This window comes from Tenrec ecaudatus, chromosome 12 (assembly GCF_050624435.1).
Source record: "Tenrec ecaudatus isolate mTenEca1 chromosome 12, mTenEca1.hap1, whole genome shotgun sequence".
Classification (NCBI taxonomy): Eukaryota; Metazoa; Chordata; class Mammalia; order Afrosoricida; family Tenrecidae; genus Tenrec; species Tenrec ecaudatus.
Genome location: NC_134541.1, coordinates 98,453,366 through 98,525,454, shown reverse-complemented (window position 1 = coordinate 98,525,454; position 72,089 = coordinate 98,453,366).

Here is a 72,089-nt window from a genome sequence, read left to right as displayed (position 1 = left end):
ATGATTGAACTATTGATTTGTATGATATGTGGATGAAGTGCCAATGAAGCTGTTTCCAAAAATCCTCACAACTGGGATAGTAAACAACATCGTGAAAAATGTAGAAAAGACTGCAATTGCTAAGGATTTCATTTCACTTGGCTTCTTAATAAATGCTCCTGGAGGCGAGAGTTCAGAAATCAAACAAAATAGTGCATTGAGCAAATCTGCTACAAAATAGCTTCTTTTTTTAGGATAGGAGTTTTTTAATCATTTTATTGGGGGATCACACAATTCTTATCACAATCCATACATACATCAATTATGTAAAACACGTGTGTACATTTGTTACCCTCATCATTCCCCAAACATTTGCTCTCCACTTAAGCCCTAGCATCAGCTCATTTCCCCCAACTATCCCCACTCCCCTCTCCCTCATAAACCCTTGATAATTTATAAATTATCATTATTTTGTCATATCTTACACTGTCTGACATCTCCCTTCACCCACTTTTCTGTTGTCCATTCCCCAGGGAGAAGGTTATATGTAGATCCTTATAATCGGTTCCTCCTTTCCAACCCACCTTCCTTTCACCCTTCAGGTATCGCCACTCACACCACTGGTCCTGAAGGGATCATCTGTCCTGGATTCCCTGTGTTTCTAGTTCCTATCTGTACCAGAGTACATCCTCTGGGCTAGCCAGATTTTTAATGTAGAATTGGGATCATGACAGTGGTGGGGATGAAGCATTTAGGACCTAGAGGGAAGTTTTATGTTTCATCCTTGCTACACTGCACCCTGACTGGCTTGTCTCTTACTTATGACCCTTCCATAAGGGGATGTCCAGTTCCCTACAGATGGGCTGTGAGTCCCCACTCCGCAATCCCCCTCATTCACAATGATATGATTTTTTGTTCTTTGACAAAAGAGCTTCTTAAAGTGTTAAAGAACAAAGATGTCATTTTAAGGACTGAAATGCACATAACCCAAGCTATGGTCTTTTCGATCATTTCATATGCATGTACAAGCTATGTACTAAATAAGGAAGACCAAAGAATAACTATTATGCTTGAATCCTAGTGTTGGTGAAGCAAACTGAATGTACCACTGACTTCCAGAAGAATGACCAAAGCTGCCTTAGAGCAAGTACAGCCAGAATGCTCCTTAATAGAGCAGATGAGAAGACTGCCTCTCACCTACTTTGGACATGTTATTAGAAGGGACCAGTCCCGGGGAAAAGACATCATGCTTGGTAAAAGGAGATAGTCAGCAAAAATAAAGAGGACTACCCTCAATAAGGAAGACCCTCGGGAGATAGAATAATTCAATGGCTGCAACAACACAGTTAAACAAAACAATAATTGTGAGATTCAGAACAGGGTATTGTTTTGTTCAATTGTATTGTTGTATTGTTCAATGGCTGAGTTAGAACTGACTTGACAGCACCTAACAACAATAACCTCAAGTAACACATTCTGAGATAGAAAATGTAAACAGACTCACTCGTTACAAAATAATAAATTAACAGGTTGCCCAGGTGACTTTACGAGAGTATTATACCAGGCATTCCGAGAAGAACCGATACCAATTCTGCTGAAACGATTTCCGAATATGGAGACAGAATACTCCCAAACTCATTCTATGAAGCAAGCACAACCCTGCTACCAAAATCAAGCAAAGACATCACCCAAAAGAGGAAATTATAGATCTGGATCCCTCCTGAGCATGTTGTTGTTGGCAGGCTCCGTGAAACCCATTCTGACTCTTAGTGGCCCTATGGAAAGCAGAATGAAATACGGCCCCACAAGTGTTGCTGCTGGGATTTGAGCCCATCTGGTCCAAGCTATCTTGTTGAGAGGCTTTCTCTTTTTCACTCTCCTTCTACTTTACCGAGCATGATGCCCTTCTCCATGGACTGGTTTTTTCTGATAAAATGTCCAAACTTGTTTGGATCCACAAGCAATACTCATGGAAGCAGCAGTCAAGAGATCAAAGGACACATTGTATTGGATACATTTGTTTTCTCTTTATTCTGCTGCTTCCATGAACATTGATTAAGTATCCCTGCAAGATGAAATCCCTGGGAACGTCATCTTTTCTCTGTGTATCAGGATGTTACCTACTGGTTGGGTTGTGAGGGTTGTTGTTTTCTTTGCGTTGAGTTGCCATCCGTATTGAAGGCTGCACTTCTCTTCATCACCAAGTGCTTCAAGTCCTCCTCACTCTGAGCGAGGAAGATTGTGTCATCTGCGTATTGAAAGTTATTAATGAGCCTTCTTTCAATCCTCGTGGTGAATTCTTCTTCATATATTCCAACTTCTCTGATTATTTGCTCATCATCCAGATTTAATAAGAATGGCAAAATGATACATGAGCATAACCAAAGACCAAACTCACTACCATCGAGTCGATACTGACTCACAGCAACGCCAGGGTGGAATTGGCCCTGGGGGTTCCAGTACTGCAGTTCTTTATGAGTGTAGAAAGGCCTGTCCTTCTCCTTCAGATAGCTGGGGGTTCAGACTGCTGGCCTTTCAGATAGCAGCCTGATAGATAACCCACTATGCCACCAGGCTTCCAATAAATGCACATAGATGCAAAGTTCCTCAACAAAATCCTAGCCAATAGAATCTTACAGTACATCAAAAAGTAATGCATCATGACAAAGTTAGGATCATATTAGATATGCAAAAATAGTTCAACATTACAGAACAATGCAGTCCGCTACATCAATAAAACAATAGAAAAGAGCAACATGAGGAATCCTGGTGCTGTAGTGGTTACATGTTGGCCTGTGACCCACAAGAACAACATGATTAAAGCAATCGATGCAGAAAAGGCCCATCATAAAATCCTACACCCCTTCCTGCCAAAAATACTCAACAAAATAGAAATAGAAGGGAAATTCCTCAACACAATTAAGAGCACATACCCTAAACCAACAGCCAATATTATTCTGAGCAGAGAGCAATTGAAAACATTTCCCTTATGAATGGGAACCAGATAAGAATGCCCTTTATCACTACCCCTATGCAATATTGTATTGGAGGTCCTGGCCAGGGCAATAAGGCAAATCCATGAAATTAAAAGGCATCCACGTTGACAAAATGTAAGTAAAACCACCTCTATTTGCAGATGACATAACCTTATACATAGAAAATCCCAGAAAGTACATGTGTATGAATTGTTGCATGAAAATTAAATTTGCTCTGTAAAGTTTCACATTGACTCAACATTTTAAAAATGTTTTCAATAAATTAAAAAAGAAAACCCTATGTAGCACAGTTCTACTCCAACAGACATAAGATTGTGACAAGAGGCAACTGATTTTAAATATGTTTAAATACTTTTAAAGATTATTTGAAAACACAGAAACTTTTCAGAGATGTTACGTGAAGCATGATAAAAATCTTTATTAAAAATGTTTCTAGGTAAATTATATGACTATGTCACTTACATTTAAAAGTATGACAAATTTAAGAGGGCTGGTGGGTTGGTGGATGGATGTAGAATAGAAATAGTAGAATCTGCATGGCTGATATATGGGCATTCATTATATAATTCTTTCCATTTTTCTATATTTAAAATTTTACAATAAAATAGTGAAGCAATTGTCAATTATGTTTGACATGAATGAGTTATGGAATGATATGGCATGTGTATTAACTCCCAAGTCACAGGAAGAGAAAAAAAAAAGAAGGAATCCAGGAATGAGTTCTGGACTCACACTAAATCCTAGTTCTAACTTAAAAACAATTAGCTCTTACATCATGGTCCTGCTCAGTACTCACCTTCATGAAATGATCTCTGAAGATAAAGGTACTACAGCAACGTGTGGTGAAGAAAGTAAATGGTGTCTGGCTATCAACCGAAATAGTGTCTGGAGTCTTAAAGGCTTGTGTTCCAACAAGCAGTCATCTAGGAGAGGAGTCAACTAAGTCCACAGTGAAAAAGCACACCAGCTTGTGTGATCCAAAGATGACGAATACAAAATTCAAATATGGTGAAGAGAACAATAGCAGAGCTAAAATTACGAACACCCAACTTGTAGAAGGCGATGGAGGACAGTGGGAGCCCAAAACCCATCTGCAGAGGATCTAGTCAGGCTGAGCCACTGGCAGATCTGCTCCAGCCAAAGGGAAGAGTCCAGAGAGCCGACTATTAGGAAGAGACCATTGTCATCTTGATTATACTTGATCAAAGTCCATACTTGACCGATTGACCTCCCTATAAAAACCACCTGAATCTGTACTGGGTGCAAGTATCTCTTATGAGTAAGAAGAACACCCACATCAACATTCAAAAAGTCAGGGAAGCAATTTCTGTCATGGAACAACTAAGATGCTGTGGAGCACAGGAGGAGTGGATACAGAATGATAATAACTAGTACAAGTGGATAGGGAGGGAAAGGGGATCTTGGGAGCACATAATGAAGGGGGACTGGGGAGGGAGCCCTAGAACTGATTGTGACTGCACAACTCACTTTAAACGCGATTTAGGCGTGGAGGGGTGGTGGTGGTGAGGATGCTCTAAGGTTCATGTGGTGATGACTGTACAATCCCCTTGATATAACTGAACGATTGAACTATTCAGTGGTATGGTATATAAATTATGTGCCAATACAACTGTTGGGAAAGAAAATAGTGAAAATCTGTATGCAAATTGGTGGAATGTATATTCTTTCCATCTTCCCTTGATGCTTCCTGTGGCATTCCATATTTTTCCCATGGAATCTTTCAAGCGTGTAACTCAAGGCTTGAATTTATTCTTGAGTTCTTTCCGTTTAAGTTAGGCTGAGCATGTCTTCTGGTTTGGTTTTCTAATTCTAGGTCTTTGCACATTTCATGAAAATATTTGTTACTTTGAGGACTAAGATGCACCTAAATGGAGCCATGAATTTGCCACTAGCTCATACGCATGTAAAAGTTAGACAGTGAATAAGGCAGACCAAAGAAGAATTCATGTATTGGAATTGTGGTGCTGGCAAAGAATATTGAAAGTATCATGGGCTGTCTAAAGGGCAAACACATCGGTCTTTGAAGAAGTACTGCCAGAGTGCTCCTTAGAGGCAAGAATGGGAAGACTTCATCTTACATAATTTAGACATATTGTCAGGAAATCCAGTGCATGGAAAAGGACATCGTACTTGGTAAAGTGGAGGGGCAGTGAAAGATAGGAAGACCTTCAATGAAATGAATTGCTATTGTGGCTGCAATAACGGGCTCAGACCGGGAAACAATTGTGAGGATGGCGCAGGACTGGGCAGTGTTTTGTTGTATTGCGCATGGGGTCACTATGGGTTGGAACCGACTCAATAGCACTAACAATGATCATGTTATGATTTATGGCTATGAGCATGTGACTATATTTACATAGACATTCATCCATGCATATATCTATTTAAATAATAGTAAAAGCAAATATGCCCAACTAATCATGATGATTTCTGGCGTTAGAATAATTGGTGGTTGTGGCTCTCTTGCTTAACACCACTTTTTACTTCCCAAATTTGAACAACAAGACTGTGTTACTTTCATAATCAAGAGAGAATGGTATTTGAGGGAAGAAAGTGATCACTGGAGGATCACTTTTCAATGCCTTTATTCTCTTGTTTGGGATTTGGAAGCTAAGAACATCTTTGAAAATAGTAAATTATAAAGAACAGAAAATCCCACAGAGGCTCCTTCCTGGGCTGCAACCCTCTCAGGCAGTTACAGGGGAAGAAAGCGAGAACATTTCTCTGGAGCTGCGCCATGGAAAGAAACTGGAGCAACGTGCTAACAAGCTTAAGGAAAGTGGGATCATTTTTCATAGGGGAAGCTGTCGGGAAAGGTCTAGGAGCAAAGGCATGCCCGTTTGAAGAACTCCGGGAACTTGCCTGACTATAAACTCAAATTTGAAGGCTGTGCGACAAAGCATAAATGCTGTTTTCTCTCCATTTCTTTCAGACATGGAGGGGCGCTCCTAGTGCACACCCATTCTGCGCCAGGAGTAAGCACAGGCGGCCCTGTGTGGGAAAGGCCCCATCCTCCATGATCCCAGGGCTCCAGCCCATTTTCACCCTTTGTCGAGCCATTCATGTCAATATGGGCCAATTCTGAGACTGGTTTGGTCCACGCATCCTAAGAATATGCAAGTCACATTTTAATAAGAGAAAAAAATATATGTGTAGGGTTAACACCAAAACCACTCCGCCACACCCTTGGCTTCAATTTCAACTCATGGAGCTGCCGTGTGCTACGGAGGAGAACCACTCCACAGGGGTTTCTTGGCTGCCATCGTTACAGAAGGAGATTTTCAAGCCTTGCTTCTGTGACACTCCAGAGTGGGGAAGTTAGTAAGGAAGCAACGTTTTGTTTTGTTTTTTTCCATAAGGAGGCCTGGTTCACGTAGTCACTGATAGTGTAAAATGTTAAGAACCTAATGGAAATCAGGAACTTTTTTACCCTCAAGCAATATGGATTTTTGTCTGACAAAATTGTTGTTGGTGGTGATGGAGGAGGAGGTAGTGGTGGATGTAGTGGTGGTGGTGGTGGTGGAGGGTGGTGGTGGTGGTGATGGAGGTGATGGAGGTGGTAGTGGTGGTGATGGAGGTGGTGGTGGTGGTGGAGGTGGTGCTGGTGGTGGTGGAGGTGGTGGTGATAGAGGTGGTAGTGATGGTGATGGGTGGTGATGATGGGTGGTGGTGGTGATGGAGGTGGTCCTGGTGGTGATGGTGGTGGTGCTGGTGGAGGTGGTGGTGGTGGTGGAGGTGGTGGTGATGGTGGTGCTGGTGGAGGTGGTGGTGGTGGTGGAGGTGGTGGTGGTGGTGATGGAGGTGGTGGAGGTGGTGGAGGTGGTGGAGGTGGTGGTGGTGGTGGTGGTGGTGATGGAGGTGATGGAGGTGGTGGTGGTGGTGGAGGTGGTGCTGGTGGTGGTGGAGGTGGTGGTGATAGAGGTGGTGGTGGTGGTGGTAGTGATGGTGATGGGTGGTGATGATGGGTGGTGGTGGTGATGGAGGTGGTCCTGGTGGTGATGGTGGTGGTGCTGGTGGAGGTGGTGGTGGTGGTGGAGGTGGTGGTGATGGTGGTGCTGGTGGAGGTGGTGGTGGTGGTGGAGGTGGTGATGGTGGTAGTGGTGGTGGTGGTAGTGGTGCTGGTGGTGGTGGTGGTGGTGGTGGTGCTGGTGGAGGTGGTGGTGGTGGTGGAGGTGGTGGTGATGGAGGTTGTGGTGGTGGAGGTGGTACTGGTGGTGGTGGTGCTGGTGGTGGTGGTGATGGTGATGGAGGTGTTAGTGTTGGTGATGGAGGTGGTGGATGGAGGTGGTAGTGGTGGTGGTGATGGTGATGGTGATGGTGATGGAGGTGTTAGTGTTGGTGATGGAGGTGGTGGTGGAGGTGGTGGTGGTGGTGATGGTGATGGTGGTGGTGGTGGTGGTAGTGATGATGATGGGTGGTGGTGGTGGTGGTGGAGGTGGTGCTGGTGGTAGTGGTGGTGGTGGTGGTGGAGGTGATGGTGGTGGTAGTGGTGGTGGTGGTGGTCATGGTGGAGGTGATGGAGGTGGTGGTGGTGGTGGTGGTGGTGGTGGTGGTGGTGGTGGTGGTCGTGGTCGTGGTCGTGGTGGAGGTGATGGAGGTGGTGGTGGTGGTGGTGGTGGTGGTGGTGGTGGTGGTGGTGGTGGAGGTGATGGTGGTGGTGGTGGTGGTGGTGGTGGTGGTGGAGGTGATGGTGGTGGTGGTGGTGGTGGTGGTGGTGGTGGTGGTGGTGGTCGTGGTCGTGGTGGAGGTGATGGAGGTGGTGGTGGTGGTGGTGGTGGTGGTGGTGGTGGTGGTGGTGGTGGTGGTGGTGGTGGAGGTGATGGTGGTGGTGGTGGTGGTGGTGGTGGTGGTGGAGGTGATGGTGGTGGTGGTGGTGGTGGTGATTTTGGTGATGGTGATGGAGGTGTTAGTGTTGGTGATGGAGGTGGTGGTGGTGGATGGAGGTGGTGGTGGTGGTGGTGATGGTGATGATGATGGAGGTGTTAGTGTTGGTGATGGAGGTGGTGGTGGTGGTGGTGGTGGTGGTGGAGCTGGTGGTGGTGATGGTGATGGTGGTGGTGGTGGTGGTGGTGGTAGTGATGGTGATGGGTGGTGATGATGGGTGGTGGTGGTGATGGAGGTGGTCCTGGTGGTGATGGTGGTGGTGCTGCTGGTGGTGGTGGTAGTGCTGGTGGTGGTAATGGAGATGGTGATGGAGGTGGTGTTGGTGTTGGTGATGGAGGTGATGGTGGTGGTGGTGGTGGTGGTGGTTAGGCCATCAGGTCATTTCTGACTCACAGCGACCCTGTGTACAACAAAAGGCAACACTGCCAGTACTCCACAATCCTCACACTTTTTATACCAAAGCCCATTGTTGTAATCACTATGTCAATCCATCTCATTGAGGGTCTTCCTCTTTTTGCTGCCCCTCCACTTTACCAAACATGATGTCCTTCTCCAGGGACTGCTCTCTCCTAACTTGTCCTAAGTATGGAAGACGAGGGAAATACGGAAGGAGACTCTGGCAAAGCATCCACTGTGTCAATTACCCATCTAGAGCATTCTAATAATCAATGAACTCTGTGAGTTATTTTTAACTTATGTGGCTCATTTCCATAAGGCATATTTTATACTAAATCCTAATCTTTTAAATTCTTTTATTGACAATTAATGTATTAAGCTGGACATTTGTAGTGCAGTGAGAAGACATGTTATCCTCCTCAGTGGATTCACATCGGTTTGCTTGGAGCCCTACTGTTAGTGGAAGAATAAACAAGGGATGCTTGGAGCCCCTACTGTTAGTGGAAGAATAAACAAGGGATTCTGAGGATGGGAACTGAGTGGGTGGGGACAGAAGCAGGAAGATTTTTCTCTCTAGAACATGTCTATGCATCTCATACCTCAAAAGCTTTACCTACCCAGAATATTTTTTATTGTGAATTAGGTGAGGGTTTGCAGACAGATAATCATTTCTATATTCAACAACTTAACTGGTACCATTTCCATCACTGGTACTGTTTCCATCACTTTTTCTGTCCCTTTCCCCCTTGTTGGATATTGCCTTCCCCTTTGCTCACTTAACACCTGTCCACCCTCTTCCCTATGATGCCCCTTCCCATCTTCCCGTCCCCAGCTTTATAAAGGAATGACGTCACAGACGCTTCAGTGACTTATTATGCATCGCAGGGATTCCCCATGTTTGAGGCAGTACTGACAGAAGCACAGAGCTATAGGGTAGTAGTTATAGGGAACATGAGAATTCCCCATATTACTTATTTTGAAACATTTTATTGTAAATTATTTGCATATAAATAGTAGTAAAATAGCATACATCCAAAACTCCAAAACCAAACTCACTGCTATCAGTAGATGCCAATGCACAGTGACCCTAGAGGACAAGGTAGAGCTGCTCCTTTTGGCCTCCAAGACTGCAACTCTTTACAGAAATAGAAAGCCTCAACTTTGTCTGGCAGAGTCGTTGCTTCTGTACAGATTCACTGCCACAAAAGATATTCTGTCCCACAGGGTTGCTATGAGTCAGAATTGACTCATTGGCAGCAAGTTTGGTTTTTGTTTGGGATGTAAGTGAACTCTCATATGGCCAGCCCAAACCCCAACTTGAAAGCAAGTCCAATATATCATCTTATTTAATTTTAAATGCTTCCAAAGTTATTTCTAACAGATAACTACTCTTGTTTTTTACGGAATTTTTTTTCATGTGAATTGGGGCAGGAGTGGAGGAGAGTTACAATTCAGACCATCAACTCTGCATTCAACCATTCCAACTTTCTCCCTCCATCTCTATCCCATCAAAGCCTCCCTTGATTTCGCTTCGCCTTCTTAGGGACCTCCATCCTCCCTTTCCCCCATGTCAGTCTGTCAACCTTCTTGTCTGTTACTTCGTCTTCTCACCCCTTCCCTCCTTCACTTAGGAAACTCCACAGTCTGTTCCCTTTGAAATGCAAGTCTTTGCCTAGGTTTTTACGTGTGTAGCAGTGGTCCCGAACAATGTTTTCCATTTTTGTTGACTAAATTCATTCAGCATCATGTTCTTATGGCAGTTAGATGACTTTATGTCAATTTGAAGGTTATAAAAGTGTGAGGGGAGATTCCAAGCTGTCAATCAGGTCACAGTCTAATGCCTCCTCCTTGGGGGTGTGGCCTTCTCGTAACCAGGAGAACTGGGAACATCACCCGTTCTCGATCCCTTTTCCCCTTTCTACTTGCTAGGACTCTGCCACTGATCCTGAGAGCTGCCGAGTCCTGGTCATGTTTCCACCGACCTTGGATCCACGTGACTCTGTACCCACCAGCCTGTGATCTTCCTACATTCTGCATCATTGCATGTGGCTGTGTGAGTATGAAGAGGGACTTACGGACTATAATCAGATGTATGAACTTGGGCTGGGGCACTTTCTTGATATATAATTATTTCTTGATATATAGCTCTTATATATATCTGAGCATCACTGGAATTGTCTCTTTAGACATCCTGGCCTAACACAGTTCTCCTGGCCCATCCATGTCATGTGATGTTTCTTTGTTGCTTCACTGTTTTTAGCAATGCGTAGTGTTCCATTGTGTGTATGCACCTATGTTTCGTCATCTTTTCTTCTGCTCACTATTGTGAACAGTGTTTCAGTGAATACATCATTTTCCAAAAGGGTTGCACATATTTACAGACCACCAACAGCGGTGAGAGTTCCAGTCTCTGCACAGCCTCTCCAGCATGTGTTGCTTTCTGGTGTTTTGAATTGGGTTGTCATTGTTGGTGGAAGGCTTTATCTCATCATTGTTTTGATTCACATCTCCCAGGCGGCTAATGATCATGAGCATTTTTGCAGACATTTTTTAGCCATTTGGATGTAATTTGGGAGGAACTCTGTTCATGAGGATAAAAGCTCTTTTTCACAAGACACTTAAAAAATAAATAATATCTAAACTTCCAATACATCATCATCAAGTCAGTTCTGACTCATAGCAACCAAATGATGAAATCATGCTCTGAATAGTTAGCTGTCTGTTAACAGTTGATTAAACAGACCAAATATCATCATCCATGTTCTCAGCCAACTCCTTTCTGTCTCTTCAAGGCATCACAAATGTAAAAAAAGAAAGAAAAGAAAAGAAATTTTCATCTGCTTCCTACCAGTCATCCAACTCCTAGGAAATTATCTTTGTTTTTGTTTTTTGTTGTTGTTGTTTCTTCTTTTTTTTATCATTTTATTAGGGGTGCATACAACTCATCACAATCCATACATACATCAATTGTATAAAACACATTTGTACATTCATTGCCCTCATCATCCTCAAAACATTTGCTTTCTACTTAAGCCCCTGGCATTGGCTCCTCATTTTTCCCCTCCCTCTGCACTCCCTCCTCCCTCATGAACCCTTGATAATTTATAAATTATTATTCTATCATGTCTTACACTGTCCGACGTCTCCCTTCACCCACTTTTCTGTTGTCCATCCCCCAGGGAGAAGGTTATATGTAGATCCTTGTAATTGGTTCTCCCTTTCCAACCCACCCTTCCTCTACTCTCCCAGTATCACCACTCGTACCACTGGGCCTGAAGGGATCATCCGCCCTGGATTCCCTGTGTTTCCAGTTCCTGTCTGTACCAGTGTACATTCTCTGGTCTGGCCAGATTTTTAAGGTAGAATTGGGATCATGATAGTTGGTGGAGAGGAAGCATTTAGGAACTAGAGGAAAGTTGTATGTTTCATCATTGCAACATCGCACCCTGACTGGCTCATCTCCTCCCTGAGACCTTTCTGTAAGGGGGTGTCCAGTGGTCTACAAATGGGCTTTGGGTCTCTACTCCACACTCCCCTTCATTCACAACGATATGATATTTTGTTTTGATGAAGCCTGATACCTGATCCCTTTGACACTTCATGATGGCACAGACTGCTGTGCTTCTCCCATGTGGGCTTTGCTGCATCTGAGCCAGATGGCCACTTGTTTACATTCAAGCCTTTAAGACCCCAGACCCTATATCTTTTGATAGCTGGGCACCATCAACTTTCTTCACAACATTAACTTATGTACCCATTTGTCTTCAGCAATTGTGTTGGGAAGGTGAGCACACAATGATTTGATTTTTTTGTTCTTTGATGCCCGATAACTAATTCCTTCAGCACCTCGTGAGCATGTAGGCTGGTGTGCTTCTTCCATGTGGCCTTTGTTGCTTCTGAGCTAGATGGCCGCTTGTTTACCTTCAAGCCTTTAAGACCCCCAGGTGCTATACCTTTTGATTGCCAGGCACCATCAGCTTTCTTCATCACATTTGCTTATGCACCACTTTGTCTTCAGCGATTGTGTTGGGAAGGTGAGCATCATGGAATGCCGGTTTAATAGAACAAAGTATTCTTGCATTGAGGGAGTACTTGAGTGGAGGCCCAATGTCCATCTGCTACCTTAATACTAAACCTATACATATATGCACATAGATCTATTTCCACATCCTCGTATATAAATATATTTACATATGTCTACAGTAATTTTAGTGTTCTCAGCCACCATCATCATTCAAATGCATCAATTCTTCTTAGGTCTTCCTTATTTAATATCCAACTTTCACATCCATATGGGGTGATTGAAAATACCATGACAGGCAAACCTTAGTCCTCAAAGTGAAATCCTTGCTCTTCAGTACTTTAAAGGGTCTTGTACAGCACATTTACCCACTGCAATGCATCCTTTGTTCTCTGGACTGCTGCTTCCATGAGCATTGATTGTGGATCCAAGCAAGATGAAATACTTGACAAGGTCAATTTTTCTCTGTTTATTATGATGCTACCTATTGGTAAGTTGTGAAGATTTTTGTGTTCTTTACATTGAGATGCCATCCATATTGAAAGCTGCAATCTTTGATCTCCATCAACAAGGGCTTTGAGTCCTCTTCACTTGCAGTAAGCAGGTTGTGTCATCTGCATATCACAGGTTGTTAATAAGCCTTCCTCCAATCCTGATGCTGCATTCTTCTTCACACAGTGAAGCTTCTCAGCTTCTACAGTCAGCTCAACATGGTAAAAAAAAACAACTCTGATTCACACATTTCCTGTTTTTTAAATCACATAATGTGCCCTTTTTAACTTGTATGCCTGTGCCTTGGTCCACGTGCAAGTTCTTACATGAACACAACAAAGTGTTCTGGCGTTCCCATTCTTGGTGATGTTATCCATAGTTTGTTGTGATCCACACAGTAGAACATCTTCACATAGTCAATGAGACACACATGCACATCCTTTTCTCTTTCTCAGTTGACATATGCTGTACCCACATTATTGGTTTGCTTGTTCTCCGTCCATCACCACTCGCCACACTTTGAAAGCGAGCACCATAAAAGCAGAGATTTTTGTCACTCTACAAGCTCAGTGCTACAGCAGCATCTGGAACAGCTAGGCAATGGATATCTTTTAATTAATAATGATATATCATTAAGTGAAAAAAGTCAGCTACAATGCAATGCTAATAATCCAGGTGCGTGTGTGTGTGTGTGTGTGTGTGTGTTCTGGTACATGGAAAAGAGATTGAAACAATCCATAAGATGATCTATACTGGACAAGTGTTGTTTTCAATGGCATTAGTGGGCCCAAAATCATTGTGATACCCCCACACCCCTGTCCCGTGCACAATGGAGCAACGCTTTCCAGTCCTGTGCCAGCACTATAATCAATTGCAGATCCTATCTTTGTGATTCATTTGGTCTTTATCAGCTGACTTAGGTTGGGGGAAGGGGAGGGGGAATTGCCTGCACTATTTTGTGAGGTATCTCTGAGTGGATTCAAATTCACCTCCAAACTCCAACTGGAGAAGCAAGTCATTCTGTTCACATATTTAAAATTCAAAGGTAAATCAAAAAGTATGCTAGAAAATCATAGAAACTTTTATTAAACAAAACAAAACAATCAAACTGTAAGCTATGGTTTCTTGACATAGCCTAGGTCTGTACACTTAGAAGGCAGTGCTCCATGCTAGAATCCGTTCCCAGAAGAATTCTGCACTCTGATTTATACCACGTCAAAATGGTAGTTTTAGCATCCTTGATAAACTGAAATCATAACCCTCTGAAATGTTCTTTAAGTTTTGGGAACAAAAAGAAGTCTGAAGCAAAAGACCAAAGCCATTAGGTGAATGGGACATGGTGTCTCAATGAAGTCATCATAAGATAGCCCTTACTAGTCTCCAAGAATACGCAAGTCCATTGCTTTGGTAGAGAAAAACTTTAAGACATTTTCCTGTTCTTTTCTCACGAAAGCAGTTTTCAATTTTCTTAAAACTTCTCCAGAATATGTCCCAAGGACCATCGCTATCTTTCAAGAAAATTTATCAAAATTATCGCTTTAGCATCCTGGAAAGGCCCTGATGGCATAGTGGTTATATGTTGGGCTGTGATCCGAAAGGTCAGAAGTTCGAAACCACCAGTCACTCCATGGGAGAAAGATGGGGCTTCCTACTCTAGTAAAGAGTTGCAGTCTTGGAAACTAACAGGGGCAGTTCTACCCTGTCCAATAGGGTGCCCATCAGTTGGCATTGACTCAATGGCAGTGAGTTTCATGAGTTTGTTTGTTTGTTTGTTTGTTTGTTTGTTTGTTTAGCATCCCAGACAACAGTTGCAAAATCTTTCTGCACTGACCTCTCAGCTTTGAATTCAGCTGGCCCCGCATATCCCATTGGTTCAGATTAAACTTTTATTTTTAAGGCACCTAATGAGAACAAGATATTACTGAGAAACACGTCTACAGCCATCCACCCATGAAGAAGCATTTTTAAACATGACTTGTTCAAAATAAACCCATGCATGTATTATGAACCAGAAACCTAGTAGTAATATTTTTTTAATTTATTCTCATAAATAAATGAAGTTGCTTGGAAAGGGAAAGAGGGAGAAAGAAGCACTGAAGAAGACCTGGAGACGCCTTCATCTCTCTGAAGCACTGCATGCAAGCTTGGATTAATGTGTGCTTTGCTTTCTGGAACGTCACGCTTAAGTTCACATCATAAAATAAATAAATAAATGAAATGAAATCATGTCTAAAGGGTTTGCATTCATCCTGCAGGGAGGAGACAGATCTTTATTTCAGCTTTGCTGCATCCATCAGCGTCCTTAATCATCCTTCTTTGGTGGAGGGTTGTCATCGGTCTACTTATTCCATTAGTCATCCTGCTATTAGGAGGGCAAGGACCATTTCATTGTCATGTTGCCTGATCATATCTTTCACTTGGAAAACGTCCTTAAAGATCAACAGCATGAGAGCCCAGGATACACCGCCCAGCAATTATCTCTAACAGGGTGCTGATGCGAGGTCACGGCCCCTGAATGTGGCCTTTAGGAAGGCCACAGGACAAAGGTCTTAAGGTGCCATTTGCAGTGAGGATTTTTAATTACAATCCCAAAGGTGTCATGCGAAAGTCCTGCACATGTGTTCACAAAGCCAGCACTAAGCCGTGTGTCGATGCTGGTGTTGATGTAGATGCAGACACAGAGCTGAGCTGGAGGACTTTGGGAGGAGAGGTGGGAAGGAAGCAGGGCTTAGCTGAGTTACCCAGGAAATGAGTGGTATTCATAACTGAACTCATAGAGAAAGCAATATCCAGTGAAACCCTAATTGGAAAGTCATGCTTCCTGCCTAGATGATAAATATTAATTGAGGTAAATATGCAAAGCAGATTTTTAAAAGATGGTCAACAACATTAGTCATCAGTGCATGCGAACTAAAGGTACGGTGGCGTTGCACACCCAATTAAAAGCTTAAAATTGACCTGCTAGGTGCTCGTGAGGCTGGGGCACACCTGGAACTCCCCAGCCAGGATGCCGCATGGCATGTTCACTCTGGGAAACAGTTGGGCAATTCCTATCAACATTCATTTACTTTATGAGTTCGCAATTCCACTCCTAAGGAGTCTTTCGAGACAAACGAACACATATATCCACAAAAGGGCTTGTATATAAATGTGAATCAGAAGAGTTAAAAAACTGGAAATGAGCCAATTGTCCGTCGACATGCTAATGGATAAATAAGCCATAGCGTAGTCAGACAACGGAAACCACTAGCAACAGAAAGGAATAAAACTTCTAATCATACAGCAACAAGCCCACATGATGACAGACTTAAGCCTGAACAAAAGCAGTTCAAAAACAGGAAAACTCCTTCCTCAGGGAGGAAAGCAGAGCAACCGTTGCCTTTGGAAGGAAGGGGGATATTTCTGGGGGTGGTGAAAACACCGTGACAGAAGTTTTGGTCGTATTACTGTAAATATTGTCCAGCTGCATAAAGCTGTACACGTAATATCTGTTTTATGCTTATTTCAATTGTGCACTCATTATAAAGGTGTCAACGTGTGAAGCTGCAGACTGGTGGGGGGATTATGTATGGATGTTAGAGGCAAATAGTAGACAAAATTGATGACTTTCTTGGACATACAGACCGGGCACTTTGCAAGTGAGTTGGAGAGAAGTTGGGTGTCTGGGAATTGAGTTTATACCCAGTGAGCAGAAAGGAGTTTTGACCAAAGCAGTGACTGAGACTGAGAAGTCCAGAAAGAAATTATGCAAAAGCATTATCCCGGTGCACATCCAGAGGTACAAGAACAGAGATGAAATGAAAATAGAATTCGCAGACGGTGGTGAGTATGAGGAAGGCAAACTCCAAGCCAAGGGGCTTCCTGATAATTCCTCTGCCTTCCTTTCCATGATGATTACAAATATTCCACTTGAACTCATTCTTTAGCAAACTCCATTGCGTTGTCAATCCATGGGATGGATGGATTCTGCCATTCTTAAAGTCCTGAGTTAGTGGTATGGATTGAATTGAGCCTGTCCCCCACAAGAACAGGTTTGGGGTCATACCTGTGAATGTAATCCTGTGTGGAAACAGGACTCTCCTCATGACATTGTATCTCTGTGGGTGGGTCCTAAACAAGGAGCAGCCTGGACACGTGGATGAGGCAGCACATACGGGGGGAAGATCACCAAGGAACACTAGGGTCATAAATGCCAAAAGAGGCAGAGACAGCCTTCCCTGGCGCCAGGGCCCTGAAGTGAGACTTCTAGCTTTCTGCATGGTGAGCAAACAAGAGTCCTTTCTTGAAATTCCTTACTTGTATTATTTCTCCTACAGCAAGATGAGGGCCCTAAAGCAAACAGTAACCAAAGCTAATCGCCATTTAGGACTTACTGAGCCTCGAGCGCTGTGCTGGACACTGAGTGCTTAATTTTGCATTACGCTTATTAGGTAGGCACTAACCAGAGACTTCCTGTTTTACAGATTAAGAAACTGCGCTTTAGTTCGATGAAAGCTTGCCTAATGTCACTGAGTGACCAAGCAGGACTCCAACCCAGAAGTGACTTACATTATCACTCTATCACTTCCTACCTGCCACTATCTTCCTTCCTTTTTTATTTAAATCATTTTATTGGGGGCTCTTACAACTCTTAGAAAATTCCATACATCCATCCACTGTGTCAAACACATTTGTACATTGGTTGCCATCATCATTTTCAAAACATTCTCCTTCTACTTGAGCCCTAGGTATAAGCTTATTACCCCTTCCCCCACCCTCCCTTACTAATGAAACCTTGATTATTTATAAATTATTATTCTTTTCATGTCTTACACCAACCACTGTCTCCCTTCACCCACTTTTCTGTTGTCCATCCCCAGGGAGGGGTTATATGTAAATCATTGTGATCAGTTTCCCCTTTCTTGTCACACCTTCCCCTTAACTTCCTGGTAGCACTACTCTCACTGTTGGTCCCTGAGAGGTTTGTCCGTCCCGGATTTCCTGTGTTTCCAGCTCTTATCTGTACCAGTGTACATGCTCTAATCTAGCTGGATTTGTACATTGGAATTGGATTCATAATAGTGGGTGGGGAGGAAGCATTAAAGACCTAGAGGAAAGTTGTACGTTTCCTCTGTACTATACTACATACTGACTGGCTCATCTCTTCCTTGTGACCCTTCTGTAAGGGGATGTTCAATTGTCTACCGACGGGCTTTGGATCTCCACTCTGCACTCCCCCTCATTCACATTGATATGATTTTTTGTTCTGGGTCTTTGAAGACTGATACCTGATCCCATCAACACCTCATTATCACACAGCCTGGTGTGCTTCTTCCATGTGCACTCTGTTGCTTCTGAGCTAGATGGCTGCTTGTTTATCTTCAAGCCTTTAAGACCCCAGATGATATGTATCTTTTGATAGCCAGGCACCATCAGCTTTCTTCCCCACATTTGCTTATACACCCATTTTGTCTTCAATGATTGTGTCAGGGAACCCACCTGCTACTTTCTAAAGTGAATGGATCCCACCTGTATTAGTCTGGGTACTTTATGGAAACAAATCCACAGAAACTAATGTATAAGAGAATTTTATATAAAGGGTAAGTGCACATCAAGAAAATATCCCAACTTAGTGCTGCCCAATCCCACAAGTCCAACATTAACCCATTAACCCATATGTCCAACACCAATCCACAAAGTCCTCCTCCATCTCATAAAACAGACACAACAATGCTGACTGCAGAAGGAAAGCTGAGTCAGTGAATGTGTAAACATCTCCACACTGGCAGGGGTCTCCACACGGGTGCTCCAGCACCCAGGGCTGCATCGGGGTAGATCCATGCAGCTTCTCCTCAGGGATGTCTTGCAAGAAATCAGCCTTGCCAGTTGAAGCAGGGACCTGGCTAAGGCAGCTGCACCCTGGTGCGACCATCACAAAGCAAGAGACCCAAGAACTAAAAAGACGAGACTCACTGAGCCATTTATCCCTCCACCCTTCAATTAACCCCACATGTGTTTTTCGGCCAGGTTGGCACAATAACTACCTCATCACCCAACCAATTTGAAGGTCCAGGAACCTGTAGGTAAAGCTTGCGTCCACCCAGGGCTGGAAAAGCTATGCATGCTGCTATTCATTTATACATTCGACAACATTAAAGCACCTACTGTGTGCTGAGCATTGCTTTCCACTGGCAAAAACCAAACACTAGAGTCAAAAGCTATCCCACTGCATGCTGATTACCTCATACTCCACAATGTATTCACAGACAACAAAGCAGAAAACTATGACCTGAAATCCAAGACTCCACCCAGAAGCCTGGAAAGCCCACATGTAGTATCAGTACAGCATGCAGATTATATAAAGTGGCAGCCACATTCAATCTGGCCCAGCGCTGAGCATCTCACACCTACTCAAGAGACTGCCTCCACTTCCTGAACTGTTTCATCAGGCCCTATGATTACCGTGTAATGTAGAAATTGATCATTAATCAATGTTGCCTAAGCAACACGTTTAGAATAATAAATGGAGCCAGGCTCCTCCACAACAAGATCTGGGACATTTCTGGCCGATTAGCATTGACTGATTGCTGGCACACAGCTGTCCTGGGCTGCAGGGGGCTGCAGGATGGATGAGAGCAGGATGCAAAAACCGATACTCCAGGACGGGTAGGATTGATGAGACCGCACCAAGGGAATGGAGAGGAAATGCCATCAGCCCAGCAGCAGTACATACTAACGCAGAAAAGCCATCCTTGCATCCTGGCCTTGCTCCCCTGGGCTGTGTGTATAACACCACAGCCCAAGCTCCTTGCCATCGAGTTAATGCCGATCGATAGAGATCCTATGCCGGGTTTCCAAAACTGGAGCCCTTGTTTTCCTTCTTCTTTCATTTTTATTGTGATTTAGGTGAAGGATTACAGAGCAGATCATCAGCTTTACATTCTAGATTTCATACCGATTCATTTTGTGTAACCCATCCACTGCAAGCCCCTCAGTGGTCCATCACTGATCCCCCTGCCTCCTCATGGTTTCCTCTTTCCATCCCTCTGTCTTTCTGAGGCCACTGTTCTGAGGTAAGCCTGCCCTTTTGTGATCGTAAGTGGTTGATTATTCTAACACAGGGGTGAGTTTCATTCCAGACCTGAAGGATGAGTAAGGGCCAGTCTTGGGTGTCCCATCCATCTCTATCTGATGAGTCAGCCTAGTCTCTTTTATGACTTGGTTGTTGCCCCAATCCCAGCTACATGGACACCCCCGTCCCCTCCCAGAAGAATGCACTACAGAGGACAGCACTGAAGCTACAGCTCAGGGAGAGGGGTGAGTCTAATCAGAGCTCACAGGAGCAAATGAAGAGAGAAGGCGAGAGAGTGGAGCACATCCTGGCCCACCAAGCCCCGAGGATGATATTCCTACTCAAAGCACCCAATGCACAGAGAGGACCATAGGGTTGACCCCACCATGAGACAAGGCATCCCTCACTGACTCATATCGCTACGAAGGACAACACTGGAGACACTGTGTGGGAATTGTGCCCAATCTGACCCCACCACACCAAGGAAAGTACTAGGGGCTTGCACAGAGCAGCAAGGTAAGCAAAGCAATGAAGTCCCCAGGGAATACCAAAATAGATGGTGGGGCCAGGACATGGCACCGCATCAGATTCCCCCAGAAAACACTCCTAAAGGTCAACAAACAGACCGGGAACTATTTATAGGCTTCCTTTTTTTGTCATTGATTTTTTGTTTTTCGTGGTTGGTTGGTTTTCTTTTGTTATTTTGTTTTGCTCTGCCTTGTTTCTGTGCTTATTGTCTCTGCATGTCTATCTAGATAAGATAGATGTGATAAATAATCTGGAGGAGAAAACAACTAGACTGATGAGTCCGGGGGACAAGGGAGAGGGGAGGCGGAGAAAGGAAGTGAGTGTTGACAAACCCAGGGACAAGGGAACAATTGATCTAAAATCGATGGCGGGGAGGACATAGGATGCCTGGTAGGACTTGATCAAAGACAATGTAATTATTGAAACCCAAATGAAGGCCAAATATGAGAGTGGGACAAGAGGAAAGTAAAAGGAAATAGAGGGAAGAACAAGGAGGCAAAGGGCATCTATAGAGGTCTAAATACAGGCATGTACATATGTAAATATAGTTATATATAACAATAGGGAAATAGATCTATGTACATATGTCAGTATGTTAAGTATCAAGGTAGCAGACGGACATTGTGCCTCTACCCAAGTATTCCCTCAACATAAGAACACTTTGTTCTAATAAACTGGCATTCCATGATGCTCACCTTCCTGACAAACTGTCTGAAGACAAACTGGTGCATATGCAAATGTGGTGAAGAAAGTTAATGGTTCCCGGCTATCAAAAGATACAGTGTCTGGAGTATTAAAGGCTTGAAGATAAACAAGTGGCCATCTAGCCTGAGAAGTGACAAAGTCCACATGGAAGAAGCACACTAGCCTGTGTGATCATGAGGTGTTCATGGGATCAAGTATCAGGTCTCAAAGACCCAGAACAAAAAATCATATCAAAGTGAATGAGGAGGAGTGTAGAGTGTAGACCCAAATCCCATCTGTAGACAATTGGATATCCCCTTTCAGAAGGGTCACAAGGAAGAGATGAGTCAGTCAGAGCGCAGCATAGCACCGATGAAACATACAAATTTCCTCTAGGTCTTTAATGCTTCCTCTCTACCCACTACCATGAACCCAATTCTACCTTACAAATACAACTAGAACAGTTAACGCACATGGGTGCAGATCAGAGCTGGAAACACAGGGAATCCAGGACAGATAAGCCCCTCAGGACCAACAATGAGAGTCGTGATACCAGGAGGGGAAGGGGAAGGGGAAAGTGGAGGGAGAAAAGGGGAAACGATCACAATGATTTACATACATATAATCCCCTCCCTGGGGAACAGACAATAGAAAAGTGGGTGAAGAGAGACATCGGTCAGTATAAGACATGAAAAAATAAAAATTTATAAATTATCAAGGGTTCATGAGGGAGGGAGGTGAAAAAATGCAGAGCTTATACCAAGGGCTCAAGTAGAAAGTGAATGTTTTGAAAAAGATGACAGCCTTCTTTCTCTGTGGAGATATAAACAATACTCCCCTTCGGTGGGTTAGTGCCCTGTTCCCCTGCCACCCATTCCCGTTTTTTACCTCCTCCCCTCCTCCTTTTTAGTTAGCTACCATAGTATCCCTGGATTTTGTCTGGCCCCTGCCATACTACCTGGACCTCACCCCAGAAATATTTGTATGCAGTAGCTTTTTCCCTATGCCCGTTTGCATTTTTTTAAGCTTACCTCAGCAGACACATCTTGTACTTGTCCTTTTGTGCTTGGCTTACTTCACTTACCATGATTTCCTCCAGTTCTTCCCATGCAGCGATATGCTTCATGCGTTCATCACTGCTTTTTAGCAATGCTTAGTACTCCATTGTATGTATGTACCACAGTTTTTTAATCCACTTGTCAGTTGATGGAAATTTGGGTTGCTTCCAACTCCTTGTGATTGTGAACTGTGCCGCAATGAACAATGAAGCACAGATGTCTGACCATGGTTTGTTTCTTGCCTCTTCTGGGTATATACCCAGTAGGGGGATTTCTGGGTCGTATGGTAGCTCAATTTCCATCTGTTTTAGATATCGCCAGACCAATTTCCATAGTGGTTGTACATACCTACAGGTCCACAAGTAGTGGAAGACAGTTCCTGTCTCCCCACAGCCCCTCCAACACTTGTTGCTTTCTGAAGGTAAACAAGTGGCCATTTAGCGCAGAAGCAACAAAGCCCACATGGACAAAGCACACCAGCCTGTGTGATCACGAGGTGACAAAGGGATCATGTATCAAGCATCAAAGAACAAAAAATAAAATCATTGTGAATGAGGGGAAGTGCAGATAGGGGACCCAAGACCCATTTGCAGGCAACTGGACATCCCCTTACAGAAGGGCCGTGGGGAGAAAATGAGCCAGTCAGGGTGCAATGTAGCAACGATGAAACATACAACTTTCCTCTAGTTCCTAAATGCTTCCTCCCCACCCCGACCCACTATCATGATCCCAATTCTACCTTACAAATCTGGCTAGACCAGAGGATGTACACTGGTACAGATAGGAACTGGAAACACAAGGAATCCAGGACAGATGATCCCTTAAGGACAAGTGGTGAAAATGGTGCTCCCAGGAGGGTGGAGCGAGGGTGGGTTGGAAAGGCAGGACCGATTACAAGGACCTACATATAACCTCCTCCCTTGGGCATGGACAACAGAAAAGTGGGTGAGGGGAGTGGGTAAGATCTGACAAAATAATAATAATTGATAAATTATCAAGGGTTCATGATGGAGGGTGACGCAGGGAGGGAGAGGGAAAATGAGGAGCTGATACCTAGGGCTCAAGCAGAAGGCAAATGTTTTGAGAATGATGATGGCAGCAAATGTACAAATGTGCTTGATACAATGGATGGATGTATTGTGATAAGAGCTGTATGAGCCCCCAGTAAAATGATTCAAATCAATAAATAAAGTGTTGGTTGTCTATAGCACTCAGGTCACCAATGGCTGGGTAGAAACTAGATCAAAAGTACCCAATTAAAAATTGAGTGTATGCTCTTCTTGACATATTCTCTAGATAAGTAATGGTAAGCATTTTTTTGTTTTTGTTTTCTCCCATTGGCAATTTACCCTACCTGGTTTACCCTCCAACAAAGATATTACCTCCTTCTCAATGACAGACCTGCAACCCTCCACATCTGGACTTGAATTTCCACTAATGGTTACTGAGCACCCTCGTACAAGTGGGATGACCATAAAACTATGTCCTGTGGCAGAAGCTGATTTTCCTCCATCCCCCAACACAAGAAACATACCCCAACTGAGGTGAGACCTCCTCGATTGAAGAGTACAAATAAAGGGTGATATATAGATCATGAGTATCAGGCAGGAGTCTTTTCTCATTGCTTGGGGGACCACATGAGAAGCTTACATGACTTAAGAACAGACTTAAGAACCTGCCTTTGTCCTGGTCTTACATGACTTAAGAACCTGCCTTTGTCCTGGTGTTTATCTTGTGCTTGTGGTCTCATACACTATTTGCCCTTTTGTGATAGACTAACTTCACTTAGCAGAGTCATTTCCAGGTCCATCCATGTCATGAGGCGTTTCATGGTTTCATCCCTGATTTTTTTAGGGATGAGTTTCCTTTGTGTGTATTTATCACTGTGTTCCATTGTGAGTCTGTACCAGAGTTTCCGTTGTGTGTATGGACCAGAGTTCCTCTACTGATGCGCCTTTGTGCTGTTGACATCTTTTTGCTATTGTGCACTGTGCTCTGATGAACATGGCAGAGCATCCATCTGTTCATGGTTTGTCTCCTACTTCTTTGGGGTGCATACCCAGCAAAGGTATTGAGTTGGTATTTGCTCCCAATTCTTGAGCAAGTGCCATACCACTTCCCACAGTGGAGACTGCAAATCTTCACAGAAGCAGACAGCCTCATCTTTCCTCCAAGGAACCCTGGTGAGTTTTAGCTGCCAGCATTGCAGTTAGCAGCCCAACACTTCACTCGCTTGCCCCCTTTCAGCAATGACTCATGTTCTCTGGGCTCAGGTTTCTTGTCTATAAAATAGATCAAAACACTTTCTGCATTGCCAAACTCCTAAAGTTATGTGAAATACGTAGGAAATGGTCCTATAAAGTGTGAAATCTCAAAGATCTAAACATTAGGATTCTGTCACAATTACGAACTAGAAGATATGCAATCATAGGAAGGCAACCTTCATTCCTGGTAGAACTTGACCCAATTTCTTTGTTTGTTTTCAAGATTTCTACCTCATGCCTTTGGCTAAGCAGAGCAAGTAAGAAATAGCAGAACGGATGAGCTAAGCTATCCTGATGTCAAGTCTCAGTTTGCATCCATCAGCCCTCATATTTCTCATTCTGCTAGGATCAATGGTTCCCTGGAGAATGTTCATTTGATGTCAGAGTTCAGAAGCTTCCAGAGAGATATCTATGAAGAAGCATCCGGTGTCTATGAAGGTCTAGATTTATAGTATTACACAGTTGCTTCTGACCACAATTTATACACCAATTTAAGGTCCACAGCCAAATCCAACTCACTGGCGGTGCAGTGGGCTAGGCATTGAGCAGCTAATCAAAAGGTTGGTGGTTCAAACCCAACAACCAACCAACAAGAGGAAAATGAGGCTGTATGCACCCATCACAATTTACAGACACAGAAAGCCTATGGAACAATTCTACTCTGTCCTATAAGACCACTATAAATCAATAGCAGTGAGTTACATGTTGAGGTAGCTAGAGCAAATGTAACTTTTAATTAACCATTATCTAATCTACTAGCCTACCTAATGAATCTTTATCACCCCACTTTTCCTCTTCTTCAATAATTCAAGATGTTTCAAAGGCAAGAACTAGGAAGTTAACTCTGAACAACTTAAGTTAAAAAAAACAAAAAGCTGGTAATTTCCCTTAGAGAAAGATCAGGCTTTAGGTACAGCTGGAATCGGGTGACAAACAATGTTGTACGTACTCTTCTCCCGTCAGCTCTTGGCCAGATTTTCCTCTATTTGGCTTCATTCTCCAGTGATAAGAACAATGGCAACAATTGTGGTAGATTGAATCACTGTGTATCATTCTCCCTGCATTCATTCTGTTAGTAATATCATTGCTATGGCAATATATTTCCCCATCCTACTGAGATTGGCTCATTTGCATGGCTTGCCTTGGCCAATAGAACATGTGCATTAGTGACAATGTTAGGTATTTCTGCTTGCTGTCTTGCATACTTGCCATTCTTCATGAGAAGCTCATGGTCCAGGGAGCACTTGTCCAAAGAGAACATAAGACACAGAGGGAAAACCTGAACCCAGGCCTATATCCTTAACTATTAAACCCCTAGTTACCCCCATGCTTCAACTCCTCTGGACAATTTGCAAACAGTATCTCTGTATGTACAAGCTGTGAGACCAGCCCTCAAGGGAACCCCCAGGAAACCTCAGCATCTGGGTGTCCAATTCTGCTCATTCAAACCACGACCATTCCGTTGTTCAGCATCATAAATGATGCTCTCAAACACTCACTCAACAACTATGATGCTGCTTAGAAGGAAGAATTGTGAGGCGTTGGTTCTTTCTTTTTTTTTTTTCAGCGCATTGCCATAAAAGACAAATTGCCTGACCCACCACCATGCTTGGTAAAGTAGATGCTCAGTGTAAACTAAACGAATATTCCATGAGATGGCCTGACACAATAATGACAACAATGGGCTCAAACGCACACTGATCATGGAGATGGCACAGGACCAAGCAGCATTTTCCTCTTTTATTCACCAAGTCACCATGAGTCTGAACTGACTAGGCAACTAGCAGTAACAGGTGACGGGCGCTATTCTAAACAAGGGACATGGAGCAGAGAGCAAGGCAAGAGTGAGATTACTTCATGCAGTAGAGGTCTGGAACGCAATAAATACATGAGCAAACAAAATAAATAACAAGTGAGTCAGCTAGAGATCAGTGTTGTACAGAAACAACTAAACAGCAGAAGGAGATAGACAGGGAAGAGGACCAAAAGGGGCAGAGAGATGGGATGCTAACTAAAGGTGAGCAAACTTTTGAGAAGAGAATTGGATGGAGTCAGAGAGAAGCCATGTGGCTATGTGGAAAAAGAGAATCTAAGGGCAAAGGAAAACACTGAAAGCTAAGGCCAGAGTCTCTGGGGCTAAGGTTCAGGGCAGAGGGAACAGCAGTAGGAGTCGGTGAAGAATACAGAGGTGGGCGACTGCAGAGGGCTTAGGAGGGCACAGAAAGAACTTAAATTGGGGGATGGAAAAGACTGCCCCTAGTCTTTGGGCATATGGCTTTAAAAGGAAAGTAAAGAAAAACAATGCTTATTATATGCCTAGTATTTGCTACCTAGAACCCTGGTGACATAGTGGATTAAACATTGGGCTGCTAACTGCAAGGTCAGCTGTTTGACTCCACACCCTGCTCCATGGGAGAAAGAAGAGGCTTTCTGCTCCTGTAAAGATATGCAACATCAGAAAGCCATAGGGGCAAATTCCGTTTTGCGCTACAGGGTCACTATGTGTTGGAATCAACTCAATGGCTGTGGCTTTGGTTTGACTTTAATATGTGTCCATTGGTCCCACCACCCATCCATCAGTTTGTCTGTACATGATTGACTTGTATGTAACTAGTTGTAATGTTGGCAGTTATGCCATCAGTATTTCAAATACAGGCAGGGCCACCTATCATAGATAGGTTTCAACAAAGCTTCCAGACTAAGAAGGCTAGGAGAAAAGATCTGGCAATATACTTCCAAAAAATAGCTAATAAAAACCATATTGTTGTTAGGTGTGGGGTTAGTTTATTGTGCCAACCTGGCCGATAAACACGTGGGGTTAATTGAAGGGTAGAAAGATAAATGGCTTGGTGAGCCTCACCTTTCTATCTCTTGGGTCTCTTGTTTTGTGATGTTCGGACCAGGGTGCAGCTGCCTTAGCCAGTTACTTAGCCAGCTGCTTCAACTAGCAAGGTTCACTTCCTGCAAGACATCCCTGAGGAGAAACCACATGGACCTACCCCGATGCAGCCCTGGATGCTGGAGCCGTGGTGTGGAGACCCCTGCCAGCACTGAGATGCTTACACGTTCACTGACTCAGTTTTCCTCCTGCAGTCGGCATCACAATGTGTGTTTTGAGAGATTGAGGAGGACTTTGTGGATTGATATTGGACATATGGGGTAATGGGTTAATGTTGGACTTGTGGGTTTGGGTAGCACTGAGTTGGGATGTTTTCTTGATGTGCACTTACCCTTTATATAAAACTCTCTCTTATACATGAGTTTCTGTGGATTTGTTTCACTAAAGTACCCAGATTAACACAGATGTATTAGAGTCAGTTCCAATTCATAGCAACCCAATGTACAACAGAACAAAACATCACCAAGTCCTGTGCCATCCTCACAATTGTTCTTATGTTTGAGCTTATTGTTGCAGTTTCTGTATTGATCCAATGGTTGCTAATGACTGACTGGACAGAATGTTATAACATCAATGATTCCTTCATCACAAATACCTTTTTTCAACAACACAAAAATACACGTGGACTTCTCCAGATGGAATACACAAAATTCAAATTGACTCTATTTCTGGGAAAAGATGATAGAAAAGCTCAATATCAGCAGCTAAAATTAGGCCAGCGATCAACTATAGAACACACCATCAATATGTAAGTTCAGGATAAAGCTGAAGAAAATTAAAACAAGTCCACAAAAACCAAAATACAACCTTGAGTTTATCCCACCTGAACTCTGAGAACATCTGACGAACAGATCTGCTGCAGCCAACGCTAATGACAGAAGACCTGATGGGTGACATCAAGAACATCACACAGAAGAAAGAAGACAAAGTAAAATATCGTGATGAAACATACAAAGAGAGTACATAAAATTATCTGCAACTGGAAGAACTAAAGAAGAAAGTCAAGCCTTGTGGAGAAATATTTAACGCTGGAGCAAAATATTGAATGATTCAGGAAGCATCAAAAGATACACAGATCGATTTCTAGAGACACAACTGGATTGACAGTTGCCTGGGGTCATGACAAGGGACGCTGGGGAGCTAATGAGGAGTATGAGAAGAACACGATCTGAAATTGATTGTGGTGATGATTGCACGCATATGATTGAACAATCAAATTGTATGATATATAAATCTAACCTTTAAAATAATACAGTCACTGTGCCAAGAAGAACTAGTGGGCATTCAACCTTTTCAAGAGGTAGCATATGATCAAGAACCCAGATAGTGCAGGAAGAAGTCCAAGTTGCACTGAAAGCAGAAGAACTCCATGATTACAAAGAATGGTGCCTGGCCCATTTGGTGGGCCATGCTATCAGGAGGCACTGGTCACCGGAGGAAGCCAGCGTGTTTGGTGCATTGATGGCCAGGGAGGGCAAAGAAGACTCCTGCTGAGATGAATTGACCCAGGAGAAGCAATAAGGGACTTAAATAAGCTGGCAGTTTGAAAGGGTGATGCAGGACTGGGTACCATTTTGTTCTGTTGTGCTAGATTGCCATGAGTGGGTAGGCTCAATGGCAGCGGCCAGTATTATTCTGTGCCTAGGTCAATACAAGGTGCCCGTCATGTGTTCGTTCTTTATATTTCAATATCCATGATGTTTATTGATTTCAGGTACAGCCAACAATGCCAGATCCGTTTGCTATTCCAAATCTATAGTCAAGTGCAAGGGGCAGAGGTGTGTATTTAAACTTCTCTGACCTCTCTTTAGTTCAAGAAGGAATAAATGCATGATTTCACATGGGAACCAGCGAGGTCATATAAACAGTACATTAAAATCAATCACACACAAAACTGCCTATTTTCTACTGCACCTGGCAATTTTAATTTCCAAATGTCCTACACAATCGTAGCAATTACTATCCTACACAACCACAAAGGTAATTTAGACTCTGGATCATTTATCCATCAAGCAATTTATATGTAATATGCAACTCTGGCTCATATCTCAAGGATAAATATTATCCTTCAAACAAATGCAAGCCGAAGGTGATGCAAAAATAATGGTTTGAAAGGGAAATGAACTATGTATCAACAACATGATTAAGAGACTGAGCTGAAGAAACAGATGGAATTAATAAGAGTTTGGTAAGATTCCTGGATATAAGATAGATATACAGAAGTGTCAATGCCTTCCCTACAAATAAACGATGTAGAAGGGACTCACAAACAAAAGTATGTATAATTGCCACTGAGTTTATTTCAACTCATAAAGATTCCATAAGACAGGGAACTCCTCCTGAGGGTTTTTAAGACTCAATCTTTATAGGAGCAGGCAGCCTCATCCCTTTAACCCAGAGAAACTGGTGGATTTAACCAGCAGCCTTGCACTTAGCAGCCCAATGCTTACCTCACTGTGCCAGCAGGATCTTGAAAGTATGTATGTAGGTCTAGAAATATCCTTTCAGGAAAGGACTGACTTTTATACAAAGAAAGTACAAAACTATTTCTTAACCATAAAAAATCACTTGTGTGAATATGCACAAAAAGTAATCACTTACTAACCAATGTGTATGATATGTCAAAGATGTCCTGGTGGTTCAGTGGTTAGGCACTTGACTGTTCATCAGAATATTGGTGATTGGAACCAACCAACCACACTCTGCAAGAGAATGGCGGCAGTGTGTGTCTGCAAAGATTTCGAGCCTAGGAAACTTATGGAGCCATTACTTTCTGCTGTTGTAAAGCATTATAGTCTTGGAAACTCAGGGACAGTTCTACCCTGTCCTATAGGGTCACTATTAGTCAAAATTGACTCAAGGACAGTGGTTTTTTTGTTTTGTTTGTTTGTTCCTGTTCTTATAAAGCCATTACGAGTTGGAATCAACTCGGTAGTGACTGGTTAAGATATGCCAGACACTGATCTCAAATTATCTTTTCAAACCTTGTAGCATTTCTTTTTGCTGATGTAGAAGTAGCAGGTAATTTTCCCATCATCAGAAAACCAGTGTGAACTTGAAAATGTAAGATCTGATTGAACTCCTGCCTTGTTGAAAACACTTCACTCGCTTTATTCTTAAAATAAGACTAAATCTTTGCAAAGCTTTGCCTGAAGCGCCCTGCCTGCCTCTCCAGATTGATTTCAGGCCACACTTACCTCAATCTCTATGAATTGGAGATAAGTTCAGATAATATCTGATCCACACAAGATAAGATAAGGAAACCCAAGATTGTTCTAGGAAGATGCTTTCCTAAATTAGCATATAACATTTCAAAGTTTAGCTGGCAGAGACTAAAACCAAACTAACTCATGAGGACCGCCCAGGTCACAGAGTAAGGTCTTCTTGGCTGTGACCTTTCAGAAGCAGATTGCCAGGCCTTTCTTCTGAGGCACCTTTGAGCGGGTTCAGAATGTTTGTTTGGTAGCCCAGCACTTACCTGAGCAACGCAGCAACTCCTCAGGAAAGAACAGAATTTTCAGAATTTTTCAGAAGAAGAAGGAAAGCTTGCTTGTATTCCCATGAAGCTGAAATGGATAAAAAAACATTTTGAAAACATTTGCATATTTAATTATGAATCGCAACACAAAAATTCTAAATAAAATACCACGAACCATAATTATATACTGGACCAAGTGGATTTCTCCCAGAAATCTACCACCACAAGTCGATTGTGTCTCATAGCAATGCTGTTGGACGGAGTAGAACTGTCTCATGGGTGTCCAAGGCGGTAAATCTGTACAGGAGCAAACTGTCTCATCTTTCTCCTGTGGAACAGCTAGTGGATTCGAATCACCAACCTCATAGTTATCGCCTTAATGATTGACCGCTGCTCCACCAGGGCTCCTTGCCTGAAGTATATCCCTATTTTAAAATCATCCACCATATCAGGGGTTCTCCAAAAATTAGTAGAAAATTTCTTTTATCTTATAATTCCATTTTTTTTACAAACAGTTTGTGCTGATTGTTAATTGAGTAAAATAGAAAAATCAGAATGTCATCTACAAATAAACTCATTGCCATCGAGTCATTTCTGACTCCAAGTGGTCTGGTATGATAGTGTAGAACTGCCCCTGTGAGGTTCTCAGACTGTAAATTTTTACAGGAATAGAAAATCTCATTTTTCTCCCCAGGAACAGCTAATGGTTTAGAAGAGCAGACTCTGAGGTTAATAGCTCAACATGTAACCCACTAGAGACACCAACAGGGCTCTGTGTCATCTATATAGATAGTACCAAAATATATTGATAAGTCAACACCCATGCTTGCTTTCAAAAAGTAAGTACATCTTTAACATGATAAAATATCTCCATTTTTCTCACTTAGCAGAAAGAGTAAGGAGGGGTAATTCAAGCTGATATTCTCTGAGTCATAAGGAAGACAGGAGACCCCAGCTGAACTTGTTTAGCTTAAATAATAAAAGTCTGAGACAAATCCTAGAGCCGAGATGTCTGCCAGGTGCCAGGAACAGAATGAAAAGGATATGATGTTGTTGGCAGCTGAATCCCAGGCAGACAGGAGTAAAGGGCATCCCAGGCTGAACCAGACCCAGACCCAGACCCAGACCCAGAAAAGAGAGAGAGAGAGAGAGAGAGAGAGAGAGAGAGAGAGAGAGAGAGAGAGAGAGAGAGAGAGAGAGAGAGAAACAGCCAGCAAAGGAAAGTCTGGAGATAAAGACAGATGGCAGATCTAGCTGGCACCAACCAGAAGTGGGCATCTGCCAGTGCCCCTATCCAAGGTAGCCCTAAGGACAATGATGAGGGAAAATCTGCCCAATGGGCAGAACTAAGAGTAGAACAGTTGGCATCCACTTTGTCTGGACCATGAGATAACCAGAATCCCTGAGTTACACTGAAATACTTGGAAGGCTGGTGACAGACGAGCCATGATGGGATATGTAGATCGATACCTAAGAATCTATTCAGAATGGGAAGCCATGTGTGTCTCATGTACTTACGGAAGAGAAAGTTCTCCACAGCCTCGTGGATGAAGTGACATGCTCTGGGCCCATGTCCAAAATGGGCACTGTGGCATGATGGAGTTCACCCACGAGTCAACATGGACGGCCAACCCCAAGGCACTCAAGTGGGCACTGCTGAGAACCTACCCTGACACCAGCAGAGACCAGCACTGAAGTCGTAGTGCACCATAACCTGGGGGCACTACCTGCACGGATAGATCAGGCTCCTTCATCACACGGGAACAGAGATTTGTCCTCACTGAAAAAGACAGGGGCTTCTGAGGCCCCACCATCTATGAATTCACAGAATACTCTATTCATTGTCATGGCATGTCCCCCTACATTGCTCCTGACCAATAAATGCATGTTTTAAAACCCTCAAAACTCATTTAATCAAGTCAATTCTGACTCAGAGTGACTCTATAGAAAACTGCACCGGTGAGTTTCCAAGGCTGTAAGTTTGTACAGGAGCAGAGAACCTCGTCTCTCTCCCACAGGGCAGCTGGCGGGTTTGACATGCTGACCTTTGGTTAGCAGCCAACTCCTAATGCACTCTTCCCATGGGTTCCTTAACTGTGTCTCACAAACTATCAGCTGCTCTGTCCGTGCATCTCACCCCCTCATCGGGCCTGCTGCAGGCACTTCTAGTTGCTTTCCAAATAGCCGTCTCCCTTCTTCTTTAGTAACAGAACTCTTTATGAGACGCTCCCGGGATCTCTTGCAGGTAGGTATGGCCATGTAACCACATTTTTCCCAGTGAGATATAAATAGGTAAATGTGACTTCTGGTAAAAATCTTTCAGAAGAAGTTGCTGTAACTGAGAGAAGTGCCCTTTCAACTTTCCCGGGTCTGGAAAATACAGACAATCATTTGGGGTTCTGAGGTAACCTTGAGGATACAAGTCATGAGGATGGATAAACAAAGAGATAGAAAGCACATCAATTCCTGATGACTTCGTGTTCATGGTACACCAGTCCTGAACTGCATGCCTCTGGACTTCTTTTTCTGACAGAAAAGTAAGAAAGAACGAAAAGGAAAAATGCCTAAACTATGCATACATACGGAAAGATTTGTCTCAACAAAACGGCTCACACAGTTGGCAGGGCTGGCAAATGCTGTCTATGGGTCAGGTATCAGGCTGGAGGCTTCTTCTGAGTCAGACAGCTACAAGTCAGATGACAAGATGTTGACTGCAGAGGCAAATGAATCTAAGGTCAACAGGTAAGATGGAACGTTGCTGATGATTCCCAGGATCAGTAGGCAATACAGCAGGCTGCAGGCTCATGTTCAAAGGACCGGAGGCAAGATGCAAGAAGCAGATCTAGTAAAAAGCAGATGAGTTTTGTCAGAGTGGCCACCTGCATTAAAAGCAGGTCTTTAATTGGAAAATCCCTTTCAATTGATTGGTTGCTTGTAGCAGATCTCATCATGGAGGTGGCTCATTGCATCATATCATATCTTATCATGTGAGGGTGACTAAATCTTACCTGACAAATGAACCACTGAGAATCCTGGCCCAGCCAAGTTGACTCCTAAGCCTAAACTACACAACTATTACTGTTAGGAGTTACTTACAACCATGTGAAATTCCTATTGCTGAATCCACTAGCTCTCTACTGTTTTAGCCCCATCCAGAAGCACGAGACCTCTGCCTGGTGTAAAATCTTTGTCAGATTCCTGTTAGACGTCTAGACAAAAGTCCTCTGTGCTCAAATGCTACTCTTTTCTCTTTTCTTTTTTAAACATTTTATTAGGGACTCATACAACTCTCATCATAATCCAATCAATTGTATAAAGCACATCTGTACATTCTTTGCCCTCATCATTTTCAAAGCAGCTCAAATGCTATTGTTATGAGTTTGAACTGGCAAAGGGAAAAGGCCACAAATCTCGCCTAAGGAAAACAGAATAACATATAATAGAGGGGTGCGAGGGGGAAAGCTAGCAGGCAAAATAAACTAGCGCACACTCTAACCCTCTACTACTGAGAAGGCTTAGCAAACCAGTCCTCAGCTTCTCTCTAAAAACAGTATTTCCTTCTCCTGTGGGGGAGGGAAAAAAGAGGGGGGAAATTAGTAACTATTTCTGCAAGGAATCATCCTAAGCTTCCATCTAACAGACACTGCAATTGAGAAATTCATAATACATGAAAGCAAGCCTGAGGCCATGAAACGAGCTGGATTTGGAGTAATACTATAAGCCTTGTTGTAAAGAAAAGCAGTTGTCACGTGGATCTTTGCCATAAAGGAAATCATGAAAGCAAGTGAACACAGTCTCTGAAAATTAAAATGGATTATCTTCCTCAAAATGGGATGAGTAAGTATGCTAATACACACACACACACACACAGAGAATCTTCTTCTCTGCCCCAGGTCCAGGGACAGGAGGCTTTGAAGCTTTGTTTTAGAACACCTGCAATATCTGGAAGTGTTTCCTATGATTAGGGAACAGAGGTGTGTAGGATAGCAAATGAGTAACCAGCACTTCAATTCATTATGAGTTGAGTCTGCCTTAAAGGTCAGGAAGAACTTCTAACCCAAATATGAGATAGTGAGAGAAGTGAAAATAATATTAATCATTAATAGGGGGGTGTTTAAGGTTATGGATTCTTCTAGGGTTTTAGAGAATCTACAGCACTTCTGCGGACAGGCAGCAGCTGGAGCGTACCTCTCTCTCTCTCTCTCTCTCTCTCTCTCTCTCTCTCTCTCTCTCTCTCTCTCTCTCTCTCTTTTTCTCTCTCTCCCCGCAGGTCCCGGTCATTAGGTTTGAGTCATTCTTGCAGAGTGGACAAGAAGAGGGCCCTTCTTGTCATTGTCGGATCACAGAAAGCAGGTGGATTTTAAGGATGTTGCATTTTCTTTTCACTTGCGTGGGAAAGGAGACAGGGTCCTTCCTTCAGCACCAGTCTGCTCATCTCTTTTCTCACAGGATGCAGACACAACTAAGTGAAACGGTTTGTTTCAGATAAACACAAATCTTGGAATGGCAGGCACGGACTGGGTAAACAAAGTTTGTTAACAAAGATCTCACGTTACAGAGCTTCTATTACTGTAAACCAGGGGTGTCAAGCTGCCTGCATGCGGCCCCTGCGGTAATTTTCTGTGGCTCACTATGCTCTGAAATACAATGAAAATAGAAAAAATTATCATGAAGAAAATAGTGCTCAGGGGATATCGGCAATACCGTACATACAGTCCCTTTAACTACTGAAAACAAGTATGCACGTGGCCCAGTGCCTGTCCTGGGGGCCTGTGGACGGTGTATCAGTGCGCTGACTCAGTTCCGGCGACGTTTGGAAGTGATGTGTCCACCATTCTCGGTGTCACCTAATGTGAACAGATCCCAATAGCGAAAAAGTCAAAAAGAGCCCTCTGGGTTGTGCTGTTATGAGTCACACCCAGTGGCAGCGCTCGTTAACATTTTTAGAGGGAAGCCATTCTGATTATCCATCACGTTTGTCCGCTGTCCAACATTTTGTGTATCTTATTAGTTACTTTGTCATATTTTCTGATCACAACATAAGAGGTAAGTGAGAGCCAGTAGGAGGAAAGCGCTGGCAAGTTTGGGGTAAAAAAGAATAATTTTAGTTTTATAAATACATTAAATAAAATAAATGTTTAAATAAAAGCAATTATATAGCGTTTTAATTATCCGGTCCATATTCCTGAATCCTCACTTCAAAATGTAAATTTAACAAATTTTGTAAATGTGACATGGCCCACGCGAATATTGCCTGTTGTACCAAATGGCCCGCGTTTTCACTGAGCTTGACACCCCTGCTCTGGAGACCCTGAATCCGGGAGACAGGCCGGGTCTGAAGGGTCCAGCTCTTCATGAGTGGGGAGAGAAAGATGCCGGACACTGTAAGAACCGAGTCTTTGGCTTAGCTAGTATCCTTGAGACTCTGTGCGTGGACACACGCTCAAGATACTCTGTGCGGCCAGTGAGAGAGGGTCACAGATCTGGAAGGTTTCTAGTTACGTCTCAGCAATCAATAGGGCTCTCTCAAGGAAGATTCTTCTCGTCGATGTCATATTTCCATCATAAAAGAATAGAGGTAGACTCACCGAGTCCCTTAATGAGTCTCACTTTCTAAATGACACCAGAAAGCCACAAATCTTACAGGCAATGTGCTGTTTAAGTAACTAACAATGGTGTAGGAATTTCTTACCTGTGGCTTCATGTGGTGCTGGTTCACTAGGAGCTGTTGTCCTGGCAGAGAGGCTTACTTGGCCATTTGCTAGGTGAGTTCAATAAAAAGTCTACACCGCTCTATTGAGGGCCCATTGTCCATTGCTCTTAGTGGCTTCACGCTTGAATCAGTAGTTGAAGAACTCCAAAATTTGGTTTCAGCACATTTCGGTTTTGCAGCAGCCAGGCAATAAAATGTGTCTAAAATATGGAAGAAAAAGAAAAGAAGCACATTGGAATCCATATAGGAAAACCTTCTCAAGAAGAAAGATTTATGTTTCTATTTCCCAAACAATACGAGGGAATGTCAAACAGTTCATGATAAAGCTCCATTACCTTTTCATTGCATTTTTTCATAAAATTTTTGAAGCCCCCTGATAGATGAAGCTTATATTGTTCCATCTTTTCGCCCATTTCTAAGCCCAGCTTCGGCTCCACCTGGGTGGAAGTTGTTATCAATATTTTTCAGAGGAAAGGACTAAGATTCAAGGCTCTCAGTGAGTCTCAGATGATATGTTTTGAGCTGTGTGTCCCTCCCCCCTCACCACACCCCAACCTCCCCCACATATACAGAAAATATGTGCTAGAACTTTAGCCCCGATAGCTGTGGCTATTAATAGCATCTGGGAATAAGGTTTTTCTGTGTTATGTTAATGAAATTATGTAAGTGTGGGGTGAGGCTTACACATTCGAGATGTAAAAGAAGAAAATGAAGCACAGGTGTCCGGGAAGACAGATGCTATGTGGAGACTTCCAGAGACAGAGAGAAAAACACTGGAGAAACTGAGACGTGGTTGTCCCCAAGGGAAGACCGGGAGACCCTGCTCCTGCAGAGGAGCCCTGGATTCTTAAACTGTATAAGAAAATTAGTTTCTGCTCCTAACAGCCACCCGGTGGTGGCATTCTTGTTCCGGCAGCACTACAAGAAGGGGTCCTGGTGGGAGAGTGGTTAATGTCCTTGGCTGCTAGCCCTAAGGTCGGTTATTCCATTAGCCTGTCACCCCCAGGCTGAACGAAGCGTCAGTCTGCTTCGCAAAGGTGACAGCCTTCGAAACCCTACGGGGCAGTTCTACTCTGTCTGCTAAAGTCACTATGGGCTGGACTTGACTTGACGGCCGTGCACAAGAAAAGAAGGTGTAGACTTCCTCGGCCGTGGAGGAACTGGATGCAGATCAGCGTCTGTGAGGCTGCATTATGCCATGCCCTCCCATCACCCCTTCACTGTCATCCTTCAACCCTCTGTGTGACAACTGCTTCCTACACTGTCATCTTGAAGGAGCCTTGGTGGCACAGTGGGTGGTGAGTTGAGCTCCTCCACAGGAGAAGGAGGAAACGTTCTACTCCTGTAAAGATGTCCAGTCTGAAACTCCCAGTTGCAGTTCTACTGTGTCCTGTAAGGTCAGTAGCAACTCAATGGAAGTGAGCTTTGCTTAAAGCTGTAATCTTACTTTTAAATTTTATCTTGGAGGAAGTACAGCCAGAAAGCCCCGTAGGAGCACTGATGCAGAGATCTTGTTCCTCCGTCCTTTGGACATGTCACCAAGAGGGACCAGTCCCTGAAGAAGGACGTCATGCTTGGTAAAGTGGAGCTGGAAAGGAGGAAGACCCTCGGTGAGACAGACTGACACAGTGTCTGCAACAATAGGCTCAAGCACGGTAACTAACAATTATGAAGACGTTACTGGACTGGGTAACATTTCATTCTGTTGGACAAAGGGTCACTGTGAGTCACAACTGACTCAAGGGCACCTAACAATAACCGGAAACTCAATAAAAGCAGGTTCACAGGCCTTTCTCCCACGGTACCACTGAGTGGCTTCAAACCACCAACCTTCCAGTTCTTATAGGTATGCAAATCATTGGAGGCAGAAGAACAATCAAATCTGTTTTGGAAGGACAGTGAGAAGTCAGGATGGCAACATTTCGTTTCATGTCTTTTGGACAGTTTATCAAGAAAGACTAGTCCCTGGAAAAGGACATCATACTTGGTAAGCTCATCAAAAACATATCCACCCTCAATGAGACGGACTGGCACAGTGGCTGCAGCAATGGGTTCAAACATAGCAATGTGAGGATGGGGCAGGACCGGGCAGTGCTTCCTTCTGCTGTACTCAGGGGTGAGCCAGAGCTGACCTGGCAGACAGTGCCCAGCCACACAACAGAGCACCCAGTGGGAGAGAGGGGGCTGAGAGGAATGTCATTCAGAGTCTAATTTTATGCCTACATTTCAGAAAGTGAAACAAAGATTCCACAGCTATCTAATGGCAGTCCAAGTGAGGTCCCTTCAGACTTCCTGGAAATTCAAATTTTGACCTTCACCCCAGGCCTACTGATCTCAGCGCATCGCTCCATAAGCTGTCTGAACTTGGGTGAATTGTTTAACCTCCCTGACTCTTAACTTCTTACTACCTAGATCAGATACAACAAAGATGATGTGCCCTGTCAGCTGTATGAAAATACTGAGAAACTGCCCCAGACCAAAAGGGACTAAGGCAGTGGTTCTCAACTTTCCTAATGCTGAGACCGTTTAATTCAGTTCCTCATGTTGTGCTAACTGCCCGCCCCCCCACACACACCCCGCCCCCCGTCCTGTGTTAGTCTGGGTATATTAGAGAAACAAATCCACAGAAACTCATATGTATAAGAAAGAGTTTTATAGAAAGGGTAAGTGCACATCAAGAGAACATCCCAACCCAGTGCTGACCAAGCCCACAAGTCCAACATTAATCCATATGTCTGACACCAATCCACAAAGTCCTCCTCCATTTCACAAAACACATGCAATGATGCCGACTGCAGGAGGAAAGCCAAATCAGTGAGTGTGTAAGCATCTCAGCACTGGCAGGGGTCTCCACATGGCCATTCCAGCACCCAGGGCTGTATCACGGTAGGTCCATGCTGCTTCTCCTTAGGGATGTCTTGCAGGAAATGAGCCTTGCCAGCTGAAGCAGGGAAATGGCTAAGGCAGCTGCACCCTGGTCCGACCATCAGAAAGCAAGAGACCCAAGAACTAGAAAGGTGAGGCTCACCGAGCCATTTATCTCGCCGCCCTTCAATTAACCCCACCTGTCTTTATCGGCCAGCTTGGCACAATAATCTATCTCACCCCCAACCATAAAATTATTTTTATTGCTACTTCATCACTGTAATTTTGCTACTGTTATGAACCGGGCAACCCCTGTGAAAGAATCGTTCAACCCCCAAAGAGGTCATGCCCCACAGGTTGAGAACCACTGGACTAGGGGGATATGATGACTGTAGGCCATGTGGAACCATGGATGGCAAGGAGCCCAGGTGGGCCGACTGTTACACTGCAACAGAAAGGTTGGCAGTTCCCTGGAAGAAATGCCTCAGACTCTGCTTCTGCTATGATGGCAGTTTAAGAAAACCCTCTGGGGCCATTCTACTACGTCACACAGGTCTCAAGGAGTCAGAGTCAACTCAGTGACACTCGCAACCTTGAACTGCCTCTTGGAAGAGAGAAAGGACCTTGGTGAAAAAACTGGTAAAAATCCAAAGAAAGTCTGGCCTCTGTTAATAATAAACATACCTGTGTTGGTGTCTTCGTTGTGAAAACCCTCTGTCAAAGAAAGCGTGTTCCCAACGGTATGGAAACAGCCAACCAGAAATCAAGCCGACTGCCATTGAAGCAATTCTGACTCATAGTGACCCGATGTTGGTTACCAAGACTGTGCATCTCATGGCGGGAGCAGACAGCCTCGTCTTTCTCGCAAAGGATGACTTGCATTCAAGAGGATGGTTGTAAGGAAGCAAAAGAACTCTGGGAGTCAGGGAAACAGGAAGGGAGAGAGGCCAGCTCCCAACCCACACAAACTAACACTGTAGTTTTAAAAGAAAAAAAAACAAATTAAAATTAAAATAAAATTCACTGCCATTGACTTGATTGCTATTCAGAGTGACCCTATAGGACTGTGTAAGATTGCCCCTGAGTTGCCAAAACTGTAACTCTTTACTCGAGTAGAAAGCCCATCTTTCTCCAGCAGGGCGACTGGTAATTTGGAACTGCTGACCTTTCAGATCACAGCCCAACTTATAACCACTACCACACTAGGGTTCCTTAACAACCAATCCAAACTCACTGCCACTGTGGGTTTCCAAGATTGTAGCTGTTTACTGTTTCTCCCACAGAACTGCTGGTGGTTTTGAACTGCCAACCATGGGGATCACAGCCAAACACATAACCACTGCACAACCAGGCTTCCTTAGTGCTCCTTTATAGGGGTTGATTATTAGGATGGGCCAGTGATTTAGCAAGTTTACAGTGAAGGCCATTGGCTGCCAGTGTTCTTTTCTTATGCAAAGTCCTCTGGGATCCTGGACGACTAGGGGAGAGAGAAGGAGACTGGGAGTCTCTCCTTACTCAATGGTCAGGGAGATTCAGCAGGAAAAAACCTGTTGAAAAGTTTGTAGAAAAACAGGACTAAAAGGTAGTGGCAGTTTTTCCTGAACTCATTGAAGCCCCCTTATTTTGTAGGGCCAGTGGTGGCTCAGTGGTAGAATGCTCCCCCTCTGTACAGGAAAATTGATCCTGGCCTAGGCACCTTATGTGAGTCCCACCTGTCTGTCAGTGGAGGCTTGTGTGTTGCTGAACGGGGTTCAGCAGAGCTTTCTAAGACTGACTAGGAAGAAAGGCCTGGCAACCTGCTTCCAAAAAGCATCCAATAAAAACCCTATGAATAAAAATGCCGCTCAAACTCTCTGTCATCTAGTTGATTCTGATTCATAGCAACCCAACGGGACAGAATAGAATTGTGGGTTTCCACGGCTGTCACTGATTACAAGAGTAGAAAGCCTCCCTTTCTCCCTCTAAGCAGTTCTGAGCTGCTAACCGTAGCCCAATTCGTTATGGCCCTGGTTGCACGACCAAGCAGCATGCTGTTCAATGGTGCATGGAGTCACCAAGTCAGGACCAGCTCCAAAGCAGCTAAGCACACAAATACTTCACACAGACAAGATCCATCCAGCCCATGGGGCAATCCCTGCCCTAAACTGTTCTCTGGAACAAAAGGTAGGAGGTGCCTTTCATCGTGGCTGCTCTGCGGGATCCTGAATTCAGCTACACCCTTGAGGCGCTTCCCCTGAGTTCCTTTCTTCCTTCTGATTCTTCCCAGGCTCCTTCTGAAAGAAGCACAGGAGAAGCCTTCCCACACCACGGCAGTGACTTTCCAGCAGCTTGGACCAGAATCTATTATCAACAGCCCATTAAGCACCAGCTGTTTGCACCCCGTGTCCTACCACTGCTTCTTGAATGTCAAGTCTCTTAGTTGAAAGCAGACTTCATGTTGTTATGCTTATTTTACGAATTCCCTTTGCCCAGTTCATCTCCTGGGCCACCCATCATCCGTCCATGGAAGGAGTCTGATCTCATAGGAATACCAGGTCACCGCATGTCCCCCATTGTGGTCAGTTGCTGTTGGGATGATTCAGGCTCACAGTGACCCCTGTGTACAAAGTCGGACTGCGCTCTAGGGTTTTCAAGATTCGGATCTTTTGGTCACAGAATACCAGGGCTCTCTTCAGAGGCTCTGAGTGGGTTTGAACTGCCAACCTTTCCATGGACAGTTCAGTGCTTAACCACTTGCACCACCTGGGAATTCCTACAGACCACCGAATTTCAGCCAGCTTGTTTCACATCTGATTGTCCATAATTGCCATTTAAATCATAGTTGTCATTCCCTTGCCTACTGGCCTTTCGTCTCCCTGTATAAACAGGTCGTCATCAGAATTGTACTGATCTCCTCTCGGTTCCTTTTCCTAGCCTCGCTGGAGGAGAAGGGACACAAACATTATGCTGAAGCCACTCTTTCTTACAAGAGTGTTTCATAGATCTTACCCTTGTTCCTCATTTGTAATCCTTGCTAGGTGGACTAGTTGCATAAATTCAACACCCACGAGTGCACATTTGTCACCCAGGGGTGACAGCAAAAGCGCCATCACTGTGGAAAAGCTTCAGAAGGGAAAGGAGAGAAAGAAAACCTCCGGGCCTTTCCTTCCACAGAAAAAGAACAATGCTGGGGCTTGTTGTGGAGAATACTATGCCAGACAATAGCCGCCTGATTTTTCTGTTTCCTAAATCCTCTGTGTGTGTGTGTGTGTGTGTGTGTGTGTGTGTTGACTATAGAGATAAAAAGCAAAAATTTATACCCAAAGTAAATACTGGTTTATCACAGATCTGAATTAAATATGACCTCCAGTGCTTCTCTTTCCAGATTCCCCCTCCTCCCCAGCCAGCCCCTCTCTGAAGGAAATGAAACAGCCCACAACCCAGTCAATGATGTCAGTGGGAAATGAGCCAGAGCTCCTCATGAAGTTCAGTCAATATTTCTGAACTAAGAATATAGATAAGATTTTTTAAAGAATAATGATAATATATAGACTATAGTATTTGTTGCCTAACTAATTTATATATGGAGCCCTGGTGGCATAGTGGTTAAGTGTTGGGTTGTGTGGATCACAATCCACATGTTAGGCAGTTCGAAGCCACCAGCAGCACCATGGGAGAAAGACTGGACTTTCTACTCCAGTAAACAATTACAGTCTTGGAAACCCACAGGGGATCTATGAGTCAGCATTCACTTGATGGCAATGAGTTTTTAATTTATATATGGGTGGTTTAAAAAGCACAGATTTACAACACAGAAGTGTTCCTGAGGGATGCACATTATTGATGATGCTTGGTTATTTTCCAAAAGGTTGGACGTTTGAGAGATCCAAGGCACCGTGGAAGAAAGGCTTGGTGATCTCCTTCCCAAACTCAGACATTGAAAATTTTGAGGTGTGTAGTTCCACTCTGATACACCACTATGAGTTGGAATCCTATGTTTTAGAAGAAAATTCCAAAATTCTGTTAGGAATAAGACGAAGAGGTTCACTGGAGAATAAATAACAGTTCCAACTGGCAAGTCAAAGAGTTCACACATTAGGTAAGTACTCCAACATCCTGAGGGAGAGATGAGATCTTTATACAGATATTTGGGGGGGGTTAATGACTGCCCTTATGGGGCTAGGGATTATGTATAACTAGCTACATGACAACAGCAGTTAGATTTTTGTAAAGTTAGTTTTCTAATAAACAATTCCTGGAACCAACTTGGCGAGTGGTTTTCTTGATATCTACATATGCGTTCTTCTTGGGCATTCTCCCAAGACCATCCTAGGAGTTTCCTAACAACACATTTCTTCCTAAACCACCCCCTTGCCTCCTCCATTGCTTGCTGAGGGATGGTTAAAGTTCAACAAGAAGCGACCTGTCACAAGGATCTCAATCAGAGGCTCTGTGGAAGGCAGAGAAGATTTACAACAAGCTAGTTTAATTCAAATGTGAAGCTTGGAATCAGTCAGTTGCCAGTCATACCAAGCGCCTTTTAGAGCACTCCAAAATGAAACTGACTGGCAATTAGTAGCTATTGCTAATGTGTCCTTGACAAACATTTGAGTGTCATGCCTCACCTTCATTCCCCTACAAGCCCTGTGACTGATTTGTCTGATCTACAGAGCACAGTGACTGTTCACAAAGCTTGTGTCCTCACAGCAGAACTGACTCTCTTCTCTTTGGACTGCTTACCTCTGGACTTCTTGTCACAGGAAGAGGAGGGGGGTAAAGCTACATGCAGCCAACCGCATTCCCAATTGACACACTGATCTACAAAATCTAGGATTAGGATTTTTGCGATTTGGGCAGAAGAACAAAGGATGGGCATCAGGGTTTAGAATACAGGTTTCTTAGCCCACCAGACCTCTGCACCGCCACCATCACCATGCTTCCTCATTAACACATCGCTGTCAAGTCCATCCCAGTTTATAGTGGCCCCATGTGTTACAGAGTAGAACTGTTCTATGGGATTTTCTTGGCTATAATTTTTATGGAAACAGATTTCTTCTCTGTTGCTGTTGGGTGAGTTCAAATTACCAACCTTTAGATTAGCAGTCAATCTCAAATGGTTTGCACCACCGAGAGACCTATTGCTGCTTCCCAGTACAAATGAGTAGGGGACTAGAGTGTTCTTTTTGGAAAGTAGGAAGGATTTATGGGGGAAGACCTTGAAACTGATGGTAATTTGGAACTTCCAAAATCTTGATGAGAGCCTTTCTCCCTAAGTGAGGTTTGAGCTAGGCCGTTGTGTGAGTCTCTTGTTGGAGGATGTTGGAATTCTTCCCAAGCCTGTGAGAGCTTCTCCCTGGTTGATCCAGGGCTCCTCCCACTGCTGACACCGCTCTGAAACATGGAAGACCCCCTGCCCCTCCTATAACAATGCCAATGACTGTACCATGCATCAAGGGAAATTCTAACATGGGTGTTCATCTGGTGTTCAATTTTTCAAGAATATGTTGAAAAAGCTGCCTAGGATAAGAGATTTACAGACTTGTCTCCAAAGCTATTGTTCTCAATTCCACAGTCTGAAACCCAAGCCACCACATCCACTGTTGTTAATTCTGACTCACAGTGACCCTGAGGCTGTTAATCTTTGTGGAAGCAGATTGTCAGGGGGGTTGAACCCCCGACCTTGCAGTTAGCTCACTGTGTCAAGAAGGCTCCTTGCCACTTCCTGAGAGCTGGTTTATATGCCTATTTAAGTTCTCCTGGTGTGCTACCTGCCCCATGCCCCTAGACAGATGTGCATCTCAGTGAGAGTTGGTTTGGGTACAAATAATTAGCAGCAAAGTTAATTTTACTGTTGCCCTTGTTTCTCATTGGATGAAGAATGAGATGTAAGGGCATTTATGCTGTTGTAAAAATAATCATGTCATACTTTTAGAAATCTTAGACACATTTATGAGTAGGGAGCTACCATGTTTGAGCTTTATAACCTAGCGTTGGGTTCAACATGTGCCCAAAAAGGTTCTGGGTATATACATTTTTCTCAATTAATTGATTTTTTGTAGTGTCCTAAGAATCCTGGTTGCATAGTGGGTTAAGTGTCAAGTTGATAACTTCAAGGTCTGAAGTTCAAGCTCACCAGCCACTCCACAGAAGAAAGATGAGACTGTCTGTTCCCATAAACGTTTACATTTTCCAAAATCCTAGGGAACAATTTTATTCTGTCCTACAGGTTGTCTGAGTAGGATTGACTCAATAGCAATAAACTGCTTTGTTTTGTTTTACAGGAGGCAGAAGCCCTGGTGGTGCATTCGTTAAGCATTCGTTTATTAACCCAATTGTCAGTGGTTCTAACCTACCAGTACCTCTGGACAGGAAAGACGTGGCAGTCTGTTTCCATAAAGATTACACCCTGAGAAATTATATGGAGAAGTTCTGCTTTATTCTACAGGATTGCTATGAGACAGAACCAACTCAATGACAGTTGGTTAGGGAACCAGCTACAGAGTACCTAAGAGGCACAGGCAGTTAAGCATTGACAGAAAGTTTGGTCATTTAAACACACCCAGAAGCACCTCAGAAGAAAGGTCTGGCAATCTGCTTCCGAAGGTCACCGCTTTAAAACTTATGGAGGGTAATTTCGCTCTACAGCACATGGAATCAGAATCCACTGGATGGCACCTGGTTTGACTTGAATTGGGTTTGTTTCTTTGTTTTCGGACGGTGCTGAAGGCTCTTTAAGAACTAGCAGAGTTGTTGGCCTCAAGAGTGCTTGAGCAAATAAACCGTGATTAAGGTTTCTCTGAAGACGATGGAGGTGGACACTCAATGGCCTCCTTCCTCAGTGGCTTTCAGCAAGACTATTGGAGGGAGGAGGTGAAGAGTCAACGGCTTTCCTTTGCAAAGCAAGTGGGGAAAGGGAACCACTTGCATGGCCTTCCCCCCTGGTGAAGTGTCCAATTTGATACACAGAGCTTCCTTGGAAGCAGAGTGGCAGGAGCCCGAACCTCAAGAAAAATCTGGTCCTGGGAGCTGGGCAGGATACTGGGGGACTCTGCTGATGGCCGGCATGGCTATAACCCACTGATTACTAAGATTTTTGTGGGAATTAGGGGTGGGGATGGTCAACTATTTCGGGAGGTAACATATAATCCAGAACGAATGATGCTGAAGGAAGAAGTCCAAGATGCAGAGAAGGCATGAGTGAAAAACAAGGCTCCAGGAACTGATGGGGTACCAGTTGGAAGGTTTCAACAAGCTGACAAAGCACTGGAAGCCCTCACTCATCTATGCCAAGAACTTTGGCATAGAGCTAGCATGCCAACTAACTAAAGGAGATCCATATTTGTTCCCATTCTAAAGAAAGATGACCCAGTAGAATGTGAACATTATCAAAGAACATAAATACTACATGCAAGTAAAATTGTGAAGAAAGCTCAACAATCGTTGCATCCTTACATCGACAGGGAGCTGTCAGAACTTCAAGTGGGATCCAGAAAAGGATGTTGCTGACATCAAATGACTCTTGGCTGAAAAGAGAATACCAGAAAGATGGTTACTTGGTGTTCTGTTGCCTATGCAAAGTCATTCACCTGTGAGGATCATAGCAACCATGGATGGCATCGAGGAAGATGAGACTTCCAGAGCATATCATTGTGTTCATGCAGAACCTAGACATGGAACAAGAGGCAGTTGGTCAAACAGAACAAAAGGATGGTGTGGGGTTAAAAATCAGGAAAGGTTTATGTCAGGGTTGTAGCCTCTCACCATACTTATTCAATGTGTGTACTGAACAAATATGTCAAATAGTTCTTGTGGGGGAAGGGTCAGCCCCTGAACACTAATCATGGGTTCAATAGGCACAATTGTACGGCTGAGATCTATGTATATTATATTAAAGTCATCGAGAGCATGAGAGATAGAAGAGAGATTGAAATAATGGAGTCAGACACATCTCATGGTAGCATGCTCACCTCAGCCCCACTTGGTGGTCCACGTGGAGATAGGGGGAGGGGAAGGAGGACAAGGGGGAAGGGAACAGGGCAGAGAGGCCGGGAGAGAAGAGGGGGAGCCAATGAGAAGCCAGGAGGGGAGCCCGAGAGAGCTCTTTTTTGCTGACCCAGGCTTTTATACCTTTGTGGGGGGAGGCACACAAGCCCCCTAATCACAGGTAAAGATATACGTCACAGGAAGTGTTGCACTATAGGTCATACAGCAATGACAGGGAGACAATCTAGGGATATACACGCAATAGGAAGAGGAGGGATTGGGGTATGCATGTGACAAAATGGGGGGATCCTAGATTCAGGATGGCAGCTTAACTTTGGATGTCACTGAGCCGGTTTGACCTGTTCTCTGGATCTCCATAGAAACCATTATCAGTAGGGTGTAAACCCCACCTACAGGGAGAAGTAGCTCATTGTCCTTAACAGCAGAAAGGGGGGGGGGGGAGCGGCTACCTGTAGTCTGGCAACTGACTGCCTTCAGGGAGGTAACTTGATAATCCTTTACCACTAGCTGCAAGCAGTATCCTGAGTCTAACATATTTTGGGGGGAGACGACTTGGGAGAACTCTTTCTGTTTCCCACACGTTCTTTTTCGTATTTCCATCACCTTTTGATATTTCTTGCAATGTTTTGCCCAAAGAATTTCAACTCAAGGCTTGAATGTTTGCTTCAGTCGTTACAGCTTGAAGCATTATGAGCATGTCCGTCCCTGTTGGCATTCTCACTCCGGCTTTAGCCATTTCATTATATTGCTTTGTCTTCTCTAGCTGCCCTTTGAAAGTTTCTGTTCAGCTCTTTGATGTCATCATTCCTTACATTTGCTTTAGCTACTCTAGAATCAAGCGCATGTTTCAGAATCTACTCTGACGTCCACTTTGACTTTGTCAGTTTCTTGGTTTTTGATGGCCTTGTGCTTTCTTCATGTGTGGTGTTCTTGGTTCATCCCACAGCTCATCAGGTCTTCTCTTATGAGTGTCCAAGGGTCAGATCTGTTTTCAAGATGTTCTCTAAATTTAGGTGGCACACACTTAATATAGCATTTTGGCTCTCATAGACTTGTTTTAATTTTTTTAAACTTCAACTTGTACTTACATATGAGTCATTGATCATCTGTTCCACAATCAACCACTTGCCTCATTTAGGCTGCTGATATTGAGCTTCTCTCTCATCTTTTCACACAGATGTAGTCCATTTGAGTCTTCTATATGCCATTTGGTGAGATCTATATGTACAGTCTGCATTTATGTTATTAAAGGAAAGTGTTTACAATGAATGTCATTCAAATGCACTGCCAACAAGTCAATACCAATTTATAGTGACCCTACAGGAAAGAGAAGAACTACCTCTTTTGGTTTCTGAGGCTGTTCATCTATATGGGAGCAAACAGCCTCATTTTCTTCCAGAGGAGCAGCTGTTGGATTTAAACTGCCAACCATGCCAATAACAGCCCAACTCGGAATCCACAGCCCCACCAGAGTTATTGGGCTTGCAAAATTCCATCATAAAATCTCCAGCCTAATTTATACCAAGGTAATATTTTCCAACAACTGTTCCTTCCACTTTGTTTACAACTTTCATAGTACATTCACCAACAATTATCATTGCATCCTAATCAAGAATAATTATGATCAATGCATCTTAATCTCATGTTTTATCAATTTTGAAGTGAATTTAATTTCTTCATCACTAACTTTAGCAGTGATGCATAAATTTGAATTACAGTTGTATTAACTAGACTACCTTGTAGGCATATAAATATTATTCTATCACAGACAGTATAGATAGATCTTGAAATGTCCATTTTGTTGATGAATGAGACACAATTTTTCTTGAATTTGTCACATCCACCAGAGTAAATCTTGTGATTTCCCTCAAAATGGCCAATACTTATCTATTTCAGTTCACTGATTCCTAGGACATTTATCTTTATCTGTTCCTTTTTTTTTACAACTTCCAGTTTTCCTAGATTTACACATCATACATTGTATATTCAGATTATCAATAGATGTTCTGGCTGTTCCTTCTCCTTTTGAGTCTGGTCCAAGGCAAATGAAGGTTGCAAAAGCTTTACCCACCCACGTCATTGTAGTCCACTCTGCTTTGGGATGGAAGCTCTTCCTAGCCGTATGGTTCATACATTCTTCATAGTCGAGTCTTAGTCTGAAAGCACTACTAAAACCTGTTCACCTTGGATGAACCTGCTGACATTTGAAATACCAGTGGCCTAGCTCCCAGCATCACGAATTTCACCACGATACTGCAAATTGACAAACAAGTGGTGGGGAACTTCCACTGGGACCAGCAACTCCAGTCTTAGGTATGTACCCTAGTAATCTATTAAAAGAGACAAACTTATATTACACCTATGTTTGTAGCAAAAAGATGAAAACAACCTATGTGCCTATCGACGTATGAGTACATCAGTCAACCATGCTATACACATACAATGTATTATTACACAGCTGATAAAAAAAAGGTGAGTTCCAAAGAAAATCTTACAACTTGAATGAATCTGAAGGACATTACATTGAATTAAAGAGGCAACCACAGAAAGATAAATATTGTGTATTCTCGTTTTTAGTAAATGTCATTAATAGCTAAATGTACAGAAACTTCTGTTCATTAATGATTACCACACAAGGAGGCAGGGCTGGGGGTAAGAAGGAGCAGTACACTCTCAGTAGGAGTCACTTTTCTTTATAGAAATGGGAACGGAGGCCCCATAGGTAGTTTGCACAGTATGACTAATTCTGCAAAAAGAATTTCCAGTTCTCATGAAAACCAGATTTATGGAGCCAAGAAATCTGGATGAAGCCCCAAAACTATTGCTCTGAGAGCTTTAAACAATACTTTAGCTTAATGAGTAAAGAATCTCTGCCTTGAGCATTGTGTGCTTTAAACACCCACTGTCATCAAGTCGATCCCCAACTCACAGTGATCCAATAGGACAGAGTGGAAGTGCTCCCTAGGGTTTGCGAGACTGTGAATCTTTATGGGAGCAGACAACTTCATCTCTCTTCTTCAATGCTGCTGATGAGTTTGAACTGCAGCCCTTGCCCACTATGTAGCCCACTACACTACAAGGGAGCTTTTGTACACTTTTAAGATCTATATGAAATCAAATTGACAACGACAATGCAAAGATTATATAGGAACCTTAGGGATGGGAATGTGTTAACTATGCAGAAAAGGAAGGGGTCCTAGCACTGCAACATATGTGTAGAAACTGTTGCTCTTGATCTGAACATGAAGAAGGAATAAAATAAATTTCCAACACCAGAAGAGGTCAGTGATGATTGCACAGCATGATAAAAAAATGTTGAAATGGCAAGTATTTTGTCATATATGTACTTACTGTATGGCCAGATCAACAGCAGGCTGGCTTCTAGCAGCAAGTGACCTTGAATCTCCCCCACCCATGTGGAGCTGACCAGAGCTGGCTGACACAACTAGCAACAAGTGGCCTTGAATCTCCCACACACACCTGTGGAGCTGACCAGAGCTGGCTATGTAAAGCAGCTTCACAAGGTTTTTTTCTTTCTTTCACTCATGGCCCATTTTGCTCATGGCCCGTTTTGTTTACAACCCATTTGGCTCAGTGTCCACTTTGTTCTCGACCCACCACTCTGCACCCGGCACGAATACACTCAGAACCAGGGAGACACCTTACATTCCAGAAACCCGGACATACCTGTATCTCCCAATCCCTGACTACTTTATCTTATATGGACTCAAGGCAGCCCAGTCACATGTTTCCCGGCTATATAAACACCACTGCTGTAGTCTGGAGTGCGACTCCCTCGGCCCGGACACTAGATAGTGGGACATTACCCAGGCTGGGTTTTTCTCCCCAATAAAGCTTGTTTGCTCTAATTCAACTGATTTGGTCTCTGGCGCCTGACTACCTTACGCTTACCACAATAAAAAAGAATGCCCATTGATTCAAAAGTTTCATTTCTCTCATTTTCCAAAGATCCTTCACTTCCTTTCTGCTCCTCCAAACTTTGCCCTTGGATGTCAAAGAGAATACTGTGCAAACCAGAAATCATGTTGGAAAGAATAGGTACGCCAAGGCAGGAAACCAAAAGAGGAGTTGTACTCAGTGTATCCCAAACAGGTGCTCATGAAGGCAGCCTTTGAGGGCATCGTTGATATAAACTGCCCAGTGGAGACGTGATGACATGCTTCCCTGGAGAAGGAGCAGGAGAGAGCCAGCCCTGCCCGCCAGCCGCGGTAGCCCAGGGCACAGAGCTGAAGCACAGAGATGCATGGCTTACGCCACCATGAAGGTAGCTTTCTTCTCGTTCATGAGTCCTCGGGGATGGGAATCTAGTTATAATTGGATATGTTACAATATTGCTTTTCATTTCAATTAGAGTACTGAGAAAATGGGAAAGAGCAGCAGAGGCCTTGAGCTTGGTAGTGATTGAAAATGGAGCTTTTCAATATGCTAGCAGCCCCTTGCCCCCTTTCTGCTTGGCATCCGTTCTTCCAGAGAACAGATACCCTGGGACAAAGTACCGCACCACCATCATGCATCTGTCAGTGTGTCGTACTGTGCTGGCTTTTGGTTGATATGATGTCATCAGCAGTATCACAAGTATCCACCCATGGTAGTCAGGTAGTTAGGTTTAAGCTTCAAAACGTCCATTCTAAGACAGACTAGTAAGAAAGGCCTGGTGATCTACTTCTAAAAGTTAGCCAATGAAAGCCTTGCTGATCGCTAGAACCTTGTCTGACACAGTGCTAGAAGATGGGCCCCTTAGGTTGGAAGGCACTACATAATAGCCATGCATAACTGGGCAGCTTTGCATTCTGTCCCACATAGGGTCACCATGAGCTGGACAACTCTATGTCCTCAAGGACAACTAACAACAACGCTATGTGGCTGCTGTGGCCAGGGGCACACGAGGAACCCAGAGGGTGATGAGGTCTGATGGCAACCCGAGTTCTGGCAACCAAGCTAAAAACAGAGCCTGGTGTTTCTCGCCTACTACGCTCACGAATAACCCACAGCGTATCTAAAAGACTAATTTCAGTCCAGGAGATCCATGTTCCACATTTCCACAGAGCCCTCAGGCTCGTGGACCGCACTTTGAATAATAAGGGATTGAACAGCAGTGTGCATGGAGAGTGGAACACTGAGGATATATGAACCCATGGGTATAAATCTAATGACTTAAAAAACAAATGAGGTTTCTAACACCACATTGCAAGGCAAAGATTCAGGAAATGAAAATATGTTGGCTCCTTAATATAAAAACTGTAGGAAGACAAGGTTAAGCTCATTTGCATCTCTATGTTTCCATCTTTAAAATTATGGGTGGTATGCAAATGCTATCCCTTCTGCCTATTATATCATACTTTTATTAGTGTGACACAATCTACTCATAAATTCTAGTCATTGTAATTTTGAATTTAATTTGGAATTTTCTTTCATGCTATAATCATGTCCAGAAGAAAATACAAAGTCAATGTATCATCATGCCCTTGTTTCTTACTGGGAAGGGTTTAAGTACATGTGTGCAGTTGACAACACATTGATTAAATTTTAAATAGAATATATCTTAATGATATTTTGCTTTACTGCCTGTAAAATATTTTAAGTCCATAAAATTTTTGGTAAATAGTAGCTCTTCTTCTAAATCAATGCACCAAATCCTTTGAGCTTTTCTTGGAACTGACTCTTCAAAATGTTATACCATGGCTGTATCTAAGTGGCATAAAACAAACATTTTTTAATGGCTAATGCAGAACTATGTGATCAACCCTGGATTAAACCTTGGGATTTTTACATCTGCTTAAGAGGTGAATGATAAATTTCACCACACATACTGCTCAGAGCAAGCAAGGCAGTGGTGAGGAACCTTCTTTTCTGCCAAGGGCCATTTCAGTGTTTATAACATCATTGGCAGGCCCTAGAAAATGATCGACTTCAAAACGAGCCTGCTGTGTTTGGTCAAGCGTTCCACGAAGGCGCTCCTCGTGTGACGGCTGGAGCAGCTTCTCTCGGTGAGCCATGTGATGTGAGCTGGTCTGGATGATTGTGTGGACCTTGAACAGCTCACAGGCTGGATGTTCCCCACCCTTGAAGTAAGGATAGAGACCGTACCAGATAATTCTTAACAACTCTTGTTGTGTGTAATGGAGTAATTCTAGTTCATAGCCACCCTGGTGGGCAGAATAAAACTGCTCTATAGGGGTTCCTAGATTGTGTGTGATCATTATGTAAGCAAATTGGCGAGTGGTGGATTCAAACTGCCTACCTTTGGGTGAGCAGCCGGGTGCTTTAACCACTGAGCCACCAAGGCTCCTTAACTTTCAATTAATAGAAGTAAAAACTCATTGTTTATTTATATGCATTAATGAGCATCACATTAACCTGAAACCTGTGCACCCTTTTATCAGTCAGAAAGACTTCCCAATTTCCGAGAGAATGGAATGAAAACATAATTAAATCATATTTTCAAAGGAATGATAAGACCAAACAGCAGGGAAAATACTCAAAGATAAACTGGAGGCCAACCAAAGCCACAAAGCATCCCTGCAGTCTGATGAAAGCACAGCCCACCTCAAACCGATGACTGGCACGCACAATGAAATGAAAGCCAAATGGGAATGCAATGCTACAGAGCAGGTTATACATCTAAGAACGAGGCTTCTGGTGAGCTGAAAGCAGAACTTGGGTAATTCAGTTGCAACGTGCCTCAAATTTAAGAGGTTAAGCTGATGGTTTCAGAAATGAAGACTTAACTGAGGAGGCCACCGCAGTATCAGTCAATTATCAAAATAACATTGCATGATGTCCCCCAACCCCTGTGGGACAGGGGTAGGGGCAGACCCCTCATTGCAACAAGGATGATGCTCACGGGTCTTCAAACTGACTATGGTTTGGCTGATCTAGGCTGCAATCAGCTGGGCGCTGTGTGCCAGGTTGCAGGTTCTGTTCAGGTTTAGAGGTTGATGCTAAAGGGACGGTGGTTTCATAGCTACAAGAATACAAGGACATGCCATCACATTGGCCAAAACAAATAACATGGCCCGAAATCAAGAAAAAGAATCAAGAAATGAAATTTTGAGACCAATAATAACTCGGTGGCCAAATTCTCATCTTCCACACAGGAAGCAGGGGTTCGGTGCCTCAATGTATATCATGCACAGCCACCACCCGGGAGGATTACATGTTGCTATGACACTGAACAAGTTCAGAGGCATTTCAGAGTAAACTAGACTAAGACTCCGACTATGTATAAAGTTCTCAATAGCTACTTCCTCTGATAGAAAAGGGGAACCGATTACAAGGATCTACATATAACCCCCTCTCTGGGGGACGGACAACAGAAAAGTAGGTGAAGGGAGACATCAGACAGTGTAAGATATGACAAAATAAGGACAATTTATAAATTATTAAGGGTTCATGAGGGAAGGGGGAGCGGGAAGGGAGGGGGGGAAATGAGGGGCTGATACCAAGGGCTCAAGTAGAAAGCAAATGTTTTGAGAATGATGATGGCAACAAACGTACAAATGTGCTTGACACAATGATGGGATATATGGATTGTGATAAGAGTTGCAAGAGCTCCCAATAAAATGATTTTTTTTAATAGCTACTTCCTCCAAAGAGGGTAGCCAATTCCTTCTTCATAGTCCGTTCTTCACTGAAACCTGTTCCCTTTGGGTGACCCTGCTGGCATTGCAATACCAGTGTCATGTCTTCCAGCAACACCTGTCAGCACAGCATGACAAACCGACATACAAGATGGAGTGACACTGAGGCTGCAGCAGTGAACTCAAGCACAGGAACAATTGTGAGGATGGCATGCAAAAAGGCAGTATTTCCTTCTGTTGTGCAAAGGGTCTCTATGGGTTAGAACCAACTCAATCTTATCTAACAACAGGAATAAAGGCCTGGCAATCTACTTTTCCAAAAATCAGCCAGTGGAAACCCACAACCAATTATTGGGATGCCACAGCAGATCAGCCAACATTTCCTTCTGCTGTGCTGGCTGCTGCCCTCAGTTAGTGCTGATGAGATGGACGTTAACAGCAATGTCACCTACCCCTTCACTGACAACAGTGTTTCTCAGCCTTGTTTTCATTGCCTCCTCAGAGCCAACTCAAGAACAGAGGGCTTGGTTTGGGGGATTTAAAGAGGCCTTTTAAGGAGGCCTGTTGATGCTTTGGGTTAAGCATTGAGCTGCTACCTGCAAGGTCACAGTTCAAACCAGCCAGCCACTTCTAGAGAGAAAAATGAGGCTGTCTCTCTCATAAAGATTTACCGTGTGAGGCAGGGAAGAGTGGATAAAAGGGAACCGATATCAAGGAGTTCAAGAAGGAAATGAATGTTTTGAAATTGATTTGGTAGCAATTGTACAATCCTGCTTGATGTGTTAGAAGTATCGACTGGTAGATCTGTATTAGCCCTTCATAAAATGGTTTTGGGGGAATAAAAGAAAGGAGATAAGCGTTGTTCTTGGAAGTTCCTGGGTGGTGCAGATGGCGAGAGTGCTCAGCTATTGACAGAAAGGTTAGGGGTCAGTTTCACCTACAGGGGCCTTGGAAGAAGTTTGGTGATCTATTTCTTTTTAATCAGCCATTGAGAATCCCATTGGGCACAGTTCTGCTACGACATGTGTATTTCTTTTATGAGCTGAGATTGACTCTATGGCAGCTTATTGTTATATCTCAATGACCGTAATAATATCAATATTGAGCCTCATTATGGTTAGAGATTATATCAAGTAGACACTCCAAAGGGTGAAGCTCAACCTATCAATTGTGTCTCCACTGGGTAACACTTGCTCAGTGTCCATAAGCCTTTTTGTATGAGAGAGAATGACTGAATAGAGTTGAATTCTCTTTGGTCCATTGCCTTCTGCTAGAGCTGGTTCTTGTATCTGGTTCCTTGATCTTCTGTTACCCTGCCTGCTGATCACAGGAGTTGTCAGCTGACTCCCACTGCTGGATTCATTCGGCTGACTTCAGATCTCTCTATCCACCAGCCTGTGCCCCTGATGCCTCTGTTTCTTCATCTGCTTCCTGTTCATGAGCCGTCACAAATCAAGACAAACATGACTTGAACCGGGCTGGACTTACCTACATTTACAATTGTGGAAACGCTTCTTAATAGAAATCTCTTTTTATGAATAACACAGATACACAAACAGATTTCTACTCTGTAGCAGTTACATAATCTGTTGTCAGTTTGAGACTTACAAGTGAAGGGATGGAGTTTAGCCTGTCTATCAGGCCTCCGCTTGATGACCTCATTTGGAGGCTCCAAGGAGATAAATAGCTCGTTGGAGGCGGGATACAGGCTCACTCCCTGTGAGTCATTATGGATCAGCCAGATGGAGTTATGCTGATGCAGCCAGAGCCCTGGGAGCTGGAGGAGTTACATGGAGATCCCTTCCAGAACTGAGATGCTTCTACCACCACTGGATCCACAAGACTTTCCACCCACTGGCTTGTGATTGTCCTGTATTCATCATCATTGCATGTGTTTTGTAAGTCTGAAGAGGAATTTATAGATTGGTATCAGACATATAGACTAATACTGGACTTATGGACTTGATCTGGACTGGACTGGGATGTTTTCTTAATGTACAATTGCTCTTTATATAAAGATCTTTCTTATACACATATGAGTCTCTATGAATTTGTTTCTTTAGTCAACTCAGACTAACACACAATCTCAGAAACTCTTGTCTCTTGGGGTTGCTATGAATCAAATCTACTTGATGACAGAGATTAAGTTAAGCAGCCTTTTGAAACATTTTTCCCCTCATGTCCCCATAAAATGTCATACACAGATGTACTACTGTAGGTAAATATGTATACTCGATTTATATCTGTGGTTTTAAAGGGGGAAAACTAACATTTGTTTCACATTCCCTCAATTTTTGTCACCTTGGGAATAAGGAGCCCTGGTCGCAGAGTGGGATACACATTGGGCCAACAGCAGGATCAGCAGTTCGAACCCACCACCCCTCCATGGGAGAAAGATAGGCCGTCGGCTTTTATAAGAATTTACAGCTCGGAAGCCAAGCAGTTCTACTCTAGCCCGCGGGGTTAGAATGGATTGACCGCAGTGGACTCGGTTTGTGTTCACTGGACAATATCAGCCCTGTTGAGAATGCAGGAGATGGACCGGACACCAACCCACTTATCCCTCTACATCCCACTATGTAGTGTGCAGCTGGATGGGGCAAACACATCAGTGTGCGGTGCTTGGGTGCAGGACAGCAGGCTCCCCTACTGAGTGGGTTCGTGTACACTTCTACTGGGTGTGCTTCTTCAGTCAGCTGGGGTCCTCCCATTGAAAAGCACCCCTGTTGTCCACAGGACTCCCCTTCCTTTCTGCACTCAAGCCTCTGAAATGCATGGCACTTCTTCGCCCAATTTGCATAGCCTCATAACCAACCAAAAGGATCCCTGGTGAGACAGGGATCATCACCCAGCTGCTAATGAAATGATAGGGGTTTCAAATCCAATAATCCCCTCCAGGGAGAAGGATGAGGCAGTCAGCCTCCATAAAGAAGTCCGTCGTGCAACCCTAATGGGGCTGAGCTTCTCTGTCCTGTAGGGTCTCCAGGAGCACTGCCTGGACATCAATGGTGCCAGGCTTGGGTTTGGTCTCAGCCAACCAGCAAATTACAGAGCGCCGAGCCTGCAGCTGTTCCCAAGATGCTGCCTGCTGCCCCATCCTATTAGAGTGCGGACAGTTTGCAGCTGTCTGCAGAGCATGCAACAAATACCTAGTGTTGCTATTCCTCGCTTCATTCCAGAGCTTCATTCACCCTGAACAAAACACTGCCGTTTTCACATGTAATCACAACAGTGAATAATGATTAGTTTTTGCCAACAAGCCCGTCACACTCCTGGCAGTGAAAGCTATTTCTGCATCAGTCAGGAATTGTGTTCAGCCAAACCAAAAACCAAACCCACTGGTGTGGAGTAAAGTCTAACTCTCAGCAAGACTACCCATCAGATAGATTCCCATTCACAGAAACCTTATCTAGTGTTTCTGAGGCTATAAATCTTTTGGGGAGCCCACAGCTACCCTACAGAAAATGACAAATTCCTAGGAGATCATAGAGGCTAAAATGAATTAGAGGTTGATTTTCCTCTCATATGAAAGAAGTCCAGAAGTAGGCTGATTGAGGCTAAAAGTTGATCGCTCAAATACTCACTGCTATAAAGTCAATTGCAATATGTAGTGACCCTATAGGAATGAGCGGACAGGCCATTTTTCTCCTGCAGAACAACTAGTGGGTATGAATTGCTACGCTTGTGACCCACTGCACCACCAGGACCCCTTTTAAGGCTGGTGGACAACGTGAAATTTAGATCCTGCTGTCATTCTCCAATACTGTAGGGTCACTATGAATCAGCATCGACACGATGGCAGTGCATTCGGTGAGTGTTTTGTTATCCTTATTATGTGACTCCTATCCTTACGATGTCTGATGTCACAAGAGTAGCTAGATCTCCAGCTACCACACTCCTAGAGAGGAACAAGGAGGAAGGGGGGAAGGGCAAAGGGTTCCGTTTCTGGCTAGTTCCGCGAAGTGGCTTAGAGTTGTTATATGATATATAATGTTATTAATAATATTTATTTATCTCTAATATTATCTCATGGATTCTAAGAAGTATGTGAGTTATACTCAATTATTATGGCCATTCCAGCAAAAATCCCTGATGGGATATATTATAATTCTGGATTTCATATACCCGTGGTTATAGTCCCAGTTTGGAGGATATTATCTGCTGATTAACAGGAAGAGGATGAAATTAAGATCTGACTTTAGTGTAGGGTATGAATTGAGCCACGCTCCTCGTTAAGTTGAGGTTTCCCTGGTTATTTTGACTTGTAATTGATGACAGGCATGATATGCTACAGCTGAGAGGGGGAAGCTGCTTCTGGAGTGACCTGGTTAAATGCCTAGCTGATTAAGATTGGTAGGAGGCCACTGGAAACATCCTGCCAGAGGTCCCAAGTCATATGTTCTTTAATAAGGTACAGTCCGGGAGCGAAGAATAGATTATTATCTTTGGGTGAAGGGTTGTATGTTAATTTGATGGCACCACTGATGCTCAATGTAACTCCCACCAAACAAAGTTTCCCAGCGTGAGTCTGGAAAGAAGATAGGGGGAAATACTGTTGAGATTCACCTGTGAGTGACTGTAAGTAAACAGGATTCCCTACCATGGCATCCTGTTGCATATACAATGAGCCCACTGACCAATTCCCAAACAAAGGGATAAAAAGTCTACCTACTGGCTATGAACCATACATCACCCCACTTATACGCATGTCATAAGAACCCCATTGAAGAAGGAGACCTCATATCTGTTGGGGTCACTCCTTCAAGAAGGGGGAAAAGGAAGAGAGCATCATCCACTTGGTGCCATACAACATTGAGATGAGGCTGCAACAAACCAACAGCCTCTCCAAGGACGGGGAGGAGAACCTCACTGGAAAGTCAAGTTCATACCAGGGGAGGGAAGCATCTACATTTCAGAGGAGGCACTTGTATTTCTGTGGGTGGGAACAGTGGGTAAATGGGGAGGAGCAACCTCACCTCAGGAAGCGATGCTAAACACTAATCACAGGGAACCTAAGGGGAGAACAAACCCAGTTCCATATTCCTGGGCAGTTACTTTTGAATGTTTCTACCCAGCCCTCAGTGATCCACGTCATGGACTAAGCACTATGATGACCTTAGATGCTGGCCTTACAAGGAACATCGTGTCTGCTATAGTTTATTGTGCCAGCCTGGCCGATAAACACAAGTAGGATTATCTGAAGGGCAGAGGGATAAATGGCTCGGTGAGCCTTGCCTTGCTTGTTCTGTGCCTCAGTTTAAAGGGGTACACTACCTGTGGGATGCCTAGTCTGTGGACTGTGTCGCTGTAAGTTGAGGTCCCTTTAAGCCCACACGATTGGAATGTTCATCTCTGGAGCTGGGGACTGACAGTTGATGACAGTTGGGGACATGCCTTGCTGTTTGCTGCCTGGGTATATATAGCCCAGCTCTCTCTACAGAAGGGGACTGGCAACTGGCAGCTCTCAAAACGTGAAGGACCGCTAGTGTCTCACTGCTTTATAATTTAACTGTTAATTTCTTGTATTATCTATGCGTATATAATTTAACGGTTTATTTCTTGAATTATATATATATCTTTATAAGTATATTTATATAATTACTAGCAATCTGGTTTGTCTCTCTAGAGAACCCTGTCCAATACAGTATCCCTCAAGGGTCACAGACTGGGCCCTACCTCAAAATTACCTGTAGCCCTTGGTCTTAAAGATCGAAATTCCCTGATGGGAGAGGAAGCAAATGCCAGCTTCCTCGCCTGTGGAAGTAGAAGTCATTGGACCTTGGTGGGACCCTGGTTTAGTGGGCATCCAATGAAAGGGGACCAAGATCCACCATATATTTACTATCTCAATGCTCCCTTAGTATTAATTCGACAGGTATTAATCAGATAAACAAGGATATGCACTTGTAAAGAATGTTGCGGGAAATTTTCCCCTAGCACCAACCTCCATGTTCAATGTAAAGAGAGAGCAATCATTTAAGGATTCAGTCAGCACAAAGAAACAGCTCGTGGAGTGCTGTTCTCGGGTGGACTACACTCGCCTGAACCCCTTTTCTCAACAGTCCTCAAATTCTATGACACTGGATACATTATTGATGCAATCACTTTATACCTCAGGGGGATGACTGACGATGTTTTTCTGTTTTTCTTTGTTTTGTTTTGTTTGTTTGTTTGCTGGCAAGGAGTCAGAGCTGGGGGCAGGGGGTGGGGGGTGAGGCGGGACAGGACAATCTTGGTTGGTTTGGTTTCGTTTGGGTCATACAATGATAATAAGACCATTGGAGAAACCATAGTCATTCCTAACCAGTGGACAAGCAGGTAGATTCTGGGGACCCACTTAATTCTAGCGCTCATCGAAGAACAAGTAGTTCTTATATCGTAGCGCCGCTCAATACTCATCTTCATGAAATGATCACCGAAGATAAGGGTGCTACAGCAAAGGGTGGTGTAGAAAGTAGATGATGCCCAGCTATCAATAAGAATCATGTCTGAAGTCTTAAAGACTTATATTCAAACAAGCAGCCATTTAAATGAGGCATCAGCTAAGTCCACATGGAAGAAGCACAGGAGCCTGTGTGATCCAAAAATGACAATAACAAAATCCAAATACGATGAAGGGGAAAGTATCAGAGCTTCAGTTGGGAACGGTCAATTTGTAGAAGGCTCTGGATAACTGTGGAATCCCAAAACCCATCTGCAGAGTACCAAGTCAGAGAGAGCCTCTGGCAGATCCCCTCTGGACACAGTCAAGCGACTCAAATAGTTTTCTATCAGAGATTATTGATTATGTTGACTGGAACTAGTATAATACGATACCTAGTCAGTTGACATCCCTCTTGACCCAACCTGAATTTGCTCTGGGTTTAAATATTTCTCCCTTCTTCCATGACAGAAATTTCCTCTCTGGCTTATTTTAATAATCTTGATATTTTTTTTCTTTCTTACTCTTTAATTTTATTTTTTTTCTGTTTCATTTTGGTTTTGTTTTTTATTATTTCTGTTAGGTTTCCCAGTCTGTGAAGCGCAGAAAGAGTGGATGCATAGAGACAATAACTGATGCAATGGTTTACTGGGGGAGGCAGATTAGGAAGCAAATAATGAATGCGGAGTGGGAGGGAGTACTCGAACTGACTGTGACAATGTATAGACAACTCTTTTTCAAAGCGACTTAACTATAGGACTGTCGACGATGTGACTATACCAATAAAACTATTAAAATAAATAAATAAAATGAGTCCACTGTTTTAGTCTAGGTACTTTAGAGAAACAAGTCCACAGAAACTCATGTATAAGAGAGCGTTTTATATAAAGGTTAAGTGCGCATCTAAAAAACAACCCAGTGCTGCCCAAGCCCATGAGTCCAACATTAACCAATTAACCCATATGTCCCACACCAATCCACAAAGTCCTCCCCCATCTCACAAAACAGATGCAGTGATGTCGACTACAGGAGGAAAGCCGAGTCCGTGAATGTATAAACATCCCAGCACTGACAGGGGTCTCCACACGGCTGCTCCAGCACCCAGGGCTGCTTCGGGGTAGATCCATGCGGCTTCTCCTCAGGGATGTCTTGCAGGAAGTCAGCCTTGCCAGCTGAAGCAGGGAACTGGCTAAGGTAGCTGCACCCTGGTCCGACCATCACAAAGCAAGAGACCTGCAAACTAGAAAGGCGAGGGTCACCAAGCCATTTATCTCACCACCCTTCAATTAAACCCACATGTGTTTATCGGCCAGGTTGGCACAATAAACTAACTACCTCATCCACTGAGAACCAGAGGGTGTGATGTGCTTACTGTAAGAGCCAGGAGTGCAGTGTGTGCTATGAACTCAGCACCTGGCTCACCGTTGTCTGACATTTGGAGTCTGAGCCCACCAGCACCCACCGCCCTACGAGACCTTTCCTCAACTTTCGTGGTTTCTGTGGGACCGTGCAGCGATTCTCAGAGCACGGAAATGTGCGGGAATGTACACAAGAAGGGATAATGGAGCAGACTAGCATCTTGGAAGAGTTGGGTGTTTGGGACTTCTTCAATCTTCAACTCCTTGGAACTAGTTTGGTATTAATTTTTACAAAAGAAATTATTGCTACAGTAGTTACTGTACCTGTTGTCCGCTTGCCAAAAGTGTGAGACATGTGACCACTCATGGCCAAGCAGCGTCCATAACCCATTCCCACTCTTTCTGTAAAGGGCCAGAGAGCACATATTGTAGACTTTGTGGATTATGTGGTGTCTGCTGCAATGACTCAGATCTTCTATTATAGGACCCAAGCAGCCATCAACCGTGATCTCAATGAATGAGCATGAGACTGTGTTCTAATAAAGTTTTATTACCAAAAACAGGCAGGCTCTGCCAGGACTGTGATTGGCTGAATCTTTCCCTAGATGTTAGATCCAGGGGTAAGCATGTGACTCGGGCTTCGTCAAATGACAAGACTGTAGCCCTCTAGCCAGCATGTTTCCATGTGGTATCTGGCCCAGGTAAGTGGAATCAGAGAGCCTCTCAGAATGTGTTCCAGCTAATGAGGGGGGTGGGGGGAAGCTAACCCTGGTGGTGGTGCATGAGGGGAAAGTTGTTTGCTCCTTAGGCAAACAGGACAGGACCACCACCTTCTGGTTCATGGCCAGTGGGAGAATGCAGCTGGCTCAGCCATGGCAGCTGACGAAGCCGTGGCTGGCCTGTCTCTCCACCTGAGATAAACGGACACTTGTCTCTTGTTCCCTGGCTAAAGCTGCAGAAGGCAGCACTCTGCAAACCGATCAGTCACCTCATGTTCCCAGCCTCATCCTCCCCTCCGTCTGTGAGCGACTTGGTTGAAGTGTCAATGTTCCGTTGTACTCTCTCAAGGAATTGTGAACTGTCCCTTTGTGTAGAACCTGTCACGTGTTGCAGGCCACGCAGGGAATGTATTTAAGCCTGCCCCTGATAAAGATTGGGACCCTGGAATGTCTATGCTTCAGGAACACCCCAACTCCACCCCCAGACTCCAACTGCATGTGTCCGTTTGTTCTCTGTAAGTTTTCTCACTGCACACTGGGATCCCTCTGGAACCTGTTCGGGATGTAAGATGAGTCGATCTCTACATTATCTCTACAGTGCAGTGGTTAGGAGCTAGACTGCTAACAGCAAGGTCAGCAGTTTGAAACCAACAGCTGCTCTCAGGAGAAAGTCAGGGCTTTCTACTCCCATAAAGAGTTACAGGGGCAATTCCACCCTGTCCCACAGGGTCACTGTAAGTGGGCATTGACCTAATGGCAGTGAGTCTGGGGTCTTTGAGGACTGAGGGAAGAACACTCTCCACGGGGCTTCACTTCTGAGAGCAGGAGACTGCAACTGCTGTTTTCAGAATAAAACCCAAAGTCCTTTGTATGGCTTGAACTTCATCCTGAACTTCAGGCACATGTCTATCATCATTCATCTCTTTCTTGCCAAAAAACAGTATTCATTAAGTGCACTATAAAAGTCTATTGGGAATGAAAGAGAGAATTAATCAATCGTTTATTTTCTTTTAAGTCCAAATGAATGTTTGGCTGCTTACTTGGATGCAGATAACTAGAGAATTGTCCATCGCACTGTTTGGACATAACCAAAAATAACACTCTATGTCTTATGACATATTAACATGGCACCCTGTGTAACAGGCTCTCTGAAAGAATAACAAGACCCTGGGCGGGGGGGGGGGGAGGGAAATCGCTCACCCAGATTCCTTGAGAATACTCAGAAACAACGCGACTTTCTTTTTTTTTTTTTTTTTTTTTTGTATTTTGATATTTTATTAATAAAAGAGTCTATGATTTTTTTTTCTGGTGTTTTTTTTTTTTTAAACATTTTATTAGGGGCTCATACAACACTTATCACAATCCATACATAGACATACATCAATTGTATAAAGCACATCTGTACATATTTTGCCCTAATCATTTTCTTTTTTTTTTTTTCTTCTTTTACATTTTATTAGGGACTCCAACAACTCTTACCACAATCCATACATATACATACATCAATTGTACAAAGCACACCCATACACTCCCTGTCCCAATCACTCTCAAGGCATTTGCTCTTCACCTAAGCCCCTTGCATCAGGTCCTCCTTTTTTTCCCCCCCTCCCTCCCTTTTCCCCCCTCCCTCATATGCCCTTGGTAATTTATACCTCGTTATTTTGTCATATCTTGCCCTATTCGGGGTCTCCCTTCCCCCCTTCTCTGCTGTCCCTCTCCCAGGGAAGAGGTCACATGTGGCTCCTTGTAATCAGTTCCCCCTTTCCAACCCACTCACCCTCCACTCTCCCAGCATCGTCCCTCACTCCCTTGGTCCTGGAGGTATCATCCACCCTGGATTCCCTGTATCTCCAACCCTCCTATGTACCAGTGTACAGCCTCTGTCCTATCCAGCCCTGCAAGGTAGAATTCGGATCATGGTAGTTGGGGGGAGGAAGCATCCAGGATCTGGGGGAAAGCTGTGTTCTTCATCGATACTACCTCACACCCTAATTAACCCATCTCCTCTCCTAAGCCCCTCTATGAAGGGATCTCCATTGGCTGACACTTGGGCCTTGGGTCTCCACTCTGCACTTCCCTCTTCATTTAATATAATATATATATACACATACATATATACATATACACATAAATACACATACATACACACACTTATATCTTTTTTTTTTTTTTTTGCATGATGCCTTATACCTGGTCCCTTGGGCACCTCGTGATCGCACTGGCCGGTGTGCTTCTTCCATGTGGGCTTATTTGTTTCTGAGCGAGATGGCCGCTTGTTCACCTTCAAGCCTTTAAGACCCCAGACACTATCTCTTTTGATAGCCGGGCACCATCAGCTTTCCTCACCACATTTCCTTATGCACCCATTTGTCTTCAGCGATCCTATCATGGAGGTGTGCAGTCAATGATATGATTTTTTGTTCTTTGATACCTGGTAACTGATCCCTTTGGGACCACTCGATCACACAGGCTGGTGTGTTCTTCCATGTGGACTTTGTTGCTTCTGAGCTAGATGGCCGCTTGTTTATCTTCAAGCCTTTAAGACCCCAGTCACTATCTCTTTTGATAGCCGGGCACCATCAGCTTTCTTCACCACATTTACTTGTTCACCCACTTTGGCTCCAGCCGTTGTGTCGGGAGAGTGAGCATCATAGAGTTCCAATTTAATAAAAGAAGGTATTCATGCTTTGAGGGAGTGTTTGAGTAGAGGCCCAAGGTCCTTCCGCCACCTTAATACTTGACCTATAAATATAGACACAAAGATCTATTTCCCCAACCTCCTATATATATTTGCATGTACATGTCTTTGTCTAGACCTCCATGAATGCCCTATGACTCCTAGCTCTTTCCTCCATCTCCCTTGACCTTCCTCCTGCCCTACTACCATGCTTCATTGCCACCTGGGCTAGAGTATACCTCTTCTCTAAGCAACCTTACCCTTGATCATTTCCCACCAGGCCTGCCACTCCCCCTTCTCTACCCTTTGGGGTCCCATGTTTTTCCCTTGTCCCTGGGTTTGTTAACACCACTTCCTTACCCCCCCTACCCCCCACCCCAAGTCCCCCCGGAACTGTCGGTCCCGTTGTTTTCCCTCCAGATAGTTCATCCAGCCTGTCCTATTCAGACAGACCTGTGGAGTCACTAACATGCACGAAAACTAGACAGAGGAACACAAAGCAACAGTATATAACCGGACAACAAAACAACCAAAACAAACCACTGAAAAAGAACCGAACAAAACAGTTCACAAGAGAAAAGCTTGTAGTTAGTTCAGGGATCTTTGCTGGCCCTTAGGAGCGTTTTCCAGTCCAGTCTGTTGGGGCACCACGCCCTGGCCCCAAAGTCCACTTTCAGCATTCCCTGGGGACCTTGCCACTCCATTCCCTTGCTGTTCCGCTGCACTCCCCCAGTGCATTGCCTCAGTGTGGTGGGATCAGGACAGGTGTAATTCCCACACTGTGTCTCCTATTCCCACATCTGGTGGGAATAGGACTGCTGAATTTTCCCCTCCAATTACCGTAAGGTATGAGGCTTTAATCAGGCCATTAATAGGTGAAGTCAACATAGGTTCTCTATTTGGCTCAGACAGAACCAAGTACCAGAGAATTTGTATTAACCTTGAAAAATTGCTTCTTTTTAGAACAATATTTATTTCTGTCACAATTATTAACAGGACCAGAGGCAAGCTTGCTTGGTACTGACATTGGATAGGATGGACCAAATAACACTGCCAAAATCTGGTATTTTTTTTATTAGCTGATGGTGTGAGCAGTTAATTAGCTAATAGCCTGAAGGTCCGTTCCAACCCACACATAGTGCCACAGAACAAAGGCCTGGCAATCTGCTTCCCTGAAGATTGCAACCAGGAAAATCTTGTAGCGTAGTTCTGCATGGGTCACCGGGACTGAAAAACTGACTTGACAGCCAACAGGTTACACACCAAACAGCACGTGCCTTGCTCTTGCAAACAGATCTTGAGTGGGAGCATCCCCTCGTGATGTCACCTTACAGCCATTTCCACAGATGCTGCACTACAGAGGCACAAAGCTTGGAGAATCCCACCAGACTCTTAAATACTCCCACCCCGAGCAAAGAGCCCATTGGCCGGAGTTAATCGGATGGCTCTGCCAGCTGCTGGGGAAGGACAAGTGGCCATGTGGTGTCCAGGGGCCTGGAGGATGACAGGCACTTATGACGGCGGCCGCAGTGGGAAGTGCTCCAATGGAGGCAGTCGGGGGAAGAGGAAACTGTTTTCGCACTAACCGGCGAAGAGACGGGAAGGACCAGGGAATGGAGCCATGAGGGAGAAACCGGATCGAGCAGTTTCTCAGCATCCACCCATGGAGCAGTGCCTGCCCATCCCACTGTTCACTCGCCTGAGGGGTGAAGGAACGAATAAGGAACATCAAGTGAGGGATCATTAAACCAAGTTGGCACCATTGTCCCTCGGCGCTGCTAACTCGACAATAACACATTTCTTGAGAGCCCTTGGGTGGCGCAAATGGATTGTGCTTAACTGTCGAGCTACAAAGCAAGGACTCTAACCCACCCAGCAGTATAACTGGCAATCTGCTCCCTGAAAGATGGTTGTTGTGTTGTGATTGTTAGCAGACGTCCAGTTGGGGCTTTCACATCTGTGACGGAATCAAACTGCTCCATGGAGTTTTCTTGGCTACAATCCGTAGAGAAGAGCTTTTTCCTCCAGATGATTTCAAGCAACCGGTAGATGCAAACTCCTGGCGCCACGTGAAGTTGACAGCCAAGAGATCCTTTGGGGGCAATTCCTCTCTGAGGTAACATAGGGTCGCCCTGAGGCCGAAGTCGCCCCCAGCTTCTCTTTGTCTCTTACTCTGTCCACTTTTCCTCCCCAGCTTCTTCTCTTTTGACTTCTCCTCCTTCAAGTTCTCTGCTTTCGACTACCCTCCATCATCTTCTCCTCCTTTGGCTCTTTCTCCTTCAACTCCTCCTCCATAATGTCTTCCTCCTCAGCTTCTCCTCTGTCTGTGTGTCCTTCTTCACAATCTCATCCGTCAGCGTCTCCTTCCTCAGATTCCCCTCTTTCACCTCCTCCTTCATCAACTTCTCCTTTGGCTCGTCCACCATCCCCTCCTACTCATCCTCCTTCAACTTCATTGGTTCCTCCTCCTACAAATCCCCCTTTCGATTTTTCTGCTGACTTCCTGTTCCAGGTGAGTGTGTAGCTCCGTGGGGAGGGCCTCCAATACTCCCTGCGGAGCACCAACAGCATTGAAGTTGGAGGCATGAGGATGGAGACAACATGAGCCCCTTCTCCCTTCATACCTTAGGTTCTCTTCCTGTCCATTTTTGTCTCCATCTTTCCTTATTGACCGCCTGCCACGATAACAACAGCCATAAATAAGCTGCTTAACCAACAGCAGCCTACAGTTACATATGGCAACAACTTAGTAAGAAATTCCTTATTCTGTGGTACTCCTTATTCACCTTCTCCAAATTAGCCCTGATAAACACAGAAATGCTCATCTTTGGGCCTGTGTCTGAGAAAACTACCTAATTAGTGCGGGGCGATGGGATTTCCCAAAGGACATTGGTGGTTCACTGGTACAATCCTTCCCCTTGACCTGGAAGGCCTAGGTTTAATTCCTGATCAATGTATCCCAGACACAGCATCGGCTGTCAGTGGAGGCTTTCTTGGTGCTAGAGTTTCACTAGAGAGTCCTACATAGGGTTTCTGAGGCTGTAAGTCTTTCTACCTCTGAGCAACTTGTGGGTTTGAACTGGGACCAGTCCATTTAATGAAGCACATCCAACCTTCGTGATGGTAACAAGGAGTTGCCCGTCCTTCCAATTGCCCAGCAGGAAGTTTGAGGGCAGAAAATGACTAATTCTCAGCACAGGTGCTCTTGTGGAATATTGATAACTGGTCTGAAGTCAAAATAGAGTATTTCTGGCTCTTCCTACACCAGCAGGTGTTTCTCACGCCCAGCACCCAAAATGTATGTGCCTTCTAAGGCTGTAAAAATAGACACCTCTCCTGTTTCTCTATAGAAACACCTCGAAACAAACAACATTTGGAAAGTTGGATATATCTTGTACAAAGTTGTTCCACTCGGTCCGATATGTGAGCATAGACATTTGTATATTCATACATTTCTAGAACTTGTGCACTTAAACATCACTGTTCTCCGGGAAGGCAGAAAGAGGCAGGCAACTGTGAGTGCACAATCACCTCTTTTTCTTTGGGAGCCTTCATCACTGAGTGGCTTTGTCAGTTCCCAGAGCGCTCCATAGGGTTAAAAATCCCAAGTGTTAAGAAAAAGAATAAAAATAGCAAATGTTAAGCAGGACATTGGAAAAACTTCAAGTAAAATTTAACTCTGTTGATTTCAACATGGGTTGCTGTTATTAGGTGCCACCAAGTCAGTTTTCAACTGAGTCCATGCCATCTGACAGAGAAGAGCGGCCTCAGTGGTTCGCCAGGCTGTCATCCTACAGGGGACAGCTTTGCAGGCCTTTCTCCCGCGGGGACCCCGGTGCTTAGAGCCAAACGCTTAATGATTACATCACCAGGACTCACTAATTATCACTGCCTAAATGCCATTTTACACTCGCTATTTTCCATCCATATTTTTTAAAAATAACCCTTAAACCAAACCACTGCTCTGGGGTCAGTTTTGACTCAGGGAAGTCCCCCATGAGCAGAGTAGAACTGTGCTCGAGCAGATGATCAAGGCTTAAACTTTGAGAATTCTAACCCCAAGCTTTCTCCACTCTGGGGGATTCAACCAACCTTTGCTTCGTAGTCCAGTGCTCAACTGTTTCGGTGTATTATCCAAAGACTTCTTCCACCTACATTCTTTTTTGTTTTTTTCCAAATAGCTTCATTGGCACATAATTCACATGTCATATGATCCAATAGTTCAATCATATTAAGAAGAGTTGTATAATAACCACCACAATCAATTTTAGAACATTTCTTTTTCCTCTACTTAAACTTCTAATAATCCCTCTTTCACTTAGAATTTCTTCTTAGTAGATGAATAAAGTTATACAGATAATGTTGCTTTAAAACACTGTTGTAAATGCCAGCACCTCCAAAAGAACAGATAGAATTTACTTTCCATTTAATGTTCTTACCATGATATACATAATCCATTATCATAAAATATCACAGATCGTATTATTCACAAACAACACTTCAGTGGAATCATTCATTAAATAATGCCAAAGAGTTGCTTCCATAAAATTATGATTCACATTTGAGATCTATAAAAATGTACTCAAGCATAAGGAAAAAGAACATTATTCTGATGGCTCAGAGATAAAGCATACTTAAAAACAATTTCTAAAAGAAAGGGCAACATATTTTTAATACTTATTGGTAAGTAGACACACAGCAACCAAGAAGGCTTTATAGAGTAAGTAGGGTCCACAGAAGAAAAAAATGCAAAAGGAAATCAATGAAATAAGAAAACATCCCAACCCAGTGCTGCCCAAGCCCGCAAGTCCAACATTAACCCATATGTCCATCACCAATCCTCAAAGTCCTCCTCCATCTCACAAAACGGACACAATGATGCCGACTGCAGGAGGAAAGCAGAGTCAGTGAATGTGTAAGCACCTCAGAGCTACCTGGGGTCTCCACACGGCTGCTCCAGCACCCAGGGCTGTATTGGGGTAGGTCCATGCATCTTCTCCTCAAGGATGTCTTGCAGGAAATCAGCCTTGAAAGCTGAAGCAGGGAACTGGCTGAGGCAGCTGCACCCTGGTACAACCATCAGAAAGCAAGAGACCTGACAATTAGAAAGACAAGACTTACTGAGCCAATTATCCCTCTGCCCTTCAATTAACCCCACATGTGTTTATTGGCCAGGTTGGCACAATAAGCTAACTACCTCAATATGTCAAACAAGTGTGAACAAACAAAGCCACAGCAGCATGAGTGTGAGGTAGAGTAAGTGACCATCTGGAATGGGGGTGCATGCACATGAGCAAGGTGTCCTGGAGGCATCTGGATCTGCCTTCCCAGAGCAGCTTGGATCCCTTCCCAGCTCCACGTTTGGTGACATCACATTGGTAGACTAAAATCAGTATAAGAATACTTATACCACAGAAATAAGCAAATGCTACAGATTAGGAGTTTTACTGTTGATTTGTTTGTGTGTTTGTTTGTTGGTTAATTGGTTGCTTTTCTTTCTTTTTTTAACAAGCATATTATTTTTTAACAAGCATATTCACTCCACTCTGAGAAATGGCTAATTTTTATTTTCTCAGTTTTATGTATATAGTTTTTCTTTTCAATCCAAGTTATTATTATTTCGTATTTTATTTACCTGTGTCATGTTTCTCCTTCCGATTAAAAAATATGTATTTCTGGGGGAACTGATTACAAGGAGCCACATGTGACCTCTTCCCTGGGAGAGGGACAGCAGAGAAGGGGGGAAGGGAGACCCCGAATAGGGCAAGATATGACAAAATAACGATGTATAAATTACCAAGGGCATATGAGGGAGGGGGGAAAGGGGAGGGAGGGGGGGAAAAAAAGAGGACCTGATGCAAGGGGCTTAAGTGGAGAGCAAATGCCTTGAGAATGATTGGGGCAGGGAATGTATGGATGTGCTTTATACAATTGATGTATGTATATGTATGGATTGTGGTAAGAGTTGTTGGAGTCCCTAATAAAATGTAAAAGAAGAAAA